General features: G+C 39.4%; 10 protein-coding genes across 10 annotated transcripts; 4 read left to right on the top strand and 6 right to left on the bottom strand.

Moving 5' to 3' along the window:
- Positions 1 to 12,814: 12,814 nt before the first annotated feature.
- On the top strand, positions 12,815 to 14,934 carry BDZ99DRAFT_461968 (cytochrome P450). The gene is made up of 5 exons (XM_033719735.1): positions 12,815 to 13,183; positions 13,244 to 13,486; positions 13,538 to 13,732; positions 13,809 to 14,847; positions 14,901 to 14,934. Exons 1-4 carry the CDS (start codon positions 12,836 to 12,838, stop codon positions 14,649 to 14,651), a joined length of 1,629 nt encoding a protein of 542 aa, XP_033577540.1. The 5' UTR covers positions 12,815 to 12,835; the 3' UTR covers positions 14,652 to 14,847; positions 14,901 to 14,934.
- Positions 14,935 to 24,069: 9,135 nt separating this feature from the next.
- On the top strand, positions 24,070 to 24,609 carry BDZ99DRAFT_519270 (uncharacterized protein; the record flags this gene model as incomplete). Its single annotated transcript, XM_033725392.1, has 1 exon — positions 24,070 to 24,609. The coding sequence occupies one exon, from the start codon at positions 24,070 to 24,072 to the stop codon at positions 24,607 to 24,609; it is 540 nt and encodes a 179-aa protein (XP_033577539.1).
- Positions 24,610 to 26,216: 1,607 nt separating this feature from the next.
- On the bottom strand, positions 26,217 to 27,014 carry BDZ99DRAFT_441097 (WD40 repeat-like protein; the record flags this gene model as incomplete). The annotated part of the gene is made up of 1 exon (XM_033717747.1): positions 26,217 to 27,014. Exon 1 carries the CDS (start codon positions 26,946 to 26,948, stop codon positions 26,217 to 26,219), a length of 732 nt encoding a protein of 243 aa, XP_033577538.1. The 5' UTR covers positions 26,949 to 27,014.
- Positions 27,015 to 30,147: 3,133 nt separating this feature from the next.
- Positions 30,148 to 30,477, bottom strand: BDZ99DRAFT_519268 (uncharacterized protein; the record flags this gene model as incomplete). The annotated part of the gene is made up of 1 exon (XM_033725391.1): positions 30,148 to 30,477. One exon carries the CDS (start codon positions 30,475 to 30,477, stop codon positions 30,148 to 30,150), a length of 330 nt encoding a protein of 109 aa, XP_033577537.1.
- Positions 30,478 to 30,632: 155 nt separating this feature from the next.
- Positions 30,633 to 30,968, bottom strand: BDZ99DRAFT_475492 (uncharacterized protein; the record flags this gene model as incomplete). Its single annotated transcript, XM_033721988.1, has 1 exon — positions 30,633 to 30,968. The coding sequence occupies one exon, from the start codon at positions 30,966 to 30,968 to the stop codon at positions 30,633 to 30,635; it is 336 nt and encodes a 111-aa protein (XP_033577536.1).
- A 1,442-nt stretch (positions 30,969 to 32,410) lies between these two features.
- Positions 32,411 to 33,670, top strand: BDZ99DRAFT_487503 (Di-copper centre-containing protein; the record flags this gene model as incomplete). The annotated part of the gene is made up of 2 exons (XM_033722835.1): positions 32,411 to 32,485; positions 32,642 to 33,670. The coding sequence occupies 2 exons, from the start codon at positions 32,411 to 32,413 to the stop codon at positions 33,668 to 33,670; spliced, it is 1,104 nt and encodes a 367-aa protein (XP_033577535.1).
- A 930-nt stretch (positions 33,671 to 34,600) lies between these two features.
- Positions 34,601 to 36,040, bottom strand: BDZ99DRAFT_475490 (uncharacterized protein; the record flags this gene model as incomplete). Its single annotated transcript, XM_033721987.1, has 1 exon — positions 34,601 to 36,040. One exon carries the CDS (start codon positions 36,038 to 36,040, stop codon positions 34,601 to 34,603), a length of 1,440 nt encoding a protein of 479 aa, XP_033577534.1.
- A 6,073-nt stretch (positions 36,041 to 42,113) lies between these two features.
- BDZ99DRAFT_441093 (NAD(P)-binding protein) lies at positions 42,114 to 43,401 on the bottom strand. Its single transcript, XM_033717746.1, has 3 exons — positions 43,269 to 43,401; positions 42,435 to 43,200; positions 42,114 to 42,360 (listed from the first exon to the last, which is right to left on the bottom strand). The coding sequence occupies exons 1-3, from the start codon at positions 43,344 to 43,346 to the stop codon at positions 42,215 to 42,217; spliced, it is 990 nt and encodes a 329-aa protein (XP_033577533.1). The 5' UTR covers positions 43,347 to 43,401; the 3' UTR covers positions 42,114 to 42,214.
- An 807-nt stretch (positions 43,402 to 44,208) lies between these two features.
- Positions 44,209 to 45,139, top strand: BDZ99DRAFT_519261 (uncharacterized protein; the record flags this gene model as incomplete). The annotated part of the gene is made up of 2 exons (XM_033725390.1): positions 44,209 to 44,526; positions 44,675 to 45,139. 2 exons carry the CDS (start codon positions 44,209 to 44,211, stop codon positions 45,137 to 45,139), a joined length of 783 nt encoding a protein of 260 aa, XP_033577532.1.
- A 1,454-nt stretch (positions 45,140 to 46,593) lies between these two features.
- On the bottom strand, positions 46,594 to 47,840 carry BDZ99DRAFT_519260 (uncharacterized protein; the record flags this gene model as incomplete). The annotated part of the gene is made up of 3 exons (XM_033725389.1): positions 46,594 to 46,986; positions 47,062 to 47,163; positions 47,742 to 47,840. 3 exons carry the CDS (start codon positions 47,838 to 47,840, stop codon positions 46,594 to 46,596), a joined length of 594 nt encoding a protein of 197 aa, XP_033577531.1.
- Between the last annotated feature and the right edge of the window lie 23,185 nt (positions 47,841 to 71,025).

Genomic DNA, 71,025 nt, shown 5'->3' with positions numbered 1-71,025 from the left:
GCCTGCACTAAAAAACCTAAAAGGGAAAAATATAGCACCTGTTTCCTTACGCGCATATAGCGCCTACTTATAAAAAGGATATAAACTCTTCTTTATATTACTAGATAATATTAACTATATTCTATCTAAAAAAAAGGGCTTTAACCTAGACCGCCTGCCTAAAAAACTATAAAAGTTTACTAATATTTTTTCGCCTAAAAACGCCGACTGCCTACTACCGCACCGCCTGTATAACTATAAAATTAAGTTAAAGAAAGGAAAAACGCCCTTTTTTAGACCCTTATACCTAATATCCTATAATAAGCTAATAGCTCTAAGAGAATAAGTAGCAGATAATCTAAAGAAAGGATTTATCCGCCCTAGCTCTTTACCTGCCGTGTTACCTGTATTATTTATAAAAAAGCCTAAAAAAGGCCTCTGCTTCTGCGTTAACTACTAAGCGCTAAATACTATAATAGTTAAAAACCGCTACCTGCTACTATTAATAAAGAAAACCTTAAGCAACCTAAAAGGAATAAAGTACTTTATAAAAATTAATATTATATCTACCTTTAATAACCTATATATAAAAAAGGGTTAAGAATAGCTTACCGCGTTCTAAACCCGACTAGAACTGTTTAAAACCTTAGTAATGCTATTTAGGCTTACCGGAGCCCCTGTAACGTTCTAATAATTTATAAATAATACTTTATAAAAGTATCTTAATATTTTCTATACTACCTACCTAGATAATATTCTAATTTACAGCCGGAACCGAACTAAACACCTAAAGTATATCCGCACTATACTAAAACTACTATAAAAAGCAGGACTCTATATAAAAATTAAGAAATATAAGTTCTTTACTAAAGAAATAATATTCCTAGGCATTATTATAGGAGCTAACGGCCTGTAAATAGACCTAGAGAAGATTAAAGCCGTAATAGACTAGAAAATACTAATTTACCTAACTAACGTATAAGCTTTTATAGAATTTAGAAACTTCTACTGCCGATTTATTAGAAACTTTTTAAAAATTATTACTCTGCTAGTACGCCTAATAAAAAAGGGCGTTGCCTTTATATAGGATACTGCCTGTTAGAAAGCTTTTACCGAATTAAAAAAAGCCTTTACCTCTGCACCTATTCTAGCACTATTTAACTAAAATAAGCCTATTATTATAGAAACGGATGCATCTAATTATATTTTAGCTGGCGTCTTATTATAGTACAGAAACGACGGAATCCTACGCCCTGTTATATTTTTTTTTAAAAAAGTACTTAGTTACAGAATACAACTATAAAATATATAATAAGGAACTGCTTACTATTATCTAATACTTTAAAAAATAGAGACTAGAGCTTAAAAGCGCTGCCTTACCTATTAAAGTTATTACTAACTACTATAATCTAGAGTACTTTATAATAATAAAACTACTAAACTGCCGCTAGGCCTGCTAGTCTAAATTCCTGTTCTATTTTAACTTTAAAATTATATATTAACCCGGAAAACTTAGGGTAAAGCCCGATTTTCTAACTAGGAGGTTAAAAAACCTGCCTAAGGAAGAGGATAAACATTTCTGCTACTAGAGCTAGATAATTCTAAAAAGATTAAACTTTAAAAATAAAATAGAAAAGAAAACTATAAAAAAAGTAACTTTTAAGAATAAAGCTAAAATAATAGCTCTAGCACCTATAAAAACCTAGTAAAAAGGCTTATTACTAACTCCTCTAAATAACGCCCTATAAAATAAATAAAAAACTAAGGGAGATATAGAACTACCCTTTATAATTGCCGCCCTGCTAAGAATAGTATATAAAAAAAACCCTATCCTGCTATTAGTTCTAAAAGCCTTAGAAAAAAAACACTGCTATTATATAAAGCTTATATTAGCTAAATACTAAAAAAAAGGTAAACACCTATACTATTAGAACTGCCTATATATACCCGACTATAATAAACTAAAGGCAGAACTTCTACGTATATACTATAGGAATGCTATTACTAGCTACTTTAGAAAATCTAAAATATACAGCCTAATAGCCTATAGTTACTACTAGCCTGGAATACTACTTTATATAAACTATTAGGTTAGGAACTGCTAAATATATAAGAGAACTACTTTATTATAAAAAGCCTACTAAGGTATTCTAAAGCCGCTGCCTATTCCTAAAAAAGCCTGGCGTAATATATTAATAGATTTTATTATACACCTACCGCGTAGCGGAAAGCACAATATAATCCTTATTATAGTAGACCGCCTAACTAAAATAAAATACTTCCTTACCTGTAAAAAAACCTATAATATAGAAGATATTATAAAACTTTTTCTAAAAAATATCTAGAAACTATATAGCCTGCCTACCTCTATTATATCTAACTAAGGGCCCTAGTTTATAGCTAAATTCTAGAGATACCTAACTAGCCGCCTAAGAATTAACTGCCTACTATTAACTATATACTACCCTAAAACTAATAGCTAGACTAAAAAAGCTAATACTGTTCTAGAATAGTATTTATAGGTATATATATTTTATTTATAGGATAACTAGGCTAAATAGCTGCCTTTAGCTAAAGTATTAATTAATACTATAAATTCTAAAAGTACCTATATTTCCCCCTTTTTTATAAACTACGGCTTCCACCTATATTTAGGTTTTAAGCCGGTTAAACTATTAACCCGCCCGCCTACTAGAAATACTAAGCGCTTTACTAAGCGTATAGAAGAGATTCTAGAATATCTAAAGTCTAAACTTACTACCTTTTATACCTAATATAAAAATAATATAAACTATAACTATTACCCTACTTATAACTATTAAGTTAATAACTTAGTATAACGTATTCTACTACTAAGCCGGCTAAACTACTAAGCCGGCCACTTTTCCTTAGCATAACCAACACTATATTTACATAGCAATATATTAACAACGCAGCGATTATCTATTTTAGCAAGAAGGCAGTATTAATCTCGCGCTTTAAGCCTTTACCTCTAGTTAATTTAGGACTATATAACGCGCTGCAGCAGCCTTTAACGTACGATATCAGCGGCTCTCTAATCAGCTCTACAGAATTACGTTTCGACCTTAATTATAACTAAACTGCCTAAAGCTTACTGCAACTAAAGAGCATACAATTATATAATATTATTATAATAGTGCTATAAGCAGGAGTTTAAGAGCTTAGGAGGAAGCTTTAATTAGGTGCTAAATACGTTACTACGTGGGGAATTAAGACGTTGTGTAAGGAACAGGAAATTAAGAGCGCCGGCGGAGAAGATATGCCGGCGGAACATGCGCATGGCATAAGCTCGCGAGCTCCGTGCGAGATTAGGTAACAACGCTACGTAATCTAGTCTATAACCTAGACTACGACCTAGACTAGGTTATATAATCTAGGCTACGTTCTAGGATATAATCTAGACTAGGAGCTAGACTAGACACGTAATCGGCGAATTATAGTAGGTAAGGTGTTACAGGTGGTTACTGTAACAGTACCCCTTTCCTAAACCTAAGTCTCTTAGGCGTTAAAGTTGTATTATATAGCTCTAGGGTAGTTGGCAGAAGCCTTCTGCGCAGGGCCCTTATAATTGTATAATTATATATTAGGTGGCTCGGGTATATTAGGGTGCCGGCGATAATAATCAGCGGCAGCTGTTATATCTTTAAGCTCTAAAGTAGGCTCCTAGGATAACTTATTATAGCCAGTCTATTTAATAAGGTATTTATGTCGCTTCCGGCGTTGGTTAAAGCGGAGGTCTTTAATACGGTTAATATAGTACTCCAGTTCGCTATTAACCTTAACAGGTTTAGAAGGAAAGTTTTCTTAGCTAGGAAGGTAATCCGAGGACAGGGCGGCAGGCCGTAGAAGGGAGACGTAGAAGACAGGGTAGATCTTTATTATATTAGGCAGGCCTAATCGATAGGCGTATAGTGAAACCACTTATATAATTAGAAACTTTCTAAGGTTCTTCTAGTTAAGCTTTTTAGACTTTTGTTTTATACGGATATTTCGGGCGTCTAGCTAGACTTTATCGCCAACGCGGTAGAACGGTGCACCGGTGCGCCGATAGTTAGCAAACTCTTCCTGCATTGCTTGTGCCCAAGTTATCTCTTTACGGATAAATTGTTTAATATTAGTTATCTTATTAATTATCTAGTTAGCCTCGCGGGCTTACAGCATTTAATAGGAAAGGCGCTGTATTCCTGTAGGGGGTTTAAAGCCTATTTAAGGGTTTTGTCCTATAATAGCAATAAACAGTATTACTATAGTCAATTCGGATCTTGTATTATTTGCTTTAAATTAAGCTAACGGCAGCTAGGTTACCTAGTTATCTTGCTAGTAATTTGTGTAGGCCTGGAGGACTTGTTCTAGTACAGAATTTGCCTTCTCTATCTGGCTATCCGTTTTGGGGTAGAAGGCTAATAATAGTCGGGCTTTAATTTATAGTTATCTGCATAGTTTGTCCTAAAATACGGAAATAAACTGCAATCCTTAGTTAGAAATGCATGTATTAGGAAGGCTGTAGTGCACCTAAATATACCGGTAGAACAGGTTAGCAGTAGCTTAAGCTATAATTGTTTTACAAGGAATAATATATTAATACTTGCTTAGATAATCTACTATAACTATAATATTGGTATAGCCTTTAGATTTAGGTAGATCTATAATAAAATTGACTAAAACATCCTGCTAGCAGCGCAGCAGAACCGGTAGTAGCTTTAGGAAGCTGTTATACTTTTCTCTTAAAGCCTTTATACGGCAACAGGTATAATAACAGGCTATATATCGGCGGATTATCTTAAATATCCGGGGCCAGTAGTATTCTCTCTAGAGGATTTTAAAGGTCTTTCTGCGCCCTAGATAGCCCCCTATAGGTGAATTATATATATACTAAAGAAGCTTAATCTTTAGTTTATTATAGTTAGGAATTGCGAGGCGGTTACGGTAAAATAGTTTATTATCGCGGACTTTGCATTTGCTTAAGGTAATCTTTTTTAAACGTCGGGTTCCAGATTATATTAGCTCTAGGACTTTTTATATAAATTTATTATTTAGGTACTCTTCCTTAATAATCTCTTAAATTATACAATTAGTTTCTGTAAGGTTTAACTCGGTAAATAACTTAGGGTGTAATAAGGTCTGGTTTCGGGCCGCTTAGGCTTCTTCCTGTACGGGTATATCCTGTATACAGCGGGTTAAGGCGTCTGGCTTTTCTCCGAACTTGCTAGGTCGATATATAATCGTAAAGTTAAAGCAGGACAGGTACTCTGCCTAACGGGCTTGCCGGTGGCTAAGCTGTTTTGTAGTAGTAAAGTACTGCAGGTTTTTATAATTGCTAAGAACCTAGATTAGAAGTATAGCACCTTCTAGCTTAGGGCGCTATTATTCGAAATATCGGATAATTGCTAGGAGTTCCTTATCGTAAATTTTATAGTTGTTTTCGGCTAGGTTCAGCCGCTTAGAAAAGTAGGCTATAGGTTGTAGAACTCTATATTTATCTATCTATAATAGGATTCCGGCGTTTATATAGTCGGACGAGTTGGCTTTAAAAGTTATCGGTAGATCCGGGTTAAAGTAGCAGAAAATTAGGGCAGTTGTAAAAGCTATTTTAAGGCGTTTAAATGCTTCCTTACAGGTATTATTAAATTAGAATTATATGCCCTTCTTTATAAGGGCAATTAAGGGTGCAGCTAACCTAGAGAAATTGTTAATAAATTATTAGTAGAAGTTGGCAAATCCTATAAAGGCTCGTACGTCCTTTATATTGCAAGGGGTCTTCTAGTTGCAGATGTTGTTGATCTTATTCGGGTCTATGCTAATTCCGTTAGTTGTTATTATATACCCTAGGTACGTGATACTACTCTAGTAGAATTCGTATTTATTAATATTAAGTTGTAGTCCTATATTTTCTAAGGCCTTAAGGACTAGCCTTATATAGTGCTAGTGTTCCTTAAAGCTTTTACTATATATTAGGATATTATTAATATACGCGGTGCAGAATACATCCAGGTATAGGCGGAGTATATTATTTATATAGTACTGGAACGTACTAGGGGTATTAGCTAGTCTAAAGGGCATAACTAGGTATTTAAATAGGCTATATTGTATCCGGAAGGCTGTTAGCTATTTATCTCCTTTTGCGATCTGTAAGCGATTAAACGCTGAGATAATATTAAGCTTAGTATAGTACTTAGCCTTGCTAAGTCGGGCTAGAGTCTCTTAGATTAGAGGAATCGGATAATAGTTCTTAATAGTCACCGCGTTTAGCGCTTAGTAGTTAACGCAGAATTATAAACCTTCTCCTAGTTTTTTAATAAAGATAATAGGAAAGGCAACAGGTAATAAGCTAGCGCGAATAAACCCTTTCGCGAGGTTGTTATTAAGGTACTTTCGGAGCACCTTTAGTTTATTCTAGGACATGCTATATAGCGGGCCGAATCTAGGTTGCTTTCCTTCTTCTAGAACGATTTTATAATTATATATACGGTAATTAGGCAGCTTATTAGCCTTTTAGCAGGAGAAGTTCTTTAAAAACGGGTGGTATTCCATAGGGACCTTTATCGCTGGGTTAGTGTACTTCTTTTTAGCTAAGGCCTTATTAATATTAGCGATAGTAATAGCGAAGATTTTATAATTAGGTTGTCAGGCTAATCGGGTTAATATTTCTGCCTTAAGCAGATAGATATCTAGCTCCGCATCGGGTTCTATATTAGGTTCTAATTCTAATTTAGGTTTAGGTTTAGGTTTAGGTTTAGGTTTAGTTTCGGGTTTATTTAGCTGGCAGTTTATTTTAGGAAGCTAGTAGTTATGTTAGTATTATATACGCAGGCTCGACTGTTAAGAATAGAAGTATTTAGTTGTTAAGCAAGGGGCTTTACTATAAGCCTTCTGGCTAAGGTTCTTATTATTATTATATTAGAATATATTAGCAGGTTTATATAGGCAATAAGCCTGGCAATAAAAGGAGCGGAAGAGTAGCCGTTGGTTATTATAATTAATTCCAACGCAGTGCTTATATAGCTATAGCTGTCCTAGTATTAGGTCGTGTTTTCTAATTTCTAGTATATAGAGGCGGATTAGTTCTATATAGTTTAGGTGGCGGAGGGTTACGTATATAGAGTGCGTAATCCTTTTTTTTTTTAGTTGTTTTCCGTTAAATCCAGTTAGGCGTAAAATAATTAGTAGCGGTTTAAGATAAAGGTTCTATACGCGCGCTAGAGATCTGTAAATATAACCTATACCTATAGCTCTGCTGTTAATTAGGGCTCGGGCATCTAGTTGTATAGAACCTTACTGCAGGGAAAATAGGGCAAGGATTTATTATTTCTAGGAGTTAGCTACAGGTTCTTTAAATAGGTTCACAGAAATCCGGGGTTAGAATAGTCCCGGGGGGCGACTTAAGCCCGGGACCGGGCTTTTAACAGCTTCTTCGTGCAGGACTAGCATCTTCCTCTAGAATAATTAGAGCTAGAGGACAAGTTTATAGATATAGATAAACGGCGGACAGGCGAGGATTAAAAAGGACTTATAGCTTATGCGTATATATAAGGGCTTACAGGCCTATCTAGGCTAGAGGATCGGACTTATAGCAGCAGTATAGAGCAGTTGCAGGAGATATAGCTATACTTACGGCACTTATAGCAGAGCCCCTTTCGGCGGCATTCCTCTTGTTTAGCAGATCCAACCGGCGCATAATTAAATGCGTTGATTTCTATTGCGTCTGGGTCCTTCTAAGTCAGGGCTTAATATTAGGAAGAGCGGTTAGTTAAAAGGAATTAAAAATTATTATTATATACTAAGATAAGGTTGGCGTAGCTATTTAAGTTGTCCGGGATAGCAACGCTAACTATAGCTTAACGGAGTTTATTAGAGAGTAAATGCCGGAGTTAGGTTATTAGGCCAATTTTATTCAAACCTGTATCAGCCGCAAGGCGTCGGAATTCGGCGAAGTGTAATATAAAACTCCGCTTTCCTTGTTTTAATAAATATAACCTGCTTAGAGCCGTAAGTTTCTTATTTAGGTTGCCGTACGTAGCCTGTAGGAATTAGATAAGTAGCTTAATAGTATATATATCTTAATCTATTAAGGGAGCCACTAATATTAACAGGTCGCGTTTAAGTCGAGAATAGGTATAGAGCAGCCGGGCTTATTTAGTAGGGTATCGGTCTGCATTCTATTCTAGTTTATACTAGAGTTTTTAGATAAAAATAGGGAGATCCTTGCAGCGTCTACTAAATATTAGAGGGTTAGGTAGGCGGTTGGATTTTATAGTACACGCGTTAGGACGCGTTAGAGAGGTATTAAAGGAAAAAGGGGGCGTAACCTTAATAGTTGGCGTCCGTGTATAGTTTATAGGAGCGACAGGCTTTAAGCTATTATTTAATTCGTAACGGTGTTCCTAGATTATTGAAATTTCCTTTTATAACGCTGCTATCTCTTCTATAAAGGCAGATTGTTAGTTTTATAGAGCTCCTATAAATAAAAATTATACTACGGTAAGCTGTTCCTTTATAGAGGTAACTAGCTTTAGAAGTATAGCAGTCGGGTTGTTTAGGGTTATTATAAGGGTAAAGGTTAACATAATATAATATTATAATAGTGCTATAAGCAGGAGTTTAAAAGCTTAGGAGGAAGCTTTAATTAGGTGCTAAATACGTTACTATATAGGGAATTAAGACGTTGTGTAAGGAACAGGAAATCGAGAGCGCCGGCGGAGAAGATATGCCGGCGGAACGTGCGTATAGCATAAGCTCGCGAGCTCCGTGCGAGATTAGGTGACGACGCTATATAATCTAGTCTATAACCTAGACTACAACCTAGACTAGGTCACGTGATCTAGGCTACGTTCTAGGATATAATCTAGACTAGGAGCTAGACTAGACACGTAATCGGCGAATTATAGTAGGTAAGGTGTTATAGGTGGTTACTATAATAAATATATTCTTAACCTAGACTCGCAAGGATTTGCGCCCTAGTTATATAAGGTGGCAGATATAGTAGATAAAGTACTAGCTACGCATAGTAGAACACTAGTAGGCAAGAACTAGACTTAACAGTTTATATTTTATATAAAGGAGCTTAAAATAGCTTTTAATCGGGTAAAGAACTGCTAGAGGATACTCTAGGAAAACCTAGAGGTTATTAACACGTAGTTTACTCTCGTGTAAAAGACTATAGCTAAGTATAGCGTCCACCTAGATAACATCTACAACTTTAATAAAACTGGCTTTTAAATAGGTATAATTAGTATAATAAAGGTTATTACAGGTTTAGAGAAATATACAAGGCCTAATTTTATTTAACTAGGCAACCGAGAGTAGGTTACGGTTATCTAGAGCATCTGCGCTGCCGGATATATAACCCTACTATTTATTATCTATAAAGAACGCGTTTATATCTCTATATAGTATAAGGAAGCAGAGATACTATATAATTGGAAGCTTTCTATCTCTAAGAACGGCTGGACTAATAATAAGCTTAGTCTTAAGTAGTTAAAGCACTTTAACACGTATATAAAGGCGCGTTAGGTAGGGTTATATAGGTTGCTGATTTTAGACGGCTATAAGAGCCACCTTAACTAAGATTTTAAGGATTATTACATTAAATAACAAATCCTTACCCTCTATATACCTGCGCATTTATCGCATATACTTTAGCCACTTAATATAGTATGCTTCTCGCTATTAAAGCTAAAGTACTCTTAACGCATATAAAACTTAGCACGCCGACGCATTTACTATATTAATAAAGAAGGCTTTCTACCAGCCTTTAAAAACGCGTTTTTTAACGTGTTTATATATAAGAACTGTAAAAAGGCCTTTAAGGCCTCTAGATTAGTTCCTATTAACGCGTAGGTAGTTCTTAATCGCCTTAATATACGGTTACGGACCCTACTACTAGCACCCCTACTAGAAACACTATAGCAATTAAAAACCCTAAGTAATATATATAAATTTGGATTATAGTTAAGGCTAGTAAGCAATTCCTTTATATAGTTACTAACAACCGCCTAAAAAGGCTTTTTAAAGCTTATTAAAGAAGCCGAAAAGATGCTATACAAAAATATGCTTATTAAAGCCCGGGTTAAAGAGCTTAAAGAGCAACTAGCAGAGATAACCAAGCGTAAAGGTCGTAAAAGAAAGCGAATCCAGACTAGCGGTATAATAGAGTATAGTACAGCAGCGTTGTATATAGCTGCTAAAGTATCTAGAGCATCTAATCCACGGAAAAAGGTAGGTAGTAGAGATAGTGCAAATAGGGCTCTACTAGCTTAACAGCGCTGTAGAAACTATAGAGAGGCTAGGTATAATACGCGTATATATAAAAAGGATTAAGAAGCTTTTTCTAAATCTAATCTAAGTATATTGTATATAAGTTCTATAGCTGGTTGCGAATAAATTAACTGCGCGCATATAGTATTAGTTGTGCTAAGGAAAAGTAGCCGGCTTAGTAGTTTGGCCGGCTTAGTAGTGGAATACGTTAGTTAAATACTAAAAATATTAAAACCCTCCGCTTCTAGAAAAAGCTAGATTAGAAGAATTTTAAACTATTCCGCGTAGAAAAGGTTATTAGCCCTTATATATACCGCCTAACTTTACTAGAAAATATACGCAACTATAATATTTTCTATATTAGTTTACTAAAACCTGCTGTAAATAATCCGCTGCCCGGCCAGCGTTAAAAACTACTACTACTAGTTAAAGTCGAAGGCTTAGAGAAGTAGGAAGTTAAGGAAGTTATTAACTTTTAATAGAAGTGTTATAGTTATAGCCGCCTCCGCCTAAAGTATATAGTAAAGTAGACCGGATATAATAAAGTTATAGAAGAGCCCGCTAACTATCTAGAATATACTAAGGAAGCTATCCGGTTATTCTATTACTATTACCCTAAAAAGCCCGGTTTTTAGGCCTTAATAAAGTTTAGCTGTAAAAAAAGGAGTACTATTACGGCTTAAATAGTAAAGCTTACTATATAGCGTAATATATAATATTAGGACCCGGTAAGAGGCCTTATTATAAGGGCCTATACAAGCCTTAGCAGAAGTATACCTACTAACTACTGCCCTGCCTTTTTATAGCTTCTTAAGCTATATTTTATTATTTAACCTGCCTGCCTGCCGTGTATTATAGAATATATAGTAAATTTAGTTATTACTTCTACTTACTTACCTAAGCTAGCTAGGGCAATCCTGCCGCCCGAGACCGTAATATATAATAGATTTTAAATAGTAAAGTAGAATTAATTTTAGGTTTAAAATAGAGCTACTTTTAATAGGTAGTATTAAAGTTTTAAGTTAAATATAAGGTTCCTATCTATATAAATAAGTGTGCTTATAGGCTCGCCTATAAGCCAGCGAGCTATGCTTATCCGCTTGTTCTTAATCCCACAAGCTAGCTCGTCGTGCTCGCCACGAGCTGCTCGATCCATCACGTGACCCTCATCCCGTGATGCTCCTATTCTTAGATCGTTCCCATCCACCAGCAGTCCGTGGGGGAATCCAAGATTCCTATACGGCCAGCCCTCGCTCCTCGAGGTCCCGTGATCTGATCTTGCGTAATCAATCTAATCTGCTTACTTGTTTCCTCGAGTACCTCAGTACTCAGGCTGTTCGTGTTACGGGTTGTAACAAACAGCCTAAAGCCTCAGCGAGAGGGCAGCCGTAACACATGTTTCGATCAGGAATTACTAAGTGGAGCCGTTCGCGCCCTTTGGAAGGATCATTATGGTAGATGTAGCTCTTGCGTATTGTGTAGGGCCGTGATGACCTCGTCTGCCAGGTACATGGCCAGTTACATCTGTAGTAAGCCTGCAGATTGAGCGAACAAGATGCAGACTCGGATTCTTTCACGACTCGCGGACGGTGGCCAGGAGGCGTTCAAGAGGCTCTCTTAGGTCGCAGATGGGTGGCCTAGGAGAGTAAGACCTCGTTTCTGCCCCGCCACACCGCTGTGCCGGAACGCACGCCTTCTAGTCTGTGGGGCGGATACGGGGAAGCACTGCCGCCCGACTCGTCTAGGGAGGGCTAGGGCTCGCATCTCCCGCTGTGCCGCAAAAGTAACTTGCCGTACCTTTGCAAAGTACGGGGAAGCACTGCCGCGCGACTCGTGGAGCTCGCTTCTGCCCTCCCGCTTTGCCGCAAAGGAACCCGCCGCACGGGAAAGCAGTTGTGCCGGTGGCTGCATCCGGCCCGTGTCAATATCTCACCACCAGCTCGTTCTGGTGCCTTACGTGCAGCTATGCAAAGCTCCCGAGTGGTTAGTTTCCTGTTTTCATGCCCCGTGCGAGCTTGGTATTGATCCACGGAGGCTCCTTGAACTTCCACCAACCTTAATTGACTCTACCCTGCAGTATGACAAAGCCGTGCAAGGGCATTGGGAGGGTTCCAGCAGACTGGCCCATTGACTACGGAGCCGTACGCGAGGCGCTGGGAAGCGGAGCCGATAGTGGGTCTGCACTATGTAACCCCCGCGCGCAGGAGTTGGTGTAAGGGACCAGCGTGCCAGTCTTCCCGTAGGAACCAACCACAGCATTATGATAAAGAAAGCTTGTCATACGCTTACCACTTGAAGGAAATCTGCATTGTTTGAGCAGTGATTTCGCCGCGGAAGTAGTGCTGACATGCGGAAGCCTCCTTTCCGCATCATGTACGTACTACCACCTGCACGCTGCACTGCATTCGCCCACCCCACAACCCCACCTGTCTCCAAGAGTCCTTGGAAAGTTCTCGGAGAAGAACGGGAAGCATGCCTTGATGCTAGATTTCTCGAGCATGGATCACTTTTAGTTGATGTGGCTGCCCGTACTCTATTCCCTTTGCTGCCAGCATCGGTGCGCACACTGAAGCCCGCCATCATGCCCGTCTCCTATCTCGCTTTCATCCTCGCCCTCACGGCTCTCATTGCGTACCGGCTTAGCAAGGTCGGCCGTAGACCCGCTGGCTACCCTCCCGGGCCGCCAACGTGGCCACTGATAGGGAATCTTCACTTGATGCCGAAGGACAAGGCCCATCTCCAATTCCAGAAATGGGCTGAAGAATACGGCCCCGTCTACTCGCTCATTTTGGGGACCAAGGTCATGATCGTGCTCTCCTCTGATCAGGCCATCAAGGACCTGCTAGATAAGCGGAGTGCTATCTACTCGTCGCGTCCAGACATGTATCTTGGCCAGATCGTGAGCGGCGGTTTACGTATGCTGCTAATGGCATGTCGAGTGATCTTTTTCGAGTCGTAGCATCTAGATATCCTCAGCTAACATCCTCAGGAATATGGCGAAACCTGGCGCATGATTCGCAAGATAGTCCACAACAACTTAAACATCAAGGCGGCCAGAACTTACGTGCCTTACCAGGACCTTGAGAACAAGGCCATGCTCATTGGCTTCCTGGACACACCGAATCTCTTCATCAATCACATTCGGCGGTATACGAACTCCCTCACCACTCAGATGGTGTTTGGTTTCCGCACAACTAGCATTGATGACCCGAAGTTGAAGCAACTCTTCCATGTAGGTAGGGCCCTACACACGTAATCGGCCGCTTGCTGACTTTTCCATCAGGGGTTCGAACAATTCTGCGAGGTTACCGGCACCCAGACTGCTGCACTGCTTGATCTATTTCCCTTCCTTCGAATTTTGCCTGACTTCACAGTTCCGCTGCGCAAATACGCCAAGAATTTGCACCAAAAAGAGAGGGAGCTGTACGTTGGTCACTGGATGAATGTCAAGAAAGCCATCAAAAAAGGCACGGCTAAAGTGCGCATCTCCTCTTTTCTGTCCCAGTGCCTGCCTTGGCACATTCAACACGCGTTAGCAACTAACTCACGCCCAGCCATGCTTTTGTCTCGACCTAGTCCGAGCCCAAGATGAGGAGAATTTCTCTGATGACCTCGCCGGCTATGTTAGCGGCTCGCTCCTCGAGGCAGGCTCTGACACGACAGCCGCAACACTGGTTGGCTTCGTGCAGGCGATGATACTGTTTCCAGAGGTTATGAAAGCGGCACAGGAAGAGCTTGACAGCATCTGCGGGGACCGTCTCCCCACCATGGATGACGAACCAAACCTGCCATACATTCGCGGCTGCGTAAAAGAGAGCATGCGCTGGATGCCAACGGATATCCTTGGAGTTCCGCATGCTGTGATTCGCGACGATGATTACATGGGCTATAAGATTCCAAAGGGCGCTGGGGTGATGTGGAATGTCTGGGCCATTCACATGAACCCCAAGCGCCATCCGGATCCACGACGCTTCGACCCCTCCCGCTACGCCCATGACAACCAAACTGCAGCCGAAGCAGCCAGCAACGGGAACGCAGCGGCTCGCGATCATTTCGTCTTTGGCGCAGGTAGACGTTTGTGCCAGGGTATGCATATTGCTGAGAGGTCGCTGTTCCTCGCCATCTCGCGGCTGCTCTGGGCGTTCGACTTCCAAAAGGCGCTTGATGACAACGGCAACGAGATAACGCCAGATGCTGATGACCTGACCGAGGGCCTGTTTGTACTGCCAAAACCATTCCTAGCTAGGATCGTGCCAAGGAACAGTGAGAAAGTTGCGCATGTGAGGGCCGAGTGGGCTAAGATGGAAGACTTGCTGGATGATGAACTGCAGTGGAAAGTTCTTCCAGAGGGACTTATCTGGAGGCAGTACGAGCTAGCCACCGAGAAAGCAGTTTGATTCAAACGTCTCGAAGGCTAGAGCTCCGCAGACCAGACAATACTAATGGTTGATCAAGTAGCATCTTCTCTCCGCAATCGAGATGAGCTGAATTTGATGTCTCGTTGATTAATTCAGATGGCCTCCGCCCAGAGGCGCTTTACATGGCGGGATCACGGACCGCTTTTAAAGCGGCGTGGTTTTAGCTGTTCTAAAAGTTTGACCCCCTTAGCCCTGACGCCCATGCGAGGCTAAGAAGACGCCAAGCAGTACAGACGTGCTTAACAAAAGTTTCCGCGGCGCTAAGGAGGCGCTAGCAAGGGGATACCCTGCTAGCGCCGCGGATTATTGTTTTAGCGGCGAAAATCTGCCACGTTAGTGCTAAGAAACCCCTCCAACACCGCAATACACTACAACACTTATTTTTCATGCCTAAATTAAATCACGACATTGCTACTCGGGCGCAGGCCCTTACGTTAAAGACTCGGAATTCCTACTGCTGAAATCAGTAAAATTACGGGCCTAGCAGATACTACTATTCGCGATCTTTAGAAAAAGGCAGAGGCTTAAGAATAGAATTCTTCTAACCCTAAAATTCTTAATACCTATATTAAGAATAGCTCTAAATCTGGCCGGCCTACTATTTAAACCTTTAGGAAGATTATAAAGCTTAATAAGCTTATTTAAAAGGATTAGTATAGTAGAAAATTAAATACTACTTAACTAGTAGCTAAGCTAAGTATTAAAATCTTGCACTAAATAGTATAGCAAATCCTAAGAAATTATTTAAAAATACGGAAAATAAAGCCTATAAAAAAACCTAGCCTTAAAAAGTAAATAAAAAAGAAGCGCTTATAGTAGTGCCTTAACTACTAATACTAGATATTAAAGAACTAGAAGAATATAATTTAGAGTAATAAAATATCTATTATTATTAGGCACTTATTACAACCCGTAATACGAACCAACTAAGCGCAGCGGTACTTGCGGAGATAAGTAAGTAGATAAAACTAATTACGCAGAACTAGGTTACAGAACTAAGGGGGTTATATATAGAATATATAGGGATCCTAGATTCCCCTATAAACTGCTAGTAGACGGGAATAATCTAAAAATAGGATATTATAAAAATAGAGCTATATAATAGCTTAAAAAGCTTAAAAAAGCAAGCTAGGTAAGCGCTTAAGAAAGCGAGCTAGGTAAGCGCTTAAGGGGTTTAAGGCTATAAGCTATATAAGTAAAAGGTTTCTTAGGACGGAGCTTTTATATATAAGGACGCTCCTTTACATAAATAAAAACCTAGTGTTTAATTTAAGACTTTAATACTACCTATTAAAAGTAATAACCCCGTTTTATATTTTAATTAATTATTGCCTTACCTTTTAAAAACTATTGCACCCTAATAACAACTTAACCTATACTTTACCTTAGTATATAATACTTAGAAGGTATAGAAAAAACAACCTATTATACTTTAAACACCGCTATATTAAAGGAGTTGTATATAAACAATTAATTAAAATAGCCCTACTAACCCCTTTAGGTAGTATAACTACTAGACTAACTCTAACTATACCTAAGGTAGCAACACGTATACAGGTATTGCTTACACGGCTATAAGTACTAGAAGAAGCTAGTAATACTAAGGATAAAAAGATTGCAGCCTTATAGGGAAATTTCTAGACTATTTAAAAAGAGCTTACTACTAGTAAAGCGGTTAGCTATAGAGGCTATAAAATAAACAAACCTAAAAAGTTTACTAGTAAAAAAGGAGCTTTATAAGCGTTTATAACGCAGATAAGGTTATACCTGCGCATAAACTAAAGCAACCTCGAATTTAAATTAGATAAGGTCTGTATAGCAGCCACCTTTTTAAAGAAAAAAGCGTTTAACTAGTTTAACCTAATACTTATAGACTGGCTCGGCAACGCCGACGCAGATAATTGGAAACTAGAAACTAATATTATATTTAGCAATTACGGATACTTTAAGTTAGCACTTTAAATAACCTTTAGAGACACCGATAAAAAACGGACAGTAGAATAGAAAATAGTAGTTCTAAAGCAAAAGGGCTTAACTAGCCGCTATACTTTAGAATTTATATAAATCGCGTCTAAGCTATTATAGGAAGATAAAGCTCTATAAGTATAATACTATAGAGGTCTTAAAGAAAATATTAAGAATAAAATTATATAAGGTAAGAGGCCTTTAATACTCTATAAACTTAAGGAAATAGTAATACGGATTAATAGTTAATAGTATAAACAATAATTAGAACGGGCAGATAAGAAGGGACTTTATTTCTACGCCTAACTAGCCAGACTAAAGCTAAGAGTAACTAACTATAACTACGGAGATTATATAGAGATTAATATTGCAAAATAACGCAATAACTAAAAGGGTAGACTAATTACTAATAAAGAGAGGCAAGATAGAAAGCGCAGCGGCGTATACCTATTATACGGAGAATAAGAATACTTCGTAAGTAAGTGCTCTAAAAACACCTAAACAGTAGTAGTTATAGTAAAGCTAAATATAAACCGCCACAATTCTATATTATAGACCGCGTGCTATAATAATAACTGCTTTACCTATTAGTTAAATAAGTAGGTAATAGGGTATTATCTAATATAAAGGGTAAGGGGATATACTATTACTATAATAAAAAACGAAGAGTATAACAGCAACTTTATAGATAACTACTACGCAGATATAAAGGTTAAAAGTATAGAAATTAATTACCTGTTAAAAATAGATAAAGCGTTCCAAATAATTAAACCGCGATTAGAACCCTAAAATAATATACCCGAGCTATAAACCGACAGTAAAACTAAGTTGCTAGATATAGAAGCATAGGTTAATAGAGTTGTAGCCACGTATAAATAAAGCGCAAGAAAGATTTTTACACGCCTTAATAAAGAATAAAAAGCGCAAGAAGCTGAAAACGCTACAGCGGGCGCAGAGCTAAAAAAACTAGCAAGTTACTAATTCCTAAGAGCTATAGGAAGAGATACCGGACAACTTATTAAAGAAGAAGAAGAAAAAATAGCTACAGCCGCAGGAATAACAACAACAACGCCAACCCTTAACGCAGAAACTTGCGCGAAATTAGATATATTTAAAAGCTTAAGCCGCAATATCTAGATAAAATAGAATAATAAATTACCTGTTAAGAATAGTAAGAAGTATTATAATAGTAATAAAAATCGCGAACTAGAAAAGTAGTCTAGCAACAGAGAATTTAGTATAGAACTAGAGCAGGAACTGCTAAAGCTATATAGAAAATAAACTAAAATCGAGATCTATAGGGTATTACACTTTATTAGTAAAATAGGTGTCTATAATAAGGAAGATAAACAGCTAGACAGAAACCACCTACTTTATAGATAGATATCTTAGGTATTATATATTAAAGATAAATACGATAAGTATATAATATATAAGAAATATTAAGAATAGTACCTATATTAGATAAAATATTATATTATTACGTAACTAGTACTGTTTAAGGAAACAGAGCACTATATTATAGGTAAGAAAAATAAACTTATAGAAGTAGCTACTATAGTTCTAGACCCTTAGTACCTAATAGAATATAGGAAAGGTAAAAACTAGCGAATATATTACTAAGACTTGTGTCTAGTATACTACGAAATAAAATATGCAAACTATTAGCTATAAAAACAGCTAAAAAACAAGCAGGCGCTTAAGTAACAGAACGGCTAAAGCAGCTAAGAATAAGGTTCTATAGAGCAGCTAAAAATAAAGGAATATAAACCGCAACCATCGCTACTTTAGTAGGAAAAGCCTATATTATAGAGAAAAAAAGGAACCCGGCAACACAGCCTAACTCTATTCCTATTTAGAACTACAGACACGTAATTCTATTAGTTAAAATTAGTAGAAACCCGGCGAGAGTACTGCTAGACAGTAGCGCGCAAGGAAATTTTATATCCTATAACTTTGTTAGGAGAAACTAGATCTCCTAGTAATAGAAAAACAGACCTTATAGACTATATATAGTAGATAGCATACCTATATAATATAGCAACGGGCAGGTAACTATAAAAACTTAACTAGGTGTTATATAGATTAAAGAACATCGAGAAACTATTAGTATAGATATAATCGATACGGTAAGATATAATATAATCTTAGGTATACTATAGCTAAAAAAGCACAACCTTTAAGTTAATTAGAAGTCTAGTAAAGTAAAAATCTAATCGGAAAGTAGACTAAAAAGCACCCCGCGCTAGGATAAGCCTAAGCAAAAATAAAATATTAACACAGATACCTTAAGAGGTAAGAAAGCTTAAGAAAAAAACAGGGCAGCGAGCTAATAGTAGCCTAAACCCCTAAGCAGCCAGCAGCTAGCTAAGGCAGCAAAAGCACTAAACGTGCCAGAAGAATATAATAAATTTAGAGGAATTTTTATAGAAAAGGTTTAGGATATACTACTAAAGTACTAACCTTAGGATTACTATATTCCCCTAGTACTAGGCAAACAACCGCAGTTTAGACTAATCTACTTACTAGCCTAGAGCGAACTAGAAGTAATAAAAGAATACCTAGAAAAGAACCTAAAGTAAGGATTTATTAGACTATTGGAATTGCTTGCAGGTTACCCTATAATATTTATCCCGAAACTAAACAGCAAGCTACACCTTTATATAGACTATAGATAGTTAAATAAAATTATAATAAAAAACCGCTATCTATTACCTTTAATTTCCGAGCTTAAAAACTAACTATATAAGGCTAAGTACTTTACAAAAATAGACCTATATAAAGGGTACTATTTAATTAGGATAAGAAAAGGAGAAAAGTAGAAGACGGCTTTTAAAACTTAATACGGATACTTTAAGTATATAGTAATACTGTTTAGGCTTACTAATACGCTAGTAATATTCCAGGCAATAGTTAACTTAGCGCTAAGGGGCTACTTAGATTGGTTTACAGTAGTATACCTTAATAATATCCTTATATACTTAGAAACGCTAAGCGAATATAAGATATATATGCGAAAGGTACTTAAAAAACTTAAAGAATATAACCTTATAGTAAACCCGGACAAGTACAAGTTCTATAAGCAGAGAGTCGGATTCCTAAGATATATTATTAGTCCAGAACAGATTAAAATAAAAGAAGGCAAGGTATTTTCTATCTAAAAATAGCCAGAACCTATAAATTTAAAAGAACTACAGTTATTCCTAGGGTTAGCTAATTACTATAGGCAGTTTATTAAGGGCTACTTAAAAATTGCAGAGCTACTTATAGAACTTACTAGAAAGGATATTAAGTATAGATAGACCTTAGAAGCGCAGGGCGTATTTAATAAGTTAAAGGCACAATTCGCCTTAAAACTAGTATTAGTAATCTTTAATCCATAGAAACCAGTTACTATTAAAAGTAATATATTGGACAAAGTATTAGAAGCAATACTTAACTAACTAGATAAATAAGGAAAGTTATATCCTATAGCGTTCTACTTATAGAAGCTAAGCCTAGCTAAGCTAAACTATAATATCTATAATAAGGAACTGCTAGCTATAGTAGAAGTATTTAGTTAATAGAGGGTTTATTTTAAAAAAGCGGTATATATAATACAGGTGTATATAGACTATAAAAACCTAATATATTTTACTATAATAAAGGAGTTAAATAGGAGACAGGTAAAATAGTTAGAAAAACTAGGAACCTTTAATTTTAGGATTATATACCGAAAGGGATCTAAAAACACTTATATAAATGCACTTAGCCAAAGGCCGGACTATATAAAAGGAGCCGGAAAAACCAGGTAATCTATACTTAGAAAGAGAAGTCTAGGAACCCTTAAATTTAACTACGCGCAAGCAGCAGCCGCTTATAGGTCCGAGGATAATAAGTAGTATAAATAAATTAAGGCAGCTTAGAAACTAGACTAAGAAAGCCGGGATTTAGCAGGTTATAACTGGCAAAGTTTGCGCCTAGAACCTATAAACTAAGAATATAGAGAAATCTAAGACAGTATTATTACCTTATAAAATAAGATATTTATACCTAAAACCTTATAAAAAGAGCTTATTAGGGAATTCTACAGTATACTAGTGCATAGGCACTAAGGAGTGGAAAAAATATAGGAAAGAATTGCAAGAACATTCTATTTCCCCGAACTCCGGAAACTAATAGAGAAAATTATATATAAATGCAAATATATAAAGAATAAGCCGGTATAATACACACTATATAAACTAATAAAGAGTTTCTCTATACTAGAAAAAGTATAGAAATCTATTATATAGAACTTTATAGTTAAGCTACTATAGTCTACTAAACCTATAATAGGTATAAAGTATAACGTAATATTAGTAGTTATAAACCAACTAACTAAATATATATACTTTATTCCTTACTAAGAAGTATTAATAGCAGAAAATCTGGCCTACGCTTTTTTAAAGTATATTATTAGCAACTATAGGCTACCCTAGGAAATAATTTTAGACTAAGATAAGCTTTTTATATTAAAATTCTAGCAGACCCTTACTGTATAACTAGAAACAAAGCATAAGCTTTCCACGGCATTTTACCCTTAAATAGACGGGTAAACGGAAAGGCTTAATTAGACTTTAGAATAGTACCTATAATACTATATTAATTATAGATAGGATAATTAGGTATTACTACTACTAATAGCCTAGTTCGCCTATAATAGTGCATCTACAGAAATAATAAAGGTATTACCTTTTTTTATAAACTATAGTTTTAATCTAGAGGCGTATTAAGAACCCTAACTTAATAGTATAAGGGCCTAAAAGGCACTACTATTAGTCGAAAATATTAAAGAGCTATAGAAATAGCTTTTAATAGATATCTAATTCCTAACGCTAAGGTTAGTAAGATATTATAATTAATACTAGAGTGTTGCACCAACCTTTAAAAGGGGAGATAGAGTCTGCCTACTCTATAAAAATATTAAAATAAAACAACTAAGTATAAAGTTAGACTATATTAAGATTAGACTATTTAAAATATAGGATATTATTAGCCTAGTAAACTATAAGCTTAGGCTACCTAACAGGATAAAAATATACCCGGTCTTCCACGTATTACTACTAGAACCCGCACTATCTAACGCTAAGCTAGAAAATAATATTAAAGTCGATAATAATAATAAATATAAGGTTAAGTAAATCCTAGATTCCCGATAGTATAGTTAGTAAAAGAAGTACCTAATTAAGTAGAAAGGATACAGCACCTCTAAAAATATATAGGAACCGGTTAAAAGTTTAGCAAACTATTAGGAACTCCTATAGCAGTTTTACTGCTAAAATCCGGAATAGCCTAAAAAAACAGCAATAGCGCACCGTCTAACTAGGAAAGACTAAAGAAATCCGAAGGCCGAGTGTTACTGCTTTATAATTAGAATATATAGCAATAGAAAAGATAGCTAGCAGTGCCTAGCACACCCTAAGAAAAAGAAGAATACCTAACAGTTTCTAAGGCAGAAGGTAAGCCTTCCTGCTTAGCATGCTCTTATTCTTTCTACTTAGCCTTTCTCTAATTATTTTTCTTAAGCTCTTCTAGAGTCTTAAAACTATAATATATTATCTTCTTACTATACTTATATAGCAACTCCTCTTAGAACTCTAGGCGTTTAATCTTTGCTATAGCAATATAAAAAGCAGCACAAGCGGCGGATTTCTCCGCGCGCAACTGCTTTTTCTTATAAGGTAGTTTTTACTTTAGAAAAGTTAGATAGAATATAGTTATAAATAATAGTGGACTATAATAGCTTACAGGCAGCTGCTAAGATACCAGCAATATTATAGTTTAATTATTGCGCCCGAACACAGGCAGTATAATAATTCGAGTTAGGTGTAGAAACTATATATAATAAACCCCGAGACTTGCACCGGGAATAAGGTATAACTTTTAAACCAGACGCGTTAATATAATTAGCAAGCATAAAATAGCTTTTTTATTTCTTAGCTTTTAAAGCGTTAGATATTATAAAAAAAGAAATAGAGTAGTATAATAACGGCCTAATAGATAGGGCATCGCCAGCTACTTATCTAAAACCCCACCACGGAAATACTTTTAGGCTAAAAGCCTTAGAAAAGGGAGCGAGTATTATAACCTGTAATATAAACTAACTAAGCATAGCGGCACTTATAGAAATAAGTAAGCAGATAAAACTAATTACGTAGAACTAGGTTATAGAACTAAAGGGGTTATATATAGAATGTATAGAAATCCTAGATTTTCCTATAGACTGCTAGTAGATAGGAATAATCTAAAAATAGGATATTATAAGAATAGAGCTATGTAATAGCTTAAAGGGCTTAAGAAAGCAAGCTAGGCAAGCGCTTAAGAAAGCGAGCCAGGCGAGCGCTTAAGGGGCTTAAGGCTATAAGCTATATAAGTAAGAGGTTTTTTAGAACGAAGCTTTTATATATAAGAACGCTTCTTTATATAAATAGAAACCTTATATTTAACTTAAGACTTTAATACTACCTATTAAAAGTAATAACCCCGTTTTATATCTTAATTAATTATTACCTTACCTTTTAAAAACTATTACACCCCGATAATAACTTAACCTATACCCTGCCTTAGTATATAACACTTAGAAGGTATAGAAAAAACGACCTGTTATAGCACTATTATAGAGGATATAAAGTATAGTATAGAGCTAATAAAAGGTTTAATAAGTCTACTATCTGCCCGCGCTAAAAGGGCTATTAAAAGTTTATATTCTAGGGTTAATTCTTATATAAGAAAAAACCTTACTATATTTAGAATACTAAGACTGCGTAGGAGCATTATAAAGCTAAAAATAAATTAGAAGAAATAAACGCGGCTATTAAGCCTACTATAAAGTAAAAATAGGAGCTTAATAATTATATAGGCTGTTTTAGTGCAATATATAACTATAGAGGCAGGAAACCTTAATAAAGGTTTATAGAAAATAATAGCAAACTTATAAAAGTAGGGGGTACTAGCATAGACTAGTTTTGCTATATAAAGTATATACTTAAGCCTAAGCTGTTACCTTTTGCATTAGAATACGCCTAAAAGAGGCCAGGAACAGTTATCTAGGAAAATTGCGCTCCTACGCATGCTTATTACCACTAAGGAACTGTATTTAAATTAGCTAAGGTTAAGCGGCTTCTTTAGTGTCTAAACTTACCAGATTTTAATATAATTAAGCCCGCCTGGCCTTATATAAAGCAAATAACTACTAAGAAGGGTGCGCCTTCTTCTAAAGCGGTTGGAACCCGAGTATAGCGGCGAGCCTGGCGAGATATAGAGCAATGGCGGATTCAGGCTTAGATTAAGAGAATACCGCGTCACATTCAAGAGATTATTAGATTAGAAGGAGGCAATGAATATAGAGAGGGCGCTAGCGAGAAACCTCGCCGTTTGATAAGACCAGACGACTGGATAGACGTTGAGGACGATGAGGAGATTGAAATCGGCACACAAGAAACCTCACCACCCGCGCCAAGCATCACCACAATCAAGACTACGGCGACACAGAGAGCGGGCAGCAGAAGAGGCCTCGGGCGGGCCTTCCATATTCAAGACGGGCGAAGCATCACAAACAGGTGGCAGGCCAGCCAAAACAAGTGCTCGAACGGTCACTTTCCAGGCAGGCGATCCTGCAGCTACGTCGACAGCGCTGCCGTACGAGCTGCCTGGTGCACCGCGGCGTGCAGCACCGCGGCGTGCAGCACCGCAGCGTGCTACGCCTGCTACAGCTACGCCTGCTACAAATGCTGCCACAGATGCTGCTACAGATGCTGCTATAGATGCTGCTACAGATGCTGCTACAGATGCTGCTATAGATGCTGCTACAGATGCTGCTATAGATGCTGCTACAGATGCTGCTATAGATGCTGCTACAGATGCTGCTACAGATGCTGCTACAGCTGCTGCTGAGCAAGGCCTACGACGGAGCGGCAGGAAGGTCACCAAAAAGCGTATGTTTGGCGACTAATTGACGTCATAGATCACGAATATAGTCCTCCTGCTTGCCTTCCTGCTCGATTGTATGGCGAGGAATATGACAGAGACGCTGCGTGCGAATGAACGTCGGAGTCGCGGAGGGGTGTCTCGGGCACCTACACGGCTTGTTAGAACTGCAACACCACAGAATCTGGTGATATTACCTTGCTAGCTAGTGTATAGAGCCTCAAAAAATCAGGTTCGGGGGTTGAGGACGCCGAGTTGTGCCTCTGCAGACGCGTTTGTATGAGAAAACAGGAGGGTACTGTCTGGTAAGGAATTCTGGTGGCGTTTTGTGGCTTTACGCTATTTTAGCGCCGCGGAAACTTTTGTTAAGCACATCTGTAGTTTCCTTCATCTTCAAACTGTGCACATTTCCGTCGTCCGATTGATGGAAACATTATTTCCAGTGCTTGAGCTACTCACCCGTCCCACTTAAGCCTCTACATTAACACCTAGCCGCCATTATCTAACCTAGTCTTGTACTAAAATCTGGCCTGGATGACCTTCCAGTACCAGACATACATGGATATACGCTCCGTTGACCATTAACTGTCTTTGCGCACGAAAGAAGAACTCCACTCTGAACTCTGTGTCCGCTTCCAGCAACTTGAGTGGCAGGGCTGTTATACCTTCTAGAATCTGCTCTTTAAAGCGATCTCTGGATTTCTTAACCGCTTGGTCCGCCGCCGTATGGGCAGCGGGGTTTCCTTTTACTCCGTGCTCATGTCTCTTGACCTATCGTAACGTCCACTTTATCCCGGCTGCTGCCAACATTTCTGCTCGTTCATACAAATCTTCCAAAGCCCATCGCGTCGATTTTAACGGACCAATTGCCACCAATCACCATACTGAATGTTCTCTAGCGTCGTACCGACATCAGAGAGTAACGTCCCTCACTGCGGGTCGAGAAACACCCCGCGCCGAGATGAACCTATTGTTTAGGCATCTTAACTCCTTTCCTCGCGACTCTATTAAGCCATAGTTAATGAATTATTTTTCTTGGAATATTTTCCTTCTAGGGACCAGTCTTTAGTACGAAAAATACGACAGTTTTGGTCATACCGTTAATCGTTCTGTTCACAGCATCTAGAACAATTTTAGGTTTCCACCCCTGCTGCACAACAGCTATTAACGCCTTTTGAAATTTCGGAGTACGTAAATAATAGTTCTGTTATAAGAAAAGATAGATCTATAATTTAAAGAAGCTTAGCCACTAGGAATATGCGCTCCAAATTTATCCGTGCAAAGTAGCCTTAAGAATGTCTTGGCGTGGAGAGCTGGCGTGTTTACATAATAATACGCTGGATAATAAGCATATTGTATTGTATTTAATGCTATACCTAACCGTGTGGCACTCTTCTAGATACGTCTATAAATAGTCACGTGTTGACTATTTTTAGCTGCTAGGCTGTGTGCATTGCTACTTATATCTCGTGCGTTTTCTGTCGCTAATAGTTATAGAAGGTTATATTAATCAGCATAGAAGATTCTAGGTGTCCCTCTTATAATATAAATACTTGCTGCTCCCCGGCCCCCTCTATAAAATAGAGATTAGTAAAGAAATATATAATAAGATAGAGAAAGTGTGTACAAGGCCTATATACGAAATTTAAGGAACGTAGTACGACCTGAAGAATGCCCTAAAAAGACTGCGTTTCTGTTAACTGTAGCGCAAGTCGGTCGATATTCAAAAGGAAGCCATAGCAACTGCTGTTGGTTCAAAGAAATCCACTGGTCTTGTACAAAGATATGAGACGGCCGCGCTCTTTGGAACGAGGGCGATGGCGTAGTAGGAACATGCAAGAGAATATCACCGCCATTTGTTTGGATAGACAGGCCGTCTGGTGAGAAGGCGACGGCGTTGACCCAGGAGGTATGGCCCTCGAGCACGCTGCGGCACGACCCCGTCGCCGCCTCCCACACCCGCACCGTGTTGTCGTGAGAGGCGGACGCGACCAGCTGGCCGTCTGGCGAGAAGGCGACGGCGTTGACGCAGGAGGTATGGCCCTCGAGCACGCTGCGGCACGACCCCGTCGCCGCCTCCCACACCCGCACTGTGTTGTCGTGAGAGGCGGACGCGACCAGCTGGCCGTCTGGCGAGAAGGCGACAGCGCTGACGCAGGAGGTATAGCCCTCGAGCACGCTGCGGCACGACCCCGTCGCCGCCTCCCACACCCGCACTGTGTTGTCGTGAGAGGCGGACGCGACCAGCTGGCCGTCTGGCGAGAAGGCGACGGCGTTGACGCAGGAGGTATGGCCCTCGAGCACGCTGCGGCAAGCATCCCAGTCGTCTTCCCGTTTTAACAATAACTTAATCCACCCTGGCATTTCGTCTACAAAAGCTTTCCGTACTATACTTGCTTCTGGGGCAAATATAAGAGCCGAGGAATATATTTATAGAGGAGCATCTTAGAGTATATATCGGAATTAAAGAGTAAATTATTAAGCGTTATAGAGAAATGCAGAAAGAGCACTATTTAATACCTATATTGCACGTTAGTATAATAAAATATTAGAAAAAGTAGAAGCCTTACCTTAACTAGCGTAGAAAGTGTTTCTAATAAGGAAATATATTTGTTTATATCTCTAATTAGACTTATTACTTTAAGCTAGTAAAGGAAGTGTTTCTAAAGGAATATATCTGCAGTAGCCTTATTACTAATAAAACGCTAGCTCTACTTAAGGTAATACACCTAGTAACGGCAAGTATACTACAACTTAGGCAATAGGTAGGTTATAATTTTTCCTTTATTAACCTTACTTCTTAAAGTCCTAGGCTATAAGTTGTATATATTTTGTTGTAGGCCGTTAGGGCCGGATATAAGTTAAAGGCAATAAAACGCTAACCTTTTATATATCGCCCTCTTATCTACCTAGAACAGGCTCTTCTCCTTTTTTAACGCATTAATAAGGAATTCGCGGAATAATAGGTGTAGAAGCTGTATAGGTATATTATCGCGGTTTAGTATATATAGAATAGAGTATAGGAAATCTAGTTAGCAACTAATATTATCCTTAGATATATAAAGAAGGCGAGCAAGTAATATAGTAGAAAGTGGAGTTTCTAGTACTACTATACTTCCTATAATATCCCGAAACTTGTATACCTATTTCTCTCTATCTTCCTTATCTTTTTTATCGAATAGCTAATTAAGTATAGAGAGATATATTGCGTTAAGTTTTAAGACTTTTACCTTCTAATACCCTAGGATAATCTCTAGGCGTTTTTTCGGATTATTACGCCAATCGCTAATATATTAACATGCTATAGCAGTAAAGATAAATAGTAGAACTGCTTATTCTACTAGCGCTTTAACTTAATCCGGTCTCGGCCAACCTAAAGATAATAATTGTTCTTCCTATACTTATCTAAGTTTATACTCGAAATAGACGCTTATATTATATTAAATTGTTTGTTTTACAACTTTATACAGGATTAGGTCTTTAAATATACTATTAGGCAATTATTTAAATCCTAGGCGGATATACAGTTCTAGTTAGCTTGTTATAAAAACCCGTAATAATACCGACTTAAAATCCCTTATTTATAAAAGGAGCTAGAAGATTACTTATATATTACTATCTTGCTCGTATTTATCTAACGCGTTTATTACAACAAGTAGTACTAAGGCTGGTGAATATACTACTTCTAAAAGTGGACGGAGGATTAGCTTTTTAAATTAATCCTTTAGAGTCTTCTTATATATAGCTGGATTAGCTTTAATCGCCTTCTTAATTCCAGGTCCTAACTCTAATACACGACAAGCTAGCTATATAGCAATTATAGTAAAGAATTAAGTAGCGTTGCTGCGCTTCCCCTCGCCTCTCTTAAAGAAGAAGCTGGCTCCTAGTTATTATTAGTCGGCGAAGGCCCGCGCAATAGTACGCGCAATTGTAGACTTTTCTGTGCCTGCCGCGCTATTTAGCCAGAATATTAGTTTGCTGTTTTTATCGTTTGCCCAGCTATATATATAACGCAGTAACTTAGTATATATATTCGGGAGGTATATTAAGTTATGTTCTTCTATACGGGAGTTAAAGAAAGCGCCTTCGGCAGTTGGCAACCTAGAAAGGTATTGTGCTGGAAGATTATCCGTAGCTTTATTAATCTTGTCTCGGAGCTGTCTAAATGCGTTATCTTCTCCTTTACTATAGATAAGTGGTATAAAGATGCCAAAAATACTAAGTAGATAGTATGCTTTATCCTCTTTGCGTGTTGTTTAACGGTTCTTTGCCTATAGTAGTTGCTTATTAATGCTAAAGCTAAGCAGAGACATGCCTTAGAGGGCTTTAATAGCGATGCCTGTTATTTTATAGATCTACTGCTCTAGACTTTGCTTATTACCTAGAGGTTTGCCCTTTTCTAAGAAGAACGTGATAGAACGCGGCGCGAGGAGCTTTTATAGGGTCCAACCCCGCCTGAACCATCGGCTCACTCGAAAAGCTGGCTCCCAGGAAAATTAAAAGCTTCTGCTGCTGCAAGCTTTCCGCTTTGTTATTAACACGTCCGACAGATAGACGTAGCACTTAGCTGTATTCTAGTACCAGCGAAATATAGAGTTAATTGTATTCTAAAGCTTAACGTGGTCTGCCTTATTAATGCAGCAGGTGTCTACCTAAAAATAGTATAACCCGTCGCGCTCAGCCTGCTGTGCGCAGAACAGGATCTTGTTATAGCCTGCCTTGCTCTTCGTGCGGCCATTTATCCAGTTATTAAAGGTCACCTCTTAACCCTCTTACTAGGTATGCGAGAGTATTGCGTAAGGCGGGACTTCGTTGTCGCCGACTAGGTCCTTAGTGAAGCTAAGCTTGTTTTTATCACCGCGCTGGAGGAGCCGCATCGCAACGTGAGGAGGGTCGATAGGTTAGCAGTAAGCTGAGATAGGGGGGCTAAACGCAAATGATTAATATAGGCACCGCTGTTCATCCACGCGTAAAGGGTAGGAGTTGGCGCTGTCGAGAGCCGCGGTTATTATTGTCAAGGTGGGTGCCTTTATAGGAGACTAGAAGATAGAAGAATATATCGCAGAACAATAGTATAAAAGAGGGCTGGGCGTGGCTGCATATTGGGCGTGGCGGAGTAAGGCTGGCAGTTGCTATAACTTGCCGAGCTAAGTCTCTCTTAATTTTGGGCGTTAAGCACAGCTATATACATAACTAACCAGAAGCTACAAGCTTAGCATGTTATATAACTTGTAAATTACATCGTAATCTTAATGTAAGTAATATAGAATTAGCCTAAACTAGCCGAGATTGGAAATCGCTAGGGTTGGAAGTACCGATAGGGATGGCAATCTTGTGTGAAAATGCGCCCTATAATATATATAAGGCTAATAGTGATTTTCAAGTATTATAGGAAGATTCTTTGGCTTAGATAACCCTGTTTATAGGTATTGTAGAATAGTAAGAGCTTAATAGTGGTTCTATAGGAATGGAAGTCTGTTTCGCTAGAAATTAAGGCTCTCTCTAAATGAGGACGCAGGCGACGATGCAGGACGTAATTTTTCAAAAGAAAGGCTAATCAATGTTAAGGACTAGCTATAGCGTATAACTTATATAGACTTGGCGCGAATCTGAACATGTACGCAGTTTTAAGTTGCTTGAAGTTGAAGTACCCCTTATATTTCTCGGCGCGGGGTGTTTCTCGACCTGTAGCGAGGGACGTTATGACGACTGGGGCTCTCAATCCCTGCTGCACCAAGTCCAAAGCCATTCCCAACGCAGCAGTGATGGCAAAGATCTCAGCGTCCGCAGACTCCCCGACATTGTAGCCGAGGGGAAACTCAGTTGCGAGGAAGTTGTAGTTGATTGGGTTCTGTCGGACGATAGCAGTGCCCATGACGCCAGGACGTGGCATTTTGTTGTGGACGGAACCAAGTCCAGAAGAGGATCTCGGTTCGCTGCGACGGCGGCAAGCTCTCGTATAAGAGAGATTGGTTGATGGAGTCTTCCGCGGTGTCGATGATTTGACCAGCAAACTTGCGCTTTTGTAGACCGACACCGATGATGCCTTCATGAAACTCGTATGCGATTCTTGGGCGCTTCTTTTGCTTCGCTGCGGTAGACCTTTTTCATAGCCTTACTTTTCGCGCGCTGGGGATCCTTTGCTCTTTCACGCTGGCGGGCTTTACGGGCCTCCTTAATGCGTTGACGCTCCGGGTCGAAGCTCTGAGCGCGCTTTGCGAGGATCCGAGCTTGGTGATCAGGATCTGCAGCTCTTGCAAGTTCGCGCGCTTGACGTTTGCTTCGACGCAATTCTCCCGCCATTCGAGCTACGCGCTGCATGCCAGTTTCAGGCTGAGCTAACGTCAGTGGGTGGCTGTCTAGATATTGATTCTCTGCATCCATGGCGGCGGGAGTATGAGAAGACATAGAATCGATTGATCGTAATGGTTTTCGTGACGAGAGAGATGGTGCTGGAGATGAGCGAGTAGAATGGAAGGGAGTACGCCGAACAACGCACGCCTCTCTCGCCCGAGCGCTAGAACTCGCTACCCGTCTAGCATTTCGGAGGTGGGTTCGCTAAGCTTGCTGCGTCAAAAGTTGATAGAGCTGGGAGCTGATGTTCGGTGAGCGCATCACGAGAGGTTAGCTAGAGGTTGGAGAACAGTGAGGATGGAGGTGAAACAATGCATTGAACGAGGTAAGTGATGTATTGGATGAGCATCTATCTAGGCTACGTACGCCGTATATATACCCTGTGTGTGTGGAGGCTTACGTAGCCGTACCGTAGAACTGTGAGGGCTAAGTATAGGAACCGTGTTCTATATCAAGGTAGCCGAGCTAACCGTACCATACTCCGTAGGCTAGCTGGCTAAGAATACGTACTCCGTCAAACAGCACACCGACGGTAATAGCATCCAAGCAAGAAGGCTTCATTCGAAAGCGTAGCCGCAATGCGGCGGTCGGTGAAGGTTTGTTAGATGGGCAGCAGGAGAGCGCGAATTCTGTGAATTTGGAAGCATCACGGCTAACGAAGGCGCTGCCAAACACGCTCGCACGGGACTAGTCCGAGCTTTCGAAGATGATATGACCCTGTTTATCCATCAGTATGGATGGAATACTTCGGGATCTTTCTGTGGGCTTGGATCTATTGGTCGAGATTGCAGTCCTGCCGGAACATGTATTATTGCCTGGGAACTACGTGATAAGCACCACCGCGTAGGTCATTTCGTCTTTCGGAATATAGACCCAACAAACTTTACGAGCAGTTTCATGGTCTAGGCAATCCATTAGTTGAGTTCATATGAACTCTGCGAACCATCGGGAGCTACATTGCCCCTCGAGATCACGCAGTTTCGCCTCCGCCTCTCCTCTTGTACATCAATTCGCACGTGATACGCTCATACACACAGGTCAGCTTCACCTCCCACAAGCAATCTACGGAGCCCGTTAGTAATGCTTCCATAATAAAAACCCCACAGAGGAGCGAATCGAGTAAAGCCATCTATGCCCGGGATATCCACCGTCTCGGGCACCGATGGACCAATTGGAGAGTCTGAGCGCCGATCTACTGAACTCTTGCCTTTATAGCGACACTCGTGAATGTTTCTAGGAGTAGTCCGGCTATTACTCCATCTGGAAGTCTAGTATACTAGCACACTTTGCGACTCCATTGAGAAGCCCGCAGGCTCAGATGAAGCCGGTAATGCTTGACCTCATATAAGCTCTAAGACACTTCTTCTCGCGCCCTCATGTTTCGAATGATTTCATCCCAGAGTCCGTTCCGGGACCCAGTATCTACATGCTAGTTCAATACTTTCAGGCTTGCGATTCGTTATCTACCTAAGATGCTGGTTCTTCGTTATAGCATCATTGGGACGCTTTTCTGTTTCCTAGGATTTTCATCGGCAGCGCCAGCACTGGTTTGCGAGTCCGCACACTCCTCGTTCCTCGTCTCTGCCTTTCAAAAGCTCTTTTCGTCATCCAGACCCAGCCCCAAGCCCACTTCCAAAGCCACGTCCTCAAACGTCGAATCTGTCGTCTCGGACTTCCAAAAGACTTACGAGTCGAACACGCAGTCCTTCCTCCATCACGATCCTTACTCCACCTGCACAACATCAAATGTCGTAGTCCGCCGGCCCTGGGATGACCTCTCGACCCCGGAACGTCTCTCCTATATCTCCGCCGTCAAATGCATGACTACTCTCCCCTCTCTCACGCCTTCTTCCCTCGCCCCTGGCGCCCGCAACCGTCTTGACGACTTTGTCTACGCCCACATCAACGTCACCAACTTCATCCACCTCTCCGGCCTGCTGCTCCCCTGGCATCGGCAATTCATCTGGTCCTGGGAGCAAGCTCTACGAAACGAGTGCGGGTACAGTGGATACCTTCCCTACTGGGATTGGGCGCGGCACTCCAATAACCTGACTTCGAGCCCCGTTTTCGGTCCCGGTCCCGCCGCATTTGGATCAAACGGCAAATACATCCCACATCACCTAAACGCAACCTCACCCTTGGTTGGGCTCCCAGCCCCAGGCGTCACTGTTCCACGCGTCACGGGCACAGGGGGCGGCTGCGTCAAGGACGGCCCGTTTGCAGATATGACACTCCATCTCGGTCCTGTGTCTCCATCGTACAACGATATCCCAAACAACAAGTTCGGAACCCAGTACAACCCCCGCTGTCTAAAGCGCGACTTCCATCAACCCTCCGTCACAGGCAACATGACATACGAGGCCATCGCTTCGCTCTTGCGGACGAGGTCCATCGTCGAGTTCCGGCCACAGCTGGAGCATCCCACAGGCGTACACATCAGCGGACACAACTTCCTCGGTGGCGACGGTGGCGACACGTACAGCTCGCCTAACGAGCCACTGTTCTTCCTGCACCATGCCCAGATTGATCGACTGTGGACGATCTGGCAGGGACAGGATATCGGAGGGCGAAGGGGCGCGTTGGATGGGACGGTGACAGTAGCGAATGTGCCGCCGAGTGAGGACGCAACGCTAGAGAGCGTGATGAGGATGGGCGCGCCGGCAGGAGGGGATTTGCCAATTGGGCATGCGATGCTGACGGTCGGGAATGAGTACTGTTATATGTACGTCTAGATAGAAGGGATTGTATCGTAGTTGTAATCAATGCAAAAATGCCCGCTGCTTTCTTATGAAGGGTACAATCTTGACGAGGGAGTGCTTTCGAAGAGGAGGCTGAGCACTTCATAGGAGCACGGAGCTGGATATACGCAGAGGGATAGATGAGCTGATCGAGACTTCTGGGGCAGATTCGGGCGAAATTCTAGGGTGCGTGGCCCCATACGTAGGAGGATGGCGGAGAATGACTACTACTGCTCGAGGTCTGTGAGAGTGAATGCGTCTACCGTCCTGGACGTTAGCAGGGTCGTGGTCGCTGAGAAGACGAAGACGTTTCGGATTCGGCGGGATGGCTAGGGAATTATACAAGGAAAATACGTCGCTGGTCTCTTCTGCGTTTCTCTAGTGTTCAATGTACTTTCAGTCTTACATGCAATACTCTTCTAGATGATGATGATTGGAGAGTATTAACTCGAGTTGCTTCTGATTTTCTTAGTCTAGATGACCAGGCGGCGCGCGATATCTGCGTTTTCACGGGACGCCACACTGACAAATCATGGTAAAGCGCAACGCGACTCATGTGACGCACCTACCTCTAGTCTATAACGCAAAGGCTCTCTTCCTGATTAGGATTTCGTACCATGTGGGCTGTCATAACGCCTCTCGTCTAGGCGTGTGCATCGGATTGAATCGATTTCGTCATCTGATTTCCTGCAAACCCTCATTCTGGTGAGAAATGTTTTGGTGCAAGATAGAATCAGTGATACAACCTCAGTACGTGCTCTTTCCATGCTTAGATGACCGAAGGGGGTACGGAAGATGGCTGGTATGGTAAAGTTTAAAGCATTTCGCAGTTGATCTGATTCCGCGGGTATCGATTTGCTTGATATCGCTTCATGAGAGGAGATGAGATAGTATATCAGTAGTTTGGACCTTCCCTCAAGCTGTCTAGGGCGTGTGACTTCCATTCACCTTCGTCGCCCCCTTACGCAGCCTCTCCGCCGCAATACGCAACGCCTCAATCTCCTTTTCGCCATCCTGGATCACCTTTACGCTCTTCATTGCCATCTTCCTCTCCTCAGTCACTCCCTTGTGCAGCCTCTCCGCCGCAATACGTACTGCCTCAATCTCCTTTTCGCCATTCTGAATCCCCTGCACGCCCTTAGTTGCCGTCTTGTCCTCCTTCGTGAACCTCACCAGGGGTTCTTGTCCTTGACCTGTCTCATTCCGCGATAGTCCCACTCCCGCTCTGTCCACATTCGCATCCTTGACGCTTTTCGATGCGTCCATCCGATTTTCTCTCTCCTCCAACGTTTTGAGCTTCTTTATGATGCGCGCTTCCATCTTTTCACGTTTTTGTGCTCGGCGTTTCATCCCTGACCTCCATGTGGCCTTGTACCACAAGGGGATATCTGCTTCGGTGAGCTCTTCTCCATCCCTCATCCGCTTTTTGATTACCCTTATGATCGCCTTTCGCTCGGGTGCTGCAGGTACTCCTTTGCCCTCCATGTCCAGCGCTTCTTGTTTCTGTCGCATCTTCTCGACCTTTATCGTGGAATTCGATCGCGGCGACGATGCTTTTCCGTCACCTTCCTCTGGACGTGAACATGCGAAGACCCAGGCGACCTCATTCCTCCCAATATACGGATTGATCTTGAAGTATGTCCCCTTCGGCATCGCTTTCAGCATGATGCTAGGCCAGAGATGGGGTCTGGTGCTCCAGAACCATTCAAATGCGGCATCGTTTCTGGTGTTGTTGTCTTTTCCGACGGACTTCCCAAGGGCTTGGTTCGGGACGCGGACGTGGATCTCGACGATTCGATTTTGCTCGAGGAACAGGGCGGCGGCGCGTAGGCGAGTATGGTAATACGAGACCGGTGACGTGAACTGGAGCTGTATTTCTGCATATGCCTGTGTCCTCTTCTTCGGTTTCGTCGGCTTGGCAGGCTCGAGCTCGCGCAGCTCGTATTGTAGCGATGTAAGGTTGGGATCAGGCGTCTGCCAGCAGGTTGACCAACCCGAGTTAGTTTCCTTTGGCAGCAGAAACGAGCCCGGGGTGATCGTTTCATCGAGTTTGGACACGGTGAGTGTGTCCCCAAGCTTCAATAGGGAGTCTGGTTTTTGCTGCTCGCCTGTCTGTGTCTGTCCTTTGCGCTTGTCGGATAGGAGGACAGTCATGTCTTCAGACAGCTGAGGCGGCCGGAAGGGCGTGTATGCTTTGACACCGTGCGTTCCGAGTGTTGTTTTCGCCCGGGAGAGCTTGTAGAGGCTGAAGCCGCGGACATGATCGCGATGGAGGGAGCAGAGCCATTGCGCAGCGAGAAGCGGTCGAAGATGCCATGTTGAACAGACGGACTTTCGAAGGAGGGGGCTATGAATGGCGCGCATCCAGAGAGTGGCGCATCGAGGCTTCGCTAGCGAAGAAAAGTGATGATGTAGGTAGAGAGACGCGGCGTTGAAGTTCACGACCTGTATGAAAATGGGATGTTACTTTGTAACTAGTTAGTTACAAGCTCCGCGATTATTCAGCATTCCGTATTTTATTAACTAACGTCACGGCCTTCAAGTACATAATCACTAACGTTAGCAGTTCATACATCTTAAAGCATTGATCTAGTAACTCCCTATTTGTAAGGAGCCCCGTGGTGATATCGTGCTGCATTGAGCCCTGCGAAGTATCCCTAGAGCTTCCCCTGGCACCCGCTCACAAATTCACCTTTGTAGGGAAAGTCCGCAAAGCAGATCAAGAGTCGTCGCATGCCAGCAATAAATGTTGCTAATGAAAGGAAATTAAGAGCAAATATTCTAGGCGATCTGTCGACCGCCACGAAACGGCCCGCCTTCGTCCGCCGTCTAGGTATCCACCGCGCTCTCCGGCTCGCAGACTCCATTCCAATATGATATACCCTAGCGGGTTTAGACATCTAGTCGACCATCTTTCCCTAGTAATCACTGTGGTTTTTCTTGAATACCCTCTTATCCTCAAGTTTCTCGTGCATTGTACTTTGCCATCACATTCTCCAGATATCCCTTCAGGAACAGGCTTGGGTTGCTCTCCGTCATCAACCTGCTAGCATACATCACCTCAGCTGTGTGGTTTACGATCAAACATGACTGACCCTCAGGCAATGTTGCAACAATTTTCGTGGTGATCTTCTCAGCAATGAGGCCCTCGACCAGATGTTGGAGGTACATCTCGATACTCATCAATGTAATATCCCAGAACCGTGTTTGGAATTTGGTGTCGCATTCGTCGAGAAACATCAAGAACGCTGGAAGTACAGCGAGATCTATTGCCGTCTGCTTGACGGTTCTGGGGAGGTTGTCGGAAGCGTCGGCCCAGTCCTCGGCGGCTTGAAGCTGTGGGAGATGGCCATCTCTCACGTAGCCTATGTGTCGAGATGACTACCAACACAGCGGAGTCTCATCAGTTATTAGGCAGTAACCAGGTACTAGAATGTCTCGATATGTGGGAAAGTTTCGATCTCCCATCCGCTTGACCCAAACTTAGATGCCCTTCTCGAATATGCCCTGGTTGTTTGCTACAGTTCCACAATCTCCAGACGATAGCGTGTTCGCAACGCCTCATCTGCCGATGACAGATACTCAGCCTGTGGAGCTGCGTACCTTGGCTGAAGCTCACCGAAGTCGAGATATGGCGCTAAGGAAGAAGACGACGAGAAGTGCTGCAGCCCTAGAGAAAACATCATGCAACGCGAGCTGGATGAAAGGGCCGAAGTATGGAGGGATACGAGGCTCCGTGGAAGCAAAACGAGCTAGATGAAAAGAAGGCAACGAAGACGTTCCTTTGCCATACTTCAGTGGGCTGCCTGCTTCGCTCCTTCGCATTAATCAGGTTTACGGTGGCAAGCGGCATGGGACATGCCGGTATCATCGTCATGATACGTCAGGAAGTGCTATCGAGCGGAGGAGATTATTTCGACATCAACGGCTGTGGGAACGATTTAAAAGAGCAGTGGCGCCCTTCATGTCAATTTTTTACGGAAGATACAAACTTGGCTATTTCCAGACCTTTTGAAGCCGTCTCGAGTACGCTTTAGCTCGACTTCCTCAATGTACGCCATATCAAGTCCCTAAGTCACGTGCCTGCATCAAAATCATCGACCCTACGGACTAAGACCATTTTTTCATCCATAGCACAGAATCAAAGATGCCTATCAGAGCATCATACTCACCTCGCCGTATTTTTAATCCCTAAAGTAAGGATTGATTTTCAATGTCACGTGCGAGTCCTAGTCCCTTACATCGCGTCGTCGCCCAAACCTTATCCCGTCCACTTACCATCGTCCCCGACTCTTGACATCACTTCATCCCTATCAGAGCCTCTAATACATATGATCATCCAGTGACTATATCCGCCTTCACACCAAACTCTTGTCGAAGCTAGAATGCCCGCCGCAATTCACCAGCCCTCGCCGAAACGCAGCTTGATGGGTAGAAGTGGATCAGGATTGCGCCAGGTAGCCCAGAAGGTATACTTTCTAGACCAAAGTCTGTGTACATTCAGTTGTCGCTGTCCGAAGTGTCCTGGCGTATCGAAAGATATTCGGACAAGTTGGTCATTTGTAGACAGCACGTAATAGCCTGTAATCCAGCACTTGAAAAAGATCATCTGACCGCAGTGTCGGGTATTCGACATATCGAAACTTAGAAAAGAGTTCGAGTGTTATGGCAAAAACGAGTGTACCGACTTATGTGCTACTGCTGTGTCCAGCCCTAATAATGCCGTTGGGGACTTTAACTAAGATTTCGAAAATAGGAGGAAATGCCCAGTCCCATATCGAAGTCTTTACCTGAGAGGAGGCAATCACTGCCAGTCAAACCCCTCAGTAGATTACGTTTACGATGCCCTTATTGCATAGAACGGTCGCACAATACCTAGGTTCCCTCGACAAGACTTCGTCCTAAGCAAAACAAAGCTGCCGTGAGGGCAGAGGTCTAGATACGTTTAAGGTTGTCGTCGTGACATCAGGTGTTAGGCTCCTCCAGGTATGAAACTCCCCCCTCTTGATCTTTTCACTAACAATAAACGAGCTAGATACAAGTTCGTGATCACCACGCTGGACAAGCGTCTACTACTCTCCAACAGTATTCACTGCGACCCATTGCATTCACCACAGTTAGGGGCGAGTGGTGAGCAAAACAAAATCTACGAGCCGCCCAAGTATTTATAGCGCCGCTCGCACTGATGACAACAACACTACGAATGCACACCCCCCTTCGACAACCACACACACCACCGTCATGTCAGATTCGACATCCACAAGTGCCACCCCTGTATCAGAACCGGAGTCGTGGCCCTTCTGCAGGCATTGTCGATGGCACCGGCCGCATTCCGATTTTTCGCGAAATGGGGAAACATTCTCCACTTGCAATCCCTGCTGGAACCAGCAGTACAACGAAAAGCCCCAACCCCCAGAGTCCGGCCCGAGACGTAGACCTGGAGGTCAACCCCAATCAGTGGAGCCCAAGTCAGGCCAAGGCAATACAGAACCTGGTGTTTCAGCCCAACTGCCTGGAGAACCTCCGTCCTTCGCCAATACCGCCAATTCTCTCGCACGCCTGTCTTCATTTACCCCGGGAGCCACACCCGAGCAGGTTGTTCCTCCCATTTCCAGCCATGTAGATAGCGTTGGAAACCCTCCGGAAACACCCCAACCTCGACGAGCAGCACTGAGAGCAGTTCGTCAGTCGCGGAATGAACGCTCTGACAGGAATTGCGGACAATGCGGTGTCAGTAAGCCTCGACGTGAGTTCAGGCGAAAGGGTCTCGAACACCCAGAATGTAACCAATGTGCGAAACAAGTCAATAAGCATCGTAGGGAGGTTCGTCGGCGGATTCAGCTTGAGAAGCAAAAACTGAAGGGAAAGGCAAAGAATGCGCGGACAGCATTGATGAAGCATGGCCGTCGAGGAAAGAGCCAAGCGGAAGAGAGCCACTCAGAGGGCCTCCGTGGAGAGGATAGCCACCAGGATGATAGCCACTCTGAGGATGGCCACCTAGACCCAGCTGCGTCTCACACGCCACCTAACAGTGAACATACGCGCCAATCCCCAAGAGTGCTTCAAGACTCGAAACGATTACAGATCCAAGCAAGACGACGTGCGAGAGTACAGGTGCGGAGACAGCGCGGGGAAGCGGGACTACCACCTGACAGACCGCCGGAACCTGAGGAAGTGTATAAGTGCGAGAAGCGACCTCGCATCGATTTCACTCGTCAAGAGAAGGGGCAAGAACGTTGGATGGTGGGCTCATGCAACCAGTGCCATCAACGACGCATGAGCAGCCAGCTTGTGGAAATCCCATATCGGTCGTCAGCTCTAGTGCGAGTACCCCAGCCCCAGCCAAATGCTGCCATTCCTCCTGCTGCTTTTGGAGAAGTTGTGGCGATTCCATCTCGGTCGCCAACTCCAATGCAAGTACCACAGCCAAATGCTGCCGCTCCTAATGCTACTCCTGTAGAGGCTGTGGTGATTTCGACTCGGTCTCCAACTCCAGTTCAAGTACGGCAGCCAAACGCTGCCGCTCCCGATGCTACTCTTGCAGGCCATCTAGCTCTACCCAAAGCCTCTTTTGCTCAAACTACTAGACAGCCTCTAGCTCCAATAACGGCTGGTCTGTTAGCAAATACTTCTCGATATCTACCACATCCTGTCTACCCCGGACAGTTGTCTCTCCCTCTAGAGGGACTAGGACCACATTTGACGCCAAATGTGACCTTTCAGCAGGCTCATAGCCACGCTGCTCAGCGCAGTGCGGCCGCTCCTCCACCTAGTTGCTCTGGGGCGTTTGCATTCGTGCCACCACGGAGACCAGTCCCACGAAACGTAGAACGCCTTCTGTCTTTTCTCTCCACCTGTCGGCGGCAGGCCCAAGGACAGATTGACCAATCACAAGATCTCGTCCGAGCGAATGTTCTCAGTACTCGCGCCATGATTGCGAAGGCTCGGTGCCAGTCCGTCGAGCGTCAACTGACTCCACCACTAAAAACGGCTCAAGTTCCGCGTCAATACATGTGCCAGCCACGGCCCGTACAGCAGCAGCCGGTCCACTATGTATCAGATGCGTCGCAAGAAATTGGACAGCCTCCGCCTCAGCAAGGGCAACAGCCACAACACGTATAGCAGCAACCAGTCGCATCGCAAGATGTGGTCCAGCCTCCGTATCAGCAGGTGCAGCAGCCATTGACTCCTCCGCAGCAGCCATTGACTCCTCCGCAGCAGCACGTTCCGCCACCGCAGGTCCAACAACAACGAAGGGTCAAGTGCGCTTTGCTGATATTCACCCTAGGGAGCGGATAAAGCTTCTGCGGACGGAGCTGATACGTCTTTGGCGCCAAACAGAGGAAGGTCGCTTTGCAGCGATGTACCCATCATGGTGGAATGAAGAGGAGTGGGCGCCAGATTATGATGAACTGAAAGGTATATCACAGCACGCTCGACATTACACAGCGGAAGCGTGGGAAAAAGTGTTAAAGCCGAAAATCGAGCATTTGGAAACTCTGATTCGGGACATTGAAGGTGGATGGTATGGTCGCTTGACACTGGATAGTGGCGAGCCTGGTCGGTATACATCTCCAGACCTCAGATGGGTGAGGTAACAACCCGTGATTGCGGACCTCCTAATGGATTTCCTTAACTCTTACGGGAATAAGAAGGGCTTCTTTAGATGGATCTCCTAGCATCAATGGGAAGCAGAAAGCATGTCGGCAGTATGGAGTCGGGTTTGAATAATCTGGTAAAGTAATCACACCTCAATCATGACATATCTTGTGCTTACTTGCTACAGCTTGATTCCTTAAAGCACTCCAAAGCGCAGTTGACAATCACTGAACACCCAAGGTTCTAGGGCACGCAGATTAGCTCCTCCCACAAACAATTCGCCACGTAAAAGTCTCCTAGAAACATAGATAGTCTAAGTTCGTTCTCCATATGAAGATAATAGAGTTATTGAGTGAGCATATCTAGTCTTGTATACGTTACGACTGTTCTCTGCCGTTTGAAACTAACTTTGAGCGCTCTTGTGTGCTCTCGGATTGCCCAGTGAACCTTGTTTTCAGCCTCGTCTATTCCCCATACATCATTCTACTCTAGATAGCTGTTTCAACGCTGTATGACGACAAATGAAACCCTGCGCTGTCTTTTTGGCGTCGACTAATTCTCCACAATCATCATTCGTCACTCCAATTCAGCCAATCAACAAACGTCGAAACATCGCGAGAAAGCCGAATGAGGTACATTCTTGATCATCGCTAATGACAAATACTAACTCTATTCATAGAGCGCACAGTCGTCTTTTAGCCTCGCGTACTAATGAAAGAGCAAATCAGCATGTTGGCGGTAGGCTCTAGCTCTGCAGACTCTGGCAGTCATGTTCTTGGATCAAGCGAGCTATTTAGGATCACCATAGTATCAGGGGTACTCCAAGAGATTACCAAAAGCTTGAATTAAATGTGTAACTTTAAAATTCCGCCATCCATAGTCCTTGAATATCATTACTAGCACACACGCTCCGCACATCTTGGTTCCCGACTTCCTCACTCACTTCTGAGATGAAAGGTACGGCTTGATCTGCTCCTCCGTCCAATCCCAGAACTTCGCCGCGTTTCCGTTCCCGCCCTCCGCCTCACTCTTCGTTGCAGCAACCAGGTCTTTTCGAATCGGTAAGATGCGACCCCAAGGTACGACTAGGGGTTGAAAGCTAGTCAGCGAACCGTGCTCCTTGGCGTCAATGTCGCAAACAATGGTAGTGAGCACTTACCCCAGCTTCCACTGTTTGCCAGCGTAATCTCTGGCGACAACCCAGCATACAATTCCGTCCAGGCACCGTTAATCGGAGGGTATGTTATCATCGCCACGAAAATCGAGAACAACCGTCCATGTTGCCGATAAAGGTCTGATGCTAGGTTCCCAGGATTCAGCGGGATGCTCACAACGCCGTCGGCTTGGTATCTCTTCGCGAACTCGACGCCGTGGAGCCAATTCCCCGCTTTACTCAACGCATATTTGATCATGCCTTCCGCTGGGATGTGATAGTCTAGATTGTCGAGGTTCAGTCCGAGCGATTTCACGCCAGCTATTTCTGTTCCGCTAGATGATACCCAAACCACACGGACGATCCCCGGGGCCTCGGTCTTTGCGCTCGCGACGAGGATTGGAGTAAGAAGTTTCGTGAAAAGGAAGGTACCGACACAGTTCACGCCCAAGTGGATTTCATAACCTTGAGCAGTTTTGGGCGAGTCCGCCGCCGGCGACATGATTCCTGCGTTGTTGAAGAGAACGTGAAGCCTGGTCTCGGCGGCCAGGAACTCGTCGACTGAAGCTTTGATCGTGGTTAAGTCATTGAGATCTAAGTGCAGGAAGACTAGTAAGCCTTCTGAATTTGGTGCGGCTTTCTTTATGTCCTTGATGGCTGCTTCTGCTTTTTCTTGGGATCGCGCTGCTATGTAGACTTTGGCGTTCTTCAAATACAGCATTTGAGCGAGCTCTTTGCCCACTCCTGTGTTTGAGCCTGTGACGATATAGACCTGTGAAGCGGGGGAGTCAGCTCCCAATCTGGGTTCTGATTTCAGTTCCACAAGGCAGGTGGACTCACATTTCCTTCGAGGCTCGGGAGATTTTTCTCCGTGAACTTAGGCTTCGGCGGGAAGATCTGTGAAATGGTGCTACCCATTATGCTTTCAACAATGGATTACAAGGCGTTCGATTAGATAATGTGAAGAAAAATCATACAGTCTTGTGAGGAGAACAGCAAGTTATAAGCGAAGGGTGGCGACTTAGAAAAGGTTACGACGCGCGGTCTGCCCAGTTGAGGTTGATGTGCCGCTACTAAACCTGAGGGAACCAATCACACTGACGATAAGCCGAGCGAACCAATTACAATAGTGCAAGGCGCAAATCGTTTGAGCAAGGATATGCTACCCAATATTAAAAATAGAAGGGCTCTACAAGTCTACAGTTTGCTAGCCAAGCAGCGGTTGGTACTTTAGACTAGTAGCGCAGGAACGCAAAGATTTAAGGTACGCTTCATCAAAAAGTTGTTGAGTTAAGTCAACGCACATGCTGCCCGTAGAATAGCATCACGGGATTGCACCATTTTGTGGACCAAGCCGAGCGGGGAACGGCTCACTGTGGTGTTTCATGGATGACAGGGCCGGGCGGAGATAGAGAGGAAACATAAAGTCGGGACATCTACCACAAGTCCGGAGCATGCGGTTCTAAGGCGAAAAGCTGGAGTATGTCCGTGGGATAAGAAGCCATTTCTGAGGTGGTCGTGGGTAGGCTTTGGTTGAGGAACGGGAAGTGTTGCACAAGGAGTTTCCTGTGGATGAGACAAGCGTCCAAAGCATGCACCAAAAAATTACGAGGATTTATAGAAGTATGATGAAGTGTTCTCGACACTATCCTCCAGATCTACAAGGGGCGCGGCCAAGTGCATATTCCAGCTACGTGAGGCGAGTGCTCTGGAGACACTGCTTGTACCTCAGCTAGACTACTGGCCAGCAGGAGGCACAAATATCTGGCTCAATATAACCATGGACCGGCTTTCCCCTCCAATTTTCAATATAAGTACACTTCCAACCCTCGCGTGCAACTATGTTGGAAACGACTATTGCCCGTCTGCAGGCTGGGAATCCATAGGCGACTGGTTACGGGTTTACTACTTCTCGGACCAGCCAAGAATCACGTCTGAGTTACCTTGGCGGGTGCCCAGTCCTCTTGCACCTTACGATTCGATCTCAATACCTGCGAAAAAGTTTACCTTGAAGCCATACTTCAGCCTCCAGCCTTCCGGGATCCACAATCCGCCAATTGAGAAGAGCTCGCTTGTGCAAATGCCACATGCTAGAGTAGTACATGTTCTATATATAGCTAGCTCCTTTTGGGCTTACGCTTCCGGGTCCGCGGGAGGGCGTTCGCGGCTCTAGGATCACTCGAATGTAGAGTATTAGTCCAAGGGTCGATTCTGGCACGACCCGGGCTTGTGTCCCTTTCCCACAGGTCAATTTGGACTACTTGCCTTACGATTCAACGGCGCAATGCGGTAACGAAGCGATAGAAGCCTGGGTCAAAAACGACTCCGCGACCAACACCCGGTCGACAGTGCACTGGACTGATGGCAGCAGCAACTGGGTCTGTGCACAAAACATCTCCGATCTTGACATTTCAGGCGGCTATAACGCAGCAGCTCTCGTCACGCTCTCCAAAACTCCTTCAGCCGATCTCATCGCAGTTGGATGCTCTATCGCTGTTGAATACATGACAGGGAGGTACTCTAGCACAAGCGAAATCACAGTAACTCTTGACCACAATCCCCTCAAGAACCTCTCACCTACCAGCCTGCGAGCCTTCCTCCAAACAAGCTGGCTCAACGACCTCAACCCAACCATTCAAGGCCTAAACACCACCATCTTTGAGAAAATGATGACTACCATCGGGCCTTGGGACCCAACAACCAACAACTGATCCGCATTCCCATTCCAGATCGAGGCCACCCTCTCCTTCCTCATCGCAAGCGGCATGGCGCGGACGGATCCCCACGCTGCGGTGCAAGGCATAGTCAAAGGCTTCAACACTGCCACGGACAGCTACACCCCTAATTGGTGGCGTATCTTGGTCCTAAGCGCGCGTTCGACCACGGCACCAATGCATACGATATCCCACCCGCACAGCAATCCCGGTATTTAAAAATGCACATGGACACCGACGTGCAGGGCTACGCATACTGTTATATCCGCTCGCCGGCGGGCACGTTCTTCTCCACCGCCATCTTACTCGCGTACGTCGTGCTTTCGCTTTCTGTTTGGGTGGCGTTTATAGTGTCCGATATGGGCGCGTGACTTCGAGCAGCTGGCACACGAGTACAGAGGTCCTAGCACTGGGGTCGGAGACACTCGGGAAGGAGAAGGGAGTTTTCAAGAATACGTCTGCGGGGATTCAGACGTTGGAGGCGTTGCAGCATCTGGTCAAGGTGGTTGATAATGATGGGAGGGTGCAGTTGGTGCTTGCGGGGGAAAGGGGTGTGAGGATCGTAGAAAATCAGGCTTATTAGGATAATGCAGCTACTGGAAATCGGCTTGATCATCTTTTGGTTTATCCATTCGTTCTATAGCATATAGTACAACACCGAAATCTGTGCAGTAGCATTTTACTTTCCCGTTTAGGTAATTGAGCTGCTCGTGGTTCAACCTGAGCTATGGCCAAGCTGAATAGGCCATGAAAAAACATCAAATACGCACACGGAAGGCAAAAGAAAATTGATGGTAAGATGAACAGAGAAGGACAAGAACAAAGAAATCCAAAAGTGGTGACACAAAATAGAAAAAGTAAAGAAAGAATTTCATACGCGCATCTCCCAGATTTGCGGAAGCCAAACCCTTGCGTAACCGCGACGTTTAGCAATAGTCACATATCTCTTGACCCCTCTGAGTGGTACATGGTCGATCAAAGCGAAGGCAAAACCCACTAATATCAAGACAGCCATCAGCTGGCTGAAAGGAGACATCTCACCCTCCTCGCCGTTTTCCAGCCATCCCGATTTGCTGGCCCACCTTCTAAGACTTCCGATATACCATGCACAGAATACGTCGGTGACGATGCAAACTGCGAGGGTAAGCCACATGATCGGCCAATACTTCCTTGATTTCTCTGATTGCTGGTTTTTAAGCGGACGCGAAGCCAGGCAGGAGCACGTCGTCGCTCCTAGAACGAAACACAGAGTCAAGATCCAAAATATCCAGATTTCGGGAAGCGTGCAAGTTTTAACAGGTTGTCCTATTCGCTCTAGCTGAGTGTCGGTCGTGGTTTAGTTCGAGGCATATGGATTTCTGAATTCCGCGCGGCTGATCAAATCGGGGTCTAGGAAACAAGATACGGGGAGTAAGGAGGGTACTGTCGTTATTACTGAGTGTTGGGGCCTTTCAGTCCGGGAGAGCGCTTGTCCAATGTCTGAATGTCTCGTAACCTATGAAGATGCTGAGTATGCAGAAGACGGTGAGAGTGGCCAAGAATCGGACCGCCCCCCTGAGGGTTTGCCAGTAGTGATGTCTTGAGGTAACGAAGAATAGCACCATGGTGGAGCAGAAGATAAGTAAGGAGTCCAGCGCAACGAAGTAGTGATAGGTCGTCAAGTCACAATTCCCAGTCAGGATACAGTTGAGTATGTATACGACGTCTTGAATTGTGAGTATGTCTGAGAAGGCAAAGAGCAGCTGATAGTGCGAACGTCTGTTTTGGCCTCGAATATCCCATAAGGCGAAGATAATAGCTAGGAAGAGAATTCCGAAGACTTGGACAAGTAGCGCGATGTAAATCTAATCGCGACGAGTAGAGTTAGGACCCTAGTTTAAAAGGCTAGCTGGCAGCGAAGGAATTGTGGGAAGACTTACTCCAAGGCCCGCAATGCCCGCGTCTGTCTTGATCTTACTATGGCCGCTAAACTTCGCTGCGATATCCGAGTTGTCCATAAATGAAACGTTGCAATTCAGGGTCTGATTAATGCTAGCACAGACTTCTTGGACTCCAAAAGAAAAGCCTCTGCCATTGTAGGCTAATAGATCAGCCCTCATGCTCTTAGATCTCTTGACAATGGAGAGAATACGAGGGATCGAAAATGGAAGGGATAGTGAAGACCCGAGGGGAGGGATGTGAGAGTATGAAAGTGATATCTCCTTAACGGACTTTCTAAAGCAGTATTTGTAACGAACTCTTATAAGTTTCCAAGTGCTGAGGCTGTAGGATATTCTTCTATTCTTATTTTAGCTTAACGGTGTATGCGGCGGTTAGGAAGTGGCAATGGCACCTGGGCAGCCTGCCAGCTGTCAGTGAAGGAACTGGACTGGAGCGGGTTGGGTTTGGCCTCAAATCCACTCCAACCCAGCGGAATCGCTATGGAGCTCCAGGAGCTACAGGGGCTCCACGCTAGTGATTTGTAAGGTGTTGAAGCCGAGTATATTGCCTAAAGTAGCTTAGCGTGGGCTAAGTTGAGGGTGAGAAGTGACCAAACCTACTACCTAAATTGCGATCCCGAGCCATCACTCAACACTATATTATCCTTATCTGCATCTACAACATTAGTAGGTGGTGCAGGGCCCTCTAATATAGCCTCCTCTTCGGCCTCACGTAGTTCCTGCTCCGACAGCGCCTCGTTGTCGCCGTCGTCGGCCATGGCGTTTGCTTCCTCGCGTTGTGATGCCCTCAATCGCTTCTCCGCCTGCTCGGCCAACGAGGCTGGTAATACTCGCGATGCACTAAGCGACGCGGCGTGCTCTGCATCATCAAATGCATCCGTAGGCTGAGGGCCGTAGGATAACCGTAGGCACTCATTTGCCTCAATTATATCTATTCCAAGGCGTCTCCTACGCTTATCCAGCAATATAGATGCGCTGCTGAATAGCCTCTTACATTTATCGCTTATTGGCGGTACGGCAAGGACGTCTAATATAAAGCGGGCAAGGTCCGGCTAAGTATAATATTAATTATTCCACTATACAATTATATTATTAACAGCGAGAAAATTGTCTAGTAATACGCCGGCGCGCACCTAGCTAGCTGCAAGAGGGGCGGTTTATATATACTTAGTGTAGAAGTTGTTAACAGGCTCTATAGAGGGCTTAACTAAGAGCTTAAAGCGCTTATAATCTTATGCGGATATATATATAAAGGGCGTTTAAGGTAGAAAAGTAGGTATAGGCTTAGAGAAAGGATTGCGTTTAATATAAATATGCAATATTTTGCTGTAATAGCTATCCTGCTAGTATAAATAGGTTATCTCTTCTATACCTTCTAAGTGCTATATACTAAGGCAGGGTATAGGTTAAGTTATTATTAGGATATAATAGTCTTTAAAAGGTAAGGTAAGATTAATCTTAGGTATAAGACAGGGTTATTACTTCTAATAGGTAGTATTAAAGTCTTAAGTTAAATATAAGGTTCCTATTTATATAAAGGAGCGTTTTTATATATAAAAGCTTTATTCTAAGAAACCTATTACTTATTTAGCTTATATCCTTAAGCTTTTTAAGCGCTTTTCTAGCTTATAGCCTTAAGCTTTTATATAGCCTTGCCTTTATAATACTCTATTTTTAGATTATTTTTATCTACTAGTAGTTTATAGGGGAATCTAGAATCCCTATATATTCTATATATAACCCTTTTAGTTCTATAACCTAGTCCTATATAATTAACTTAATCTATCTACTTATCTCTATAAGTACCTCTGCGCTTAGATAGTTTATATTATAGGTTATAATACTTATTCCCCCTTTTAAAGCTTTCGGCCTAAAAGTATTTCTATAGTAGGGTCTTAGATAAATAGCTGGCGATGCCCTACTTATTAGGCTGTTGTTATGCTATTTTATTTCTTTTTTTATAATATCTAATACTTTAAAAGCTAAGAAATAAAAAAGCTGTTTTATACTTATAGATTATATTAATATATTTAGTTTAAAAGTTATACCTTATTCCTAGTGCAAGTTTTAGGGTTTATTCTGTATAGTTTCTATATTTAACTCTAATTATTATACGGCCTACGTTCGGGCGCAATAATTAAACTATAATATCGCCGGCATTTTAGTATCTACCTATAAGTTAGTATAGTCTACTATTATATATATCTGTTTTTTTACTAATCCTTATAGGGTAAAAACTGTTTTATAAAAAGGATAAACTTTATTATAAAAAGTTAGAAATTTATACAGTTCTAAAGACAGCTATAGTAAAGCTTAATTACCTAGATTTCTAAAAGGAATTACTATATAAGTATAGAGAAGAGATAATATATTACGGCTTTAAAACTCTAGAAAAGCTTAAGGAAGATAATTAAAAAAAAGGCTAAGCAGAAAGAATAAAAGTATATTAAGAGGGAAGCCTCGCTTTCCTTTAAGGTATCTAGTTCTGCCGGGTTCTTTAATCTATTAGATCCTTTCTAGCTAGCTAGCGTAATATTGCTATTATTCTAGGCTATTCTAAATTCTAGCAGTAAAACTGCTACAGGAGTTCCTAATAGTTTACTAAACTTTTAACCGGTTCCTATATATTTTTAGAAGTGCTATATCCTTTCTACTTAATTAGGTACTTTTTTCCCTAACTATTTTATTAGGAATCTAGGATTTGCTTAACTATATATTTATTATTATTATTAACCTTAATATTATTTTCTAGCTTAGTATTAAGTAGTACGGGTTCTAGTAGTAATATATAGAAAACCGGGTGTATTTTTATTCTATTAAATAGCCTAAGCTTATAATTTACTAGGCTAATAATATTCTGTATTTTAAATAGTTTAATTTTAATATAACGTACTCTATAAGCAAGCGGGCCACCTAAGTAAGCAGGCCACTCTATTACTAAAACGCGCTCTGTTAACTTTTAACTATTATACCTTAATAATATAACGCGCAACTAGTCTAAAGCAAAGGCCTAATATACCTAGCTATCTTAGCAATTAATAAAAACCAAATTTAAAGCGAGCGATAAACTGTAATAACCTTTAAAGTCCCTAGAAGCACGCTTTAATAACAACGCGCCGGAACAACCTCCTAACGCGATTGCGAGCCCAATTTAAAGAAGCTTATAAAGCTAGAGGAATTAGTTATTATTTAATATATAATTAACCTAGATTTAAGAGGATTTGTACCGCGGTTAAGTGCTGTATAAAATATATCTAATAAGCTGCTAGATAAGCGCGGTGCCGGCTAGGTTGGCAAGAATTGGCTATATAACTTTGTTAAGCGGACTAATAAGCTTTAAACACAGTTTAATTAAAAGTATAACTACTAGAAAGCTCTATATAAAGATCTAAGAATTATTACGCTGTGGTTTAAGCTTATATATAATATAAAGGCGAAGTACAGTATTATAGATAATAACTTCTATAACTTTAATAAAACCGGCTTCTAGATAGGTGTTATTTTAATAGGAGTAGTTATTACAGGCTCCGAAAAATAAAATTAACTAAAAGCTATATAACTAGGCAATTATAAGTAGGCTACTGTAATTAAGGCTATTAACGCTTATAGGTAGGTAATCCCGCTGTTTATTATCCTTACGGGTAAGTACTACCTCTCTATATAGTATAAGGGCAGCAATATACTGCTAGACTAGGCTATAGTAGTAAATAATAATAGCTGGACAATAAATAAGCTTAGTATTATATAGCTGCAATATTTTAATATATATATAAAGGACCGCACTATAGGTATATATTACCTGCTTATTTTAGACGGCTATAAAAGCTATAACTTACTTAAATTTAAAAAGCTTTATAAGAAGAATAATATTATTATGCTATATATGCCGCCGCACGCTTTATATCTATTACAGCCGCTTAATATAGGCTGTTTTACGCCGTTAAAAAAAGCGTACGGTCGCCAAATTAAGAATCTAGTACGCAACTACATCAACTATATTATAAAGCTTAAGTTCCTACCAGCTTTTAGAGCAGTATTTAACAAATTATTTATAAAAAGCAATATCTGTATAAGCTTTTAAGGCGCTGGCCTTATACCGCTTAATCTAGAGGCAGTACTTTTAAAGCTTAATATTATACTTTATACGCTGTTGCCTGCCGCTATAGAGGCTTAATAGGAATTAAAAACACTAAGTAATACTTTTAAGCTAGGCTCTTAATTAGCATTAATTTATAATTATATTTAAATATATTAAAATAGCTCTTCTACTACAATTCTTAAGTCGCTTAATTTACCTATTAAAGGCGCTAAAGTATAGATATATAGGGCTATATTATTACGCGATTAGGTTATAAGCCTTTAAAAGGTAAATAAGGCCGCTATAAAGCGTAGAGAGCGCAAAAAAAAGCAAATTTAGAGGTAAGAAGTCCTAATAAAGGTATAGGGCTCTGAAATAATTACTTAAAAGGAAGCTAATAAACAAATTAAGGGCGAAATGCGTTAAAATAGAAGGCGCCCAGGTGGAAGTATATAGTAGTAAGCGTGCTGTAGGCGCTGCGGTAAGATAGAATATAACGCTTATATATATTAAAAAGATAAGGAAATTATTATAGATTAGACTGCAAGTTATATTAAGTTAATATCTATTAGCGTTGTAAAGCAATTTATATTTTATATCGCGTTTTAGTAATAGGGTAGCCCGCTTACTTAGGTGGCCCGCTCGCTTATAAAGTATATTAGAAGTAATATATTAGATAAAGTATTAGGAGCGATGCTTAACTAACTAGATAAATAAAGGAAGTTGCACCTTATAGCATTCTACTTATAAAAGCTAAGCCTAGCTAAGCTAAACTATAATATCTATAATAAGGAACTGCTAGCTATAGTAGAAGTATTTAGCTAGTAGAAAGTTTACCTTAAAAAAGCAGTATATATAATATAGGTATATATAGACTATAAAAATCTAATATACTTTACTATAACTAAGGAGTTAAATAGAAGATAAGTAAAATAGTTAGAGAAACTAAAAACCTTTAACTTTAGGATTATATACTAAAAAGGATCTAAAGACGCTTATATAAATATATTAAGCTAAAGGCCGGACTATATAAAAGGAGCTGGAAAAGCCAGGTAATCTATATTTAGGAAGAAAAGTCTAGAAACCTTTAAATTTAACTATACGCAAGCAGTAGCTACTTACCGGTCTAAGGATAATAGGTAGAAAGAACAAATTAAGGCAGTATAGAAAAATAATTAGGAAAGCCGGGATTTAGCAGGTTATAACTAGTAAAGCATGCGCCTTAAACCTGTAAATTAAAAGTAAAGGGAAATCTAAAACGGTATTATTATATTATAGAATAAGATATTTATAGAATAAGATATTTATACCTAAAACCCTATAAAAAAAGCTTATTAAAAAGTTCTATAGTATACCGGTGTATAGGCACTAGGAAGTAGAAAAAATATAGGAAAGAATTGCAAGAATATTCTATTTCCTTAAACTCCGGAAACTAATAGAAAAAATTATATATAAATATAAGTATATAAAAAATAAGTTAGTATAATATATACTAACGTAGGTGGTAAGCAAGCCGCGCAGGTAAGCAAGTCGCGCACTTTTTAACTTTTTACAATACGACCTCTATTAACTATAATAGCTCTACTAATAATAAATCTATTACTATATAATAAAAAAGACCTTTTCCTTACTATTTTATCTATTAATTCTATATAGATTCCTAGTACACGGTATACTATATTACTATATAATGTCCCTAAATCTATACTACGCGACTAACGCGCCGGAAAGCCTGTATAACGCGATTATAAGCCTAATTTAAAGAAACTTACTGCAACTAAAAAAGAGGTAATTATTAGATATATACTAGACCTAAATACGCGTAGGTTTGCGCCCACTTTTAATACTATACGCGATATAGCAAATATACTACTTACTAAGCGCGGCGCTAGCCAGGTTAGCTAGAAATAGCTAAGGAACTTTATTAACCGGACACCTAGCCTTAAAACGCGATTTAATTAAATATAACTAGCAGAGGGCCTTATATAAGAATTCTATAATTATTAGAGGCTGGTTTAACCTAATAGCGCTTACTAAAGCTATATATAGTATCTATAATAAAAACACCTATAATTTTAATAAAACTAGCTTTCTATTCGGCAGGATATTATTATAGCTTATTATTACAGGCTCTAAAAGGCGCGGCCGACTAAAAGCAATATAGCTAGGCAATTATAAGTAGGCTACAGTTATCCAAGGAATTAATACTGCTGGGTAGGCGATCCCGCTATTTATTATCTTTAAAGTACTACCTTTCTGCCTAATATTAGGATAATAATATACCTAGTAATTAGGCTATTTTAGTAAGTAATAATAGCTGGACAATAAATAAGCTTAGTATTATATAGCTGCGGCACTTTAATAGGTATATAAAAGGGAAAATAGCAGGCGCACGCCGGCTATTAATTCTAGATAGCTATAAAAGCTATAAATCGCTCGAGTTCTAGGCTATCTATAGGAAGAATAATATCTATACTTTCTATATACTAGTATATTTATTGTACCTCCTATAGCTACTTAATATAGGTTACTTTTTACTATTAAAGCGCGCGTATAGGTATTAGGTTAATAGCCTAGTATATAACTATATTAACTATATTACTAAGCTTAAGTTTTTACTAGCTTTTAAAGCCGCCTTTAATATATTATTTATAAAGAATAATATCTATATAAGCTTTTAAGGCGCTGGCCTAATCCTATATAATATAGATAAGGTACTATTATAGCTTAATATTAGGCTTTAGATACCTACCCCTATTACTATAGATATTACCCTATAGGAATTAAAAACACTAAATAATACACGCGAGCTAAGGTCTTAATTAATCCTAATTTATAATTAAATATAGAAGTATTAGAATTCTTCTCCTATATTAATTATCTAGTTACTTAATTAGCTTTAAAAGGGTAGTAAGGTAATAGGCTATAAGCTAGTATTACTGCGTAATTGCGTTTCTAGACTTAAAAAGGTAAATAAGGCCGCTATAAGGCGTAAATAATATAAAAGGAAACAGATCTAAAAGTAAGGCACCTTAATAAAAGTAGAAAAAGAGGATATTATTACTTAAAAGGATATTAAGCAGCAGCTAGAGAGTAAAACGCGTTAAGGTAACACGTAATTAGGTATTAGCCGGTAGGCCTTAGCGTGCTATAAGCTTTATAAACAGCCTAGGTATAACTTATAAATATATAAAAAACGTACTTTAGATACTTTTTAATCCTGCAGAGCTATTATACTACTAGTATTTCTATACGTTATTAAGTTATAACGTGTCGCGTTGTAAAAAAGTTAAAAAGTGCGCAACTTACTTACCTGCGCAACTCGCTTACTACCTATATTATACAGGCTAATAAAGAGTTCCTCTATACCGGAAAAGGTATAGAAATCTATTATATAGAACTTTATAGTTAAGCTACTATAGTCTATTAAACCTATAATAGGTATAAAGTATAATATAATATTAGTAATTACGGACCAATTAACTAAATATACCTACTTTATCCCTTACTAAAAAGTATTAATAGTAGAAGATCTAGTCTATATATTTTTAAAGTATATTATTAGCAACTATAGGCTACTCTAGAAGATAATTTTAAACTAAAATAAGCTTTTTATATTAAAATTCTGGCAGACCCTTACTATATAACTAGGAATAAAGTATAAGCTTTTTATAGCATTTTACTTTTAGACGGATAGGTAAATAGAAAAACTTAATTAAACTTTAGAATAGTACCTATAATACTATATTAATTACAGGTAGAATAATTAGGTATTGCTACTACTAATAGCTTAGTTCGCCTATAATAGCGCATTTATAGAAATAATAAAGGTATTAATATACTCTATAAGCGAGCGGGCTACCTAAGTAAGCAGGCCACCCTATTACTAAAACGCGATGCAAAATATAAATTGCTCTACAACGCTAATAGATATTAACTTAATATAACTTACAGTCTAATCTATAACAATTTCCTTATCTTTTTAACACGTATAAGCGTTGTGTTCTATCTCGCCGCAGCGCCTATAGCGCGCTTGCTGCCGTGTACTTCTACCCGGGCGCCTCCTATTTTAACGCATTTCGCCCTTAATTTATTTATTAGCTTCCTTTTAAGCAATTATTTTAGAGCCCTATGCTTTTATTAGAACTTTTTACCTCTAAATTTGCTTTTTTTTACGCTCTCTATACTTTATAGCGGCCTTATTTACCTTTTAAAGGCTTATAACCTAATTACGTAATAATATAGCCCTATATATTTATACTTCGGCGCCTCTAATAAGTAAATTAAGCAACTTAAGAATTATAGTAGGAGAGCTATTTTAATATATTTAAATATAATTATAAATTAATGCTAATTAAGAGCCTAGCTTAAAAGTATTACTTAGTGTTTTTAATTCCTATTAAGCCTCTATAGTAGCAGGCAACAGCGTATAAAGTATAATATTAAGCCTCTATAGTAGCAGGCAACAGCGTATAAAGTATAATATTAAGCCTCTATAGTAGCAGGCAACAGCGTATAAAGTATAATATTAAGCTTTAAAAGTACTGCCTCTAGATTAAGCAGTATAAGGCCAGCGCCTTAAAAGCTTACGCAGATATTACTCTTTATAAACAAGTTATTAAATGCTGCTTTAAAAGCTGGTAGGAACTTAAGCTTTATAATATAGTTAATATAGTTACGCACTAAATCCTTAATTTAGCAACCGTATACTTTTTTTAATAGCGCAAAACAGCCTATATTAAGCGGCTGTAATAGATATAAAGCGTGCGGCGGTATATATAGCGTAATAATATTATTCTCCTTGTAAAGCTCTTTAAATTTAAGCAAGTTATAGCTCTTATAGCCGTCTAAAATAAGCAGGTAATATATACCTATAGTGCGGTCCTTTATATATATATTAAAATATTGCAGCTATATAACACTAAGTTTATTTATTATCCAGCTATTATTACTTACTGCTATAGCCTAGTCTAGCAGTATATTGCTGCCCTTATACTATATAGAGAGGTAGTACTTACCCGTAAGGATAATAAACGGCGGAATTACCTACCTATAAGCGTTAATAGCCTTAATTATAGTAGCCTACTCGTAATTGCCTAGTTATATAGCTTTTAGTTAATTTTATTTTTCGGAGCCTGTAATAACTACTCCTATTAAAATAACACCTATCTAGAAGCCGGTTTTATTAAAGTTATAGAAGTTATTATCTATAATACTATACTTCGCCTTTATATTACGTATAAGCTTAAACTATAGTATAATAATCCTTAGATTTTTATATAAAGCTCTCTAGCGGTTATACTTTTAATTAAACCGTGTTTAAAGCTTATTAGTCCGCTTAATAAAGTTATATAGCTAATTCTTGCTAACTTAGCCGGTACTGCGCTTATCTAGCAGCTTATTAGCTATATTTTATACAGCGCTTAACTGCGGTGCAAATCCTTTTAAATCTAGGTTAATTATATATTAAATAATAACTAATTCCTCTAGCTTTATAAGCTTCTTTAAATTGGGCTCGCAATCGCGTTAGGAGGTTGTTCCGGCGCGTTGTTATTAAAGCGTGCTTCTAGGGACTTTAAAGGTTATTACAGTTTATCGCTCGCTTTAAATTTGGTTTTTATTAATTGCTAAGATAGCTAGGTATATTAGGCCTTTGCTTTAGACTAGTTGCGCGTTATATTATTAAGGTATAATAGTTAAAAGTTAACAGAGCGCGTTTTAGTAATAGAGTGGCCCGCTTACTTAGGTGGCCCGCTCGCTTATAAAGTACGTTAATAGTAATTAGTTGCTATAGATTAAAATTGCTAATACTAGTTTTAAGGTAAACTATACCTTTAACTTATTAAATATACTCTGCGCTTCTAGGGTTTATTAGTATTTAATATCCTTTTATATAAGTTCTGTAAGTAGCTCTATAATTTTTAAATAGCCCTTAATAAACTGCCTATAGTAATTAGCTAACCCTAGAAATAACTGCAGTTTCTTTAAATTTGCGGGTTCTAGCTATTTTTAAATAGAGGACACCTTACCTTCTTCTATTTTAATCTGTCCTGGACTAATAATATATCCTAGAAATCCTACCCTTTACCTATAAAACTTGCACTTATCCGGGTTTACTATAAAGTTATATTTCCTAAGCCTTTTAAGTACCTTCTATATATATATTTTATACTTGCTTAGTATTTCTAAGTATATAAGGATATTATTAAGATATACTACTGTAAATTAATCTAAGTAGCCCCTTAGTGCTAAGTTAACTACCGCCTGGAATATTACTAGTGTATTAGTAAGCCTAAATAGTATTACTATATATTTAAAGTATCTATATTAAGTTCTAAAAGCTGTCTTCTATTTTTCTCCTTTCTTAATCCTAATTAAGTAGTACTCTTTGCGTAGGTCTATTTTTATAAAGTACTTAGCCTTATATAGTTAGTTTTTAAGTTTAGAAATTAAAGGTAGTAGGTAGCAGTTTTTAATTATAATCTTATTTAGTTATCTATAGTTTATATAAAGGCGTAGCTTACTATTAGGTTTTAGAATAAATATTATAGAGTAACCTATAGGTAATTTTAATAGTTTAATAAATCCTTACTTTAGGTTCTTTTCTAGGTATTCTTTTAGCACTTTTAGCTCGCTTTAGGCTAGTAAATAGATTAGTCTAAACTATAGTTATTTGCCTAGTACTAGGGGAATATAGTAATTCTAGGTTTAGTACTTTAGTAATATATTCTAAACCTTTTCTATAAAGATTCCTCTAAATTTATTATATTTTTCTGGTATATTTAGTGCTTTTATTATCTTAGCTAGCTGCCGGTTACCTATAGGTCTAGGCTATTATTAGCTTACTGCCTATTTTTTTCTTTAGGCGTGCTTACCTTATAAGGTATCTATATTAATATCTTATTTTTACTTAGGCTTATTCTAGTGCGGGGTGCCTTTTAGTCTACTTTCTAGTTAAATCCTTACTTTACTAGATTTCTAATTAACTTAGGAGTTATACTGTTTTAGCTATAGTATACCTAAGATTATATTATACCTTACTATATTAGTTATATCTATACTAATAGTTTCTCTGTATTCTTTAATCTATATAATACTTAGTTAAGTTTCTATAGTTACTTACCTGCTGCCGTGCTATATAAGTGTACTATCTACTATATATAGTTTATAGGGTCTATTTTTCTATTACTAGGGGATCTAGTTTTTCCTAATAAAGTTATAGGATATAAAATTTCCTTATATACTACTATCTAGCAGTGCTTTTACTAGGTTTCTACTAATTTTAACTAATAGTATTATATATCTATAGTTCTAAATAGGAATAGAGTTAGGCTGCGTTGCTAGGCTTTTTTCTTTTTTTATAATATAGGCTTTTCCTACTAAAGTGGCGATAGTCGCAGTTTGCGTTGCTTTATCCGTGGCTGCTTAGTAGAACCTTATTCTAGGCCGCTCTAGCCGTCCTGTTATATAAGCGCCTTTTTGTTTTTTAGCTATTTTTATAGCTAATAGTTTATATATTTTATTTCGCAATATACTAGATATAAGTCCTAGTAGTATATTTACTAGTTCTTACCTTTTCTATAGTCTATTAGGTACTAAAGGTCTAGAACTATAGTAGCTACTTCTATAAGTTTATTTTTTTTACCTATAATATAGTATTCTATTTCCTTAACTAATACTAGTTATATAATAATATAATATCTTATTTAGTATAGGTACTATTTTTAGTGTTTTTTATATATTATATACTTACTGTATTTATTCTTAATATATAATACCTAAAATATCTATCTATAAAGCGGGTAATCTATATTTAGCTATTAGTCTTCCTTATTATAAACACCTATTTTACTAATATGGTATAATACCCTATAGATTTTAATTTCTATTTATCTTCTATATAGCTTTAGTAGTTTTTATTCTACCCTAATACTAAATTCCCTATTACTAAACTATACTTTTAGTTTACAGTTTTTATTACTATTATAGTATTCCTTACTATTTTTAATAGGTAATTTATTATCTAGTTCTTACTAGATTTTATAGCTTTTACCTTCTAATATATCTAATTTTGCGCGTGTTTCTGCGTTAATAGTTGCTGTTATTATTATTTTAGCGGCTGCGGCTATTTTTACTTCTTTTTCTTTAATAAGTTATTTAGTAACTTTTCCTATTACTTTTAGGAACTTATAACTAGCTAGTTCTTTTAGCTCTGCGCCTGCTGTAGCGTTTTTAGCTTCTTATACTTTTTATCCCTTATTTAGGTATATAAGAATTTCTCTTACGCTTTGCTTATATATAGCTATAACCCTAATAACCTGTACTTCTATATCTGGTAACTTAGGTTTACTATTATTTTATAGCTTAGGTATATTAGTTTAGAGTTCTAATTACAGTTTAATTATTTAGAACACCTTATCTATTTCTAATAGGTAGTTAATCTTTATACTCTTAATTTCTATATTCGCATAGTAGTTGCTTATAGGATTACTATTATACTTTTTATTCCTTATTATAGTAATAGTATATCCTTTTTTTCTCTATACTAAATAGTACTCTATTACCTATTTATCTAACTAATAGGTAATATTAGGTCTATGGCCGGAAAAAGGTTATATTACTATTAATAAGGTTGTATAAAGAGAAGAAAAGCTCTGGCTATAAGCCTGCTATATAGTTAAGCGCGCGCCGGCAGAACCCCGGGCGGCGGAAGAACCCTTAGCCCGCGATTATATAACGTCCGTGTATATAATAACCTGCGGCCTTAATAACTACTAAAAGAATACTAAGAAATAATATAATATATACCCCTTTTTTTAAGAACTAAGCTTTTATAAGGATATAAATATAAAAAGAAACTTACTATATAAACTTATATAGTAGATAGCTAATATAGGTATAGCTTTATATATAGGTAGAGTATGCTAATAAAACTATGCAGGTAGGCGTTTTTAGTCGAATTAATTCTACTATCTAACGGCGGCGCAGGATTTTAGGGTGTGTTAGACTATTGCAATAATATAGTAATATTCCGGTAGTTCTACTAAGTAGGTAGTGCCCAGTTCTTTAGTTTAATAAAATAAGCTAGTAGTTTAGGTTTTTAAGGGTTATAGTAATAGAAATTAAAGACTCTATTTAGGTAACCTTTAATAATTTTTAATAGTTGCCAGTATTTATACAGTTATATACTACTAATATAGTAAACCTTATATTATATATTATTATCCTAGATTTATAAGTTAATAATTTAGGTAACTGTCTATTTTTTAACAGGCTTATTATTATTATCCTATTAGATTAGCTTAGGTAGAGGTATAGGTTTAGGCTGGTCCTGGCCTTTAATAGGATTAGAAGTGTCCAGCCGGAGGAGTAAAAGGTGGAAAATATTATAGATTTTAGTATCCGATAGAAGGTTTAGTTAGAACGTAGCTCCGTGATTAATAACCTTATTTACCCGGAAAAGGCCTATAAACTTATTATTAAGGGCTTTCTTAGCGCGGTCTAGCTTAATATTCTTAGCGTTAAGCTAGACTATATTATTAACGCGTATATCTACCGCAGTATTATAGTGGCAGTTTACTTAGTAAGCCTGTTTTTCCTAAGCCTATATAATACAGTTTTAAAGGTAAATTTTAATATTTTTAAGGTATTAAGCTAGATTATTAGCTAGCTCGCGCTTAACTTCTTTATTCTTAGATACCTTTTTATTATTAGCAGCAGGTGGCTTAAGCTCTAAGTAAGGATTATAGCCGTAATTAGTAAAAAAGGGGGATAGGCCTATTATAGCTAAAACGTAGGTGTTAGTAATAAGCTCTATAGAGGGTAGTAAGTTATACTAGTTATCTTATATATACTATATATATACCTGTAAGTACTTCTTTATATCTATATTAGCGATTTCCGTTTAACTATTAGTTTTAGGGTAAAAGGCGGTAGATATATTAAGTAATAATTATAACTAATAGTAAAGGTGTTACTAAAATTCGGAGGTAAATTACGTGCCTAAGTTGCTAGTAATAGAGGCTAGTAAGCTATAAAGTTAGTAGATCTATTAGAAATAGACCTTTATAAGCTTATCTACTTTTAGTAAAGTAATAGTAAAAAAGTAATGTTTTTTTAAGAATTAGTTAATTATAACAAGTATATAATAATATTTACGGCTGTAATACTTATAGATAGAAAGGTCGATAATATAATCTATAGTAATATTGCGCTAGTAATAAAGTAGGACGGGTAAGGAATATAGGAAGCCTTATTTAGCAAAGTTAGAAGGCTTAATATTATAGCAACGCTGGCAGGCGTTAATATACGTTATAATTAATTTAGTAAACTAGGGCTAGTAGTAGCTAGGTTATATACGCTAAAGGTAGTCCGCGTAGCTTTTATAGCCTACGCTAGTATAATTATAGCCTAGCTGTATAATCCGGAGCTAAAAAGCTGCTAACTAAGAAATAAATAACTATCTAGAGTTTTTATAATAGACCTATAGTCTGCTATTAATAACCTTTAATTTGCTTATAAAAAGTTAGACACGCTTATTTTTTAGGATATTATATAGTAGCTTATAGTTACTTTATAGCTTTAAAGCTATAATATAATAGATAAAGTAGTTATCTAAAGGGTTATTTAGATTATTACCGCTGTTTTTAAAAGCTAACTTATCTATATTAACGTATTCTATAAGCGAGCCGTCTACCTAAGCAAGCCGTCTACTTTATTATAAAAACCGGCCTTAAACGTTAATTGCTCTACAACGCTAATAGATATTAACTATATATAACTTATAGCCTAATCTACAGCAACCTCTGTATTATTTTTACACGTACGAATATTATGCCCTAGCTCGCCGCAGCGTTTATAGCGCCGCGCGCTCCCGCTAAAATCTGCCCCGCCTTACTGCCTTTTACTTTAGGCGTTCTTATTAAGCCTTTAAGCAGCTATTTAAGAGCCTGCTTCTATTATTAGAGTTCCTTCTTTCTAGATCTGCTTTTTTTTGCGCGCTTTACGCTTTATAGCAGCTTTATTTACCTTTTAAAGGCTGGCAACTATATTACGCAGTAGCGTGGCTTAATATATTATCGTTGTAGCACTTTTAAAAAGGCTGCTAAGCGCATTAAGAATTGCTGTAGGCGAGCTATTTTAATACCTTTAAATATAATTATAAATTAAAGCTAATTAAGAGCCTAGCTTATAAGCGTTGCTTAGTGTTTTTAATTCCTATTAAGCCTCTACTACAGCAGGAGGCGATAGTATATAAAGCCGAATATTAAGCTTTAAGAGCACTGCCTCTAGATTAAGCGGTATAAGGCCTGCGCCTTAAAAGCCTGCGCAAATATTGCTTTTTATAATTAAGTTATAGAAGGCTGCTTTAAATACTAGTAAGAACTCTAGCTTTATAACGTGGTTAATATAGTAGCGTATTAAGTCCTTAATTTAGCGCCTGTATACCTTTTTTAACAGCGTAAAGTAGCTAATATTAAGCGGCTGCAGCAGGTACGATAAATACGCTGGTATATAGAGAGTAATAATATTATTCTCCTTACAAATCTCTTTAAATTTAAGCAAGCAGTAGCTCTTATAGCTATTAATAATTAGCAGCTAATATATACCTATAGTGCGATCCTTTATATACTTATTAAAATACTGCAGCCAGGTAATACTAAGCTTATTTATCGTCTAGCTATTATTACTTACTGCTATAACCTAGTCTAGTAGTATATTATTACCCTTATACTATATAGAGAGGTAGTACTTACCCGAAAAGATAATAAATAGCGGGATAGCCTATCTACAGGCATTAACTCCTTAGATTATTATTATCTATTTGCGATTGCCTAGCTGTATTAATTTTGGATAATTGCACTGCTTAGAGCCTATTACAACTACGCTAGTTAAAATAACGCCTATTTAGAAGCCAGCTTTATTAAAGTTGTGTATATTTTTATCTAGAATGCTATACTTTGCTTTTATATTGCGTATAAGCTTAAACTAATTGCTAATTGCCTTTAGATCCTTATATAAAGCTTTCTAACAATTATACTTTTAATTAAATTATGTTTTAAGCTTAGGTGTTTGCTTAATAAAGTTCTCTGGCCAGTTCTTGCCAATATAGCCGGCGGCGCGCTCGGCGAGTAATTTATTGGCTATCTCTCGTACAGTATACAGGTTGGGCGGAAATCCTCGCAAATCCAGGTCGAGTATATATTGAACAACAACTAATTCCTCCAGCTTAGAAAGCTTCTTCGAATTAGGCTTAGAATCGCGTCGTAGGGTTGTTCCAGCGCGTTGATCTCGAAGTGTGCTTCTGGGTACGTTATATGTCGTAATAGCGCGCCGTTCGCTTTTAAATTGCTGCTAATTAATTGCTGCGATAGCCATGCATATTCGACCTTTATTTTGTATTAATTGCACGTTGTGTTGTCGACGCATAGTAGTTAGAAGTTAACGCGTCGCGTTTTTATAATAAAGTGGACGGCTTGCTTAGGTAGACGGCTTACTTATAGAATATATTATAGGCTTCCTAAATTAGCTTATAAAGCGGCTTATTATAGGTGGCCTTTATAACGCCTATAGTCTAAAGGTATAGATTTTTAGAAATAGCAGCCTTAAGGTTTTTTATTTTAATCACGGTTTATTATTAAAATAAAAAGCGCTTATTATTATCGGATTATAGAAGGTCTTAGCTACAGCGTATAAGGCTATCGGGTTTTATTCTAAGGCGGCTAGGCCGATATATAAGAACGTAGTTAATTTTAGAAAAAACCTATAGCTAGCGTATTTATTACTAGTTAAGTTATTAAGTAGTTATAAAGTATAGTAAATTTCTATAATCTATTAGCACTTAAATAGGGTTCTAATATCTATTACCCTAGTACTATAGCTCCTATTTCTTAAAGATAAGGATAATAGTAAGCAACTTCTTATTATAGATTTTATAATTATATTCTACCGGTATTATTTTATATAAGTAGTAGGCAATAGAATACTATATTCTATTATTATATAGCTAAAAAAAGACTTCTACAGCTATATAATCTAAAGCGTCCGTTTTAATACGTAATTTTAGGTTTAGATTAAAGTATTTAAAATAAGGCGCGGTAGTAAACGCGGTTTTAAGGTTATTAAAAGCTTTCTAGCAATTTATTATCTACTTAAAACGGAAGCGGCTATTTAGTCCTTTTCTAAATAGATTAGTAAGCGGTTAATATAGCTATAAAAAACCTTATATAAAACGCTTATAGAAATTAGCTAAACCTAAAAAGGCTTAGATATTCTTAAGGTATATAGGAGAAGCCTATTTAGTAATAGCTTTAACTTTCTCTAGATCTATCTTAACGCCGTTAGTTATAATAATAAAGCCTAAGTATTTAATACGCTTAACTAGGAATTTATATTTATTAATATCGAGATATAAGCCGGCTTTATAGAGCTAATTAAGTACCTTTTAAATATAGGTAATATATTCTTTTTCTATTCTATTAGTAAATACTAGTATATTATCTATATATATAGAACAGAAGTTATTAAGGTATTTATATAGGATATTATTAATAAATATCTAAAATATACCGGAACCGTTATATATACTAAATTCTAAGACTTTTAATTAAAATATGCTGTAGCGCGTAATAAAGGCTGTCTTCTATTTATTTCCTAGTTTAATATATACGCGGTTAAAGGCGGAAATAATATCTAGCTTAGTATACTACTTAGCCTTACTAAGGCGATTAAGCGTTTCCTAGATAATAGGAATTAGGTACTAATTCTTAACTATAATAGCGTTAAGGCCTTAGTAATTAATATAGAAGCGGTATATTCCGTCCGGTTTTTTAACTAAAAGTACTAGTATATATATAGAAAAGTTACTATTTTTAATAAAGCTTTTACTAAGCAGCTTCTATAGCTTATTATATATAATATAGTTCTTTTCTTCTAATATAGTACAGGTTTTCTATTTTAGTAAAAAGGATTCTAGTTATAAAAAAATAGCGTAATTATATTCCCGGTAAAAGGAAAGGTTTTCTACCTTCTATCTAGACTATATATTTATCTAGAAGTGGAAGTATTTATCTAGGCAAGCGTAGAGCTTCTTAGGTAAATACGTTTTCCGTTTCTTTATAAACTTGTTATATTTGTTAATAAAAAGGGCGTGGAGTCTAAGCGTGCTATCGTCCTCCAGTACGCTAATAATATGCCCGATCGCGGGCGTATTAAATAAGAAGTCGTCTGGTATAGGTATAAACTCCGGTCTATAGATCTAAATAAGGTTTTTAGGCTTAGCGCGTTAAATATAGCGTTCTATCGGACTAATAGATATCGCGAATAAGAATATAAACTAAAGCTTAGCTAGTCTAGCAAGCTATACAGCACTTTTATAATAGATCTTTACAGGTATACTATTGCTGTAATAGTAAAGATTATAATACTATAATTAATAGAAATAAAAGCTTTTCTTAATAAAGTTAATTTCCGGGTTATAAGTTTTATACTAGTTAGTTCCTAGAACTATAAGTATATATTCTAAGTTAGTAATATAGCAGACTAGCTGCTCTATATAAGAACCTATAGTAATATTAGTAATTACGGTATAAGTAATAGACTAGGAAGAATTGGAGTTATTAATATAGGTAAGATAATAAGGTAAATTAAAAGGAATTTAATAAATTTTATATTTGCGCGTAAATAATCGATTAATAAAAGAGGATATTACACTTTTATTAGAGAAAGAATAAGTGTAAATAGTTTAATTACTGTCTAAAACTATAGAATAAAAAAGCAAATACTAACTACCTTTTTTTAGCTAGAGCTTTATAATATTATACTAAGTATAGGTAATTACCGTTGCGGAAATATAAAGTTCCGGCTAACTTTTCTTATTCTTAATATACTTAAGTACTTCCTATAGCTAAAAGAAAGTGTTAAGCTATAGAAGAGGTTTTACAGTCCTTTTTATCCTATACTTTTTTAGTGTTCTATATTTAGTGCCCCTATAATAGCTCTTACGCAGTTTCCGGGCCTTTTTATATAGAAGGTTATCTAAAGTAGAAACTAAGTTACCGCACTTAGAAAAAGCTAGTATAGAATAGGAGGTAGATAATAGGGTTAATAATAGGGTGGATAATAGGGTATTTTTATAATTAATTATAAGGGGTTCTTAGGCGCAACTATACTTAAGAACTACTTGTTTTCCTAGCCGGAAAATATAGTATTAGTAGCGCAGAAAGGAAAACTGCTGGTTATCTAAATAGAAAAGTTCTAAAAAGAATAGTTATTATTAGTAGTGTAATAGCCGACGCAATAGTAATAGTTATAAGCACCGGCTTAATAAGTTTATTTTTTATCCTCTAGAGAGAGCTTACTAATACTCCGGATATAGGCTAGCTTATTTTCTAGCTTTATAGCTTATAGGCGCTGCTTAGTACTAAGTGCAGCTATAATAGTATAGATGCGCGGGGCGCTTAGAGTAGTTATAGTACCGGTAGTTATAGTAGTAGTTCCTGGCGTAGGCGTAGATAAGTATTCTCTACGGCCGCGGCCGCGGCTATAAGTAGATTAAGTAGCCGTTGTTATAGATAACGCAGTAGTCTAATAGGGCTAGAATATAAGGGTATTATATTGCTTAGATTGTTGGAAAGCAGTATTTTATATATCTAAGGTACGGATATATTATATAAAATTATTAAAACGGTGATATATAATACTATTAACTAGTTTAGATTATAAGTATAGTATAAGTTGCTTATAGAACTAGTAGATAAGCTCTACTTACCCGTAGTTAAGGTTGCTAATAATATTAAGGAAGCGGTTATAGAAAATAGTAAATAAGTTAGTACCTATATAGAGAGTTTTAAGCTGTATAAGGGCCTTAGCCTTAATATTATACTCGCTGTAGCCCTTATCTAAGAAGCGTAGAGCCTTAGTCTTATTATAAATAATATATTAGCGGCGCTATACCTATATCCGCTTAAATAGTTTACTAGCTAAAACGCTTTTAATATAATTAAGCTTAAAGTTGTCCGTTTTATCGGGGTATATATAGCGAATTTTAGCAAGAACCTTACTACGCTAGATAGGGTAGCTATCGACGTCTATTCTATTAAATATAGCTGGGTCTAGCTAGCAGTAGCTAGGCCGTAAAGAAGTTAATAACGGAGGCTAAGTATATAGCAGGGTGCAGCTATTATAGTAGCTGCTGTTATTATAATATTAGTTATTACAATGCTTACTATATAGAAAGGAGAAGTAATAAGCCTAGTTGCTGCTAATATATATAGTAGCCTTAGGTGGAGTATATTCTAGTTTAGCGTAGCTATTATTGCTATAATTGTAGTTGTTAGGCCTGCTAGAGGACTGTTCTTTAGCCCCGCTATTTATCCGCTAATAGTTAATATTATTATCGCGCTGTCTATTTTTATTAAAATAAACGGGTTTTTTAGAAGTTTTAATAGCAGGGTTAGACTGTTGTTATTATTAAAGGTTATACGCATGCAACTTAGTAGCTTAGAGGTTAATATTTGCTTAATTAAGGCTAGTTTTTAAGGTAGTAATCTTTTTATCTATTTTATTATACTTAGTATATAGCTGGTCTAATATCGCCTTTTATTTCTTTATAGCAACCCTATACTTATTAATATAGATTATAGTGCTCTCTATAAAAGAGTTTAACAGGCGGAAGGCTAAGTAGAGGTTCTAATTAATCCACGCCTAGAGCTATATAGAGTTCTAGAACTATATAGCCCCTATCAACCCATAGGTAAAACATATCGTGGCATATGCCACATTATGATTTAAAACTGAACCGTGCGCTGCAACGATATGATTTAGAAACGAAAATCAAATCATACTATGGCAAACCCCAACCGAATTTGCTGGTTCCAACGCTGCAGGCAAGTTATCGACTATTGCGCATTAAATGCACCATTCGGATTAACGATGCGACCGTTGGATTATGTTGTCGTCGTCGCGTTGGGGTAGTTAGGGTTGTGATGATGTTTATGGCCGTGCGCAGCGATCGCAGTTAAGGCGCGAACGTAGAAGGGTAGTTAAGTACCCAAAGTTCGTAATAGATGTAGTCGTTGCAAGCTATTTGCAAGCCCTAGGTACCCGGAAATCAGGACCCACTATGCCACCAGTTGCACCCAGGCACGCAAGGTCGTAGATAGATCCCCCAGATGCATGGTTAAGTGACGGGTGTAACAATCCAGGTGGCTAAGAGCAGGAGGCGTTGGGAAGGGTCTAAGTAGCGGTGAGAGTAGTTAAAAGCACGTCCGGCCGCTATTAACACGGCGATTAACACGTTTATTAATTATCTATTATCCAATATTCCATTATCCTATTATTATATTAAACCGTGAATCCGTTACAGCAATTATTATAGCAATCGTATTAAACGCCATAGAACAATTCACCCGAATTTTCGAGTATATCCCGCAGTACCGCATCGTAGTTTGCCGAGTTTGTAGCCACAGCATCACCAAGACGCAGTTATAAATGCATTTAACTAAGCACTACCAGGAATTAACATCAGCAACACGAAAATCCATATAAGAGGCCGTAGCAGATATAGAAGATTGGGCCTAGAACGACAGGCAGGTTGTTTTCCCAGCACCCACCGCTAAACCCGTGCCGTATTTACCTATTTGGCATAACGGATTGAAATATTTAGGAACCTATAAAAACGACCAGCCGTGTAGAGCTATAGTGCGCGGTTTGCAGAATATATAGACCTATTATAAGAAGGAGCATAGGTGGGAGAATCTGCAAAAGCGAGGACGTTATTACCAAAGGCAGCAGAGCATTATACAGCGGGCAAAGATGTGGGAAGTTGGCGTGTATTGCCAGAAATTCAGCAGCAAGGCGTTGTTAGCCCGATTGTTCCAGGTAAACGCGCACAACCCAGCCGCCGAGAGAGAAGAATAGAAGAATCCCATCCAGGAGGCATTAGAGGCCGCATTTACACAGGCAACAATTAATATTAAGAGAGCCGACAAGGAAGCGAGCAGTTAGATCCAGGCCGATGACAACTAATTCGAGGTTAATGTATGGTTAAACCGCGCCGGATAGGCAAAGCATTTAAAGAGATTAGATAGCGAGTGGTTAGAGTTGTTAATGCGCAAGCCCGAGAAGAGAGAGGGAGCGTTGGCCAATTTATGTTTTGCAGTTGAGATGGTAATTTAGAAGGCGCAGCAAGCATCTAAAGCCAGCGTGGTTGGATTAGCAGCTATAAATTACATTAATTAACGTGAAACCGGCAACGAAATAAACAAGAAGCCGTTTAGCGCACGCCAGACAGGCAAGATAATAGTTAAATACAGCGCGTATTGGTTAGCTATTGTCCGTTACGTTTGGAAAACCCGCAGAATAGAGCCGATTTGCAGCAAGGAGATAGAAGAGTCGGAGAGCAAGGGCGATATCTAGAACTAGAGGCCAGTATTTAGGTTAATAGGCAAACAGGGGTTAGCATTGGCAAAGATTAAGATAATAGTAGGGCAGGATAAAGAGGAGGATAGCAATAATAGTGATATTAGCAACGATAGCAGTAATAGCAACAACAGTTATGTAATTAACAAGGAGGAGTAAGAAAGGTTAGAGGAGGCCGTTTTAGCATTTATGTTAGCGTTGTTAGACCACCCGTTCACGGACAACAAGTACACCAGCGCATTAATTAGCGGTATAGCCGTTTTAGGTATTAGCCAGCAATGCGGTTAGGAAAGCGCGTTAATATACACGCCTAAGATTGTAGCTATTGTTAATATATCCCGCATGTTGGTTTTATATCAGGCTATAAAAATGCGTAAAAAGCGCGCGGCGGATATACAATAGAAGGAGCATTTCAGCCAGAAAAACGCCAAGGAAATAGCGCCGGCGCATTTTGAATTTGTGCAAGAGATAGCAGACCGGTTTATAACATTGGTTCGATATAGCGGAATGCCGCACCCTGTGGATTAGTTGCAGCGGTTGAAGGCGTATAGGATAAAGATCCGGTACACCACTAATACTGAGGGCGTAATTAAGTAAATGGACAATATATTGTTGTATAGTAATATTCAATTCAGCATGCCCTAGTTGCGTTTAATAGTCCACGGGTTAGTAGAGACAGCCCGGGTCGAGTTGCACCGGGATTTATTATTATTAGAAGAGGTTAATTAAGTTGTGCAGGGGCCGTTAAGTGGACAGGAAGCCGTTGCATTGCCAGCTATTAATTGGGCGCATTTAGTAGATAACCCAGCCGAGCAACAGTTAGGATGGAGTTTTATTAAGAACCCGCGAAATTAAGAGTTAGGATTCGGGGGTGTGCATGGAAAGAGGTGGTTAAGTAATCGGGTTAGCCAGGAGCAGAAGATTAGGGAGAGGTTTATTAATATTAGAGCCAGCAACCTAGCAGCCGCTATAGCAGCAAAAGGCAAGCAAGGGTTAGCATGGAAGGGGAAGGAGATCAAGAAGTATACACGAGCGATGCGAGTATTCCGGCAGTATTTGGCAGCGTTGGTGCACATAACGGGTGGGTTGCCAGCGCGTGGAACAGAGTTAATAACAGTGCAGCATTAAAACAGCCCGAATAGCGATAGTAGGGGGATTTTTATTAAGGACGGGTTAGTGGTATATATAACGGCATACTACAAAGGCATAGGAGTTAGTGGAAAGGCTAAGGTTATCCACCGATATTTGCCACGCGCGGTGGGCGAATTAGTGGTGTATTATTTATGGTTGGTGTTGCTATTTTAGCAGAGGTTAGAGAGTGTATAGGGCGGTTAACCAGCAGAGATCAGTCTATTTATATGGGAGCCCGAGCCCGAAAAGGGTTGGACAATACTATAGAGGAAGCGGAGGCGGGTTCAAATTAATAATATAGCAAGCGCAGAAGA

The sequence above is a fragment of the Mytilinidion resinicola genome, assembly GCF_010093595.1.
Source record: "Mytilinidion resinicola strain CBS 304.34 unplaced genomic scaffold BDZ99scaffold_8, whole genome shotgun sequence".
NCBI lineage: Eukaryota > Fungi > Ascomycota > Dothideomycetes > Mytilinidiales > Mytilinidiaceae > Mytilinidion > Mytilinidion resinicola.
This window is presented reverse-complemented; position numbering and strand designations above follow the sequence as displayed.

Coding starts and splice junctions, on each gene's coding strand:
- BDZ99DRAFT_441093 (XM_033717746.1), bottom strand. CDS start 43,346: ATGGGTAGCACCATTTCACAGATCTTCCCGCCGAAGCCTAAGTTCACG. Junction 43,201..43,268: donor TCCCGAGCCTCGAAGGAAAT/GTGAGTCCACCT, acceptor CCCGCTTCACAG/GTCTATATCGTCACAGGCTC. Junction 42,361..42,434: donor GGCAAACAGTGGAAGCTGGG/GTAAGTGCTCAC, acceptor TTCAACCCCTAG/TCGTACCTTGGGGTCGCATC.
- BDZ99DRAFT_461968 (XM_033719735.1), top strand. CDS start 12,836: ATGCCCGTCTCCTATCTCGCTTTCATCCTCGCCCTCACGGCTCTCATT. Junction 13,184..13,243: donor GTTTACGTATGCTGCTAATG/GCATGTCGAGTG, acceptor TAACATCCTCAG/GAATATGGCGAAACCTGGCG. Junction 13,733..13,808: donor TCAAAAAAGGCACGGCTAAA/GTGCGCATCTCC, acceptor ACTCACGCCCAG/CCATGCTTTTGTCTCGACCT.